The 60,948-nt window shown below is 44.7% G+C and overlaps 1 protein-coding gene across 1 annotated transcript; it reads left to right on the forward strand.

Moving 5' to 3' along the window:
- Nucleotides 1-14,706: 14,706 nt before the first annotated feature.
- Nucleotides 14,707-46,091, forward strand: EDNRB (endothelin receptor type B). Its single transcript, XM_083610780.1, has 8 exons — nucleotides 14,707-14,847; nucleotides 15,868-16,385; nucleotides 26,173-26,285; nucleotides 27,978-28,182; nucleotides 30,209-30,358; nucleotides 34,833-34,966; nucleotides 37,893-38,001; nucleotides 39,395-46,091. Exons 1-8 carry the CDS (start codon nucleotides 14,712-14,714, stop codon nucleotides 39,524-39,526), a joined length of 1,497 nt encoding a protein of 498 aa, XP_083466906.1. The 5' UTR covers nucleotides 14,707-14,711; the 3' UTR covers nucleotides 39,527-46,091.
- The last annotated feature ends 14,857 nt before the right edge of the window (nucleotides 46,092-60,948 follow it).

The following is a 60,948-nucleotide window of genomic DNA, read 5'->3' on the forward strand; positions in this document are numbered from 1 at the left end:
TTGATGCAGCCCAGAATTGCATTGGCTTTTTTAGCTGCCGCGTCACACTGTTGGCTCATGTCAAGTTTGTGGTCAACCAAGACTCCTAGATCCTTTTCACATGTACTGCTCTCAAGCCAGGTGTCACCCATCTTGTATTTGTGCCTCTCATTTCTTTTGCCCAAGTGCAATACTTTACATTTCTCCCTGTTAAAATTCATCTTGTTTGTTTTGGCCCAGTTCTCTAATCTGTCAAGGTCGTTTTGAAGTGTGATCCTGTCCTCTGGGGTGTTAGCCACCCCTCCCAGTTTGGTGTCATCTGCAAATTTGATCAGGATGCCCTTGAGTCCATCATCCACGTCGTTGATAAAGATGTTGAATAAGACCGGGCCCAAGACAGAACCCTGTGGCACCCCACTAGTCACTCTTCTCCAGGATGAAGAGGAACCATTGATGAGCACCCTTTGGGTTCGGTCAGTCAGCCAGTTACAAATCCACTGAGTGGTAGCATAGTCAAGACCGCATTTTACCAGCTTCTTTACAAGAATATCATGGGGCACCTTGTCAAATGCCTTGCTGAAATCAAGGTAGGCTACATCTACTGCGTTCCCTTCATCTACCAGGCTTGTAATTCTGTCAAAAAACGAGATCAGGTTAGTCTGACATGACTTATTTTTCAGAAATCCATGCTGACTATTGGTGATCACAGCATTCCTTTCTAGGTGCTCACAGACTGTTTGCTTAATGATCTGCTCCAGAATCTTCCCTGGTATTGATGTCAGACTGACTGGGCGGTAATTATTTGGGTCCTCTCTTTTCCCCTTTTTGAAAATAGGGACAACATTTGCCCTCCTCCAGTCTGCCGGGACTTCGCCTGTTCTCCAGGAATTCTCAAAGATGACTGCCAGTGGTTCTGAGATCACATCTGCCAGTTCTTTTAATACTCTTGGATGCAGTTCATCTGGCCCTGGAGACTTGAATACATCTAGACTAGCCAAGTATTCTTGTACTATCTCCTTAGTTATTCTGGGCTGTGTTTCCTCTGCTGAATCATTTGCTCCAAATTCTTCAGGTCGGGCATTGTTTTCTTTATCGGAGAAGACTGAGGCAAAGAAGGCATTGAGGAGTTCAGCCCTTTCTGTGTCCCCTGTTTGCATTTCACCATCTTCTCCTCTGAGTGACCCCACGGTTTCTTTGTTCTTCCTTTTGCTACGAACATACCCATAAAAGCCTTTTTTGTTGCTTTTAACCTCTCTAGCAAGCCTGAGTTCATTCTGTGCTTTAGCTTTTCTGACTTTGTGTCTACATGTGCTGGCTATTTGTTTGAATTCCTCTTTGGTGGTTTCCCCCCTTTTCCATTTTTTGTACACATCCTTTTTAAATCTTAACTCAGTTAAAAGTTCTTTAGATAGCCACCCTGGCTTCTTTAGGCACCTTCCATGTTTCCGTCTCATTGGTATTGCCTGAAGTTGTGCTTTTACTATCTCCCTCTTAACAAACTCCCAGCCATCATAAACTCCCTTTCCTTTTAGTATTACCGTCCATGGGATCTCACCCAGCACTTCCCTAAGTTTTATGAAGTCGGCTTTCTTAAAGTCGAGAAATTGAGTCCTAGTATGCTTGGCTGCTCCTTTCCGCTGTATAGTAAACTTCAGAAGAGCATGATCACTCGCGCCTAATGATCCTTCCACTTCTACCCCACTAACCAGGTCATCAACATTGGTTAGGACCAGATCTAAAATGGCTGTTCCTCTTGTTGCTTCTCCCACTTTCTGGACAATGAAGTTGTCTGCAAGGCCAGTGAGGAATCTGTTTGACCTTATGCTCTTGGCTGAGTTTGACATCCAACAAATATCCGGGTAATTGAAGTCCCCCATTACTACTATCTCCCTTCCTTTTGCATGCTTGGCCATCTGTTCCAGGAAGGCATCATCTATGTCCTCCGTTTGGCTTGGGGGCCAAGTAAACTCCCACAATGAGGTCACTGTTATTCTTCTCTCCCTTAATTTTTACCCAAATGCTCTCACTTTGGCTTTGAGGTTCTAAATCTTGGATCTCTTCACAGGTATACACATCCCTGACATATAACGCCACTCCTCCTCCTTTCTTGTCTGGTCTGTTTCTCTGAAATAGATTGTATCCCTCCATTATTACATTCCAATCGTGGGACTTATCCCACCAGGTTTCAGTGATGCCTATTATGTCATATTTAGTTTGCTGTACCAAGAGCTCAAGCTCACCTTGTTTATTTCCCATGCTTTGCGCATTAGTGTACAGGCACTGAAGTCCATTAATCATTCCCCCGTGTCTCTTATTTAAGGATTTTTTCCTCCCACCACTAGGTCTGCGTGCTGTTTGCTCCATTCGGTCTATGACATTTGGATGATCATCTTCATCAATTGATAGACTCCTACCTTCAGGAGCACTGTCTCCCTCCCCCACATTAGTCAGTTTAAAGCCCTCCTGATGATGAAGCCCTCCTGATGAGAGATCGCAGCCGCAGAGAAAAGAAAAGAAGAGTTGTTCCATTGTCTGCAGAAGTCACCTCCTGGTTTGCATGGAGAATCCATTTTCAATGGAGCCCAGAGACGGAAGTGTGCAGTTGTATTGAAATTTTGCACCCCTAACAATTTTGCATCTGGGGCCACAGTGTGCCTGAAGACTTCTTCCCCCCACCTCCCAAACATCCATGCTCTGCACATGTGTGTCTCAATAGCACTTGGCCAGCCCACACTGCAAAGATTTTGCATGGCCGTCACATTTATATTAAAAACAAAAATTAAGAGTTGTCATATGAGGATGCTCCACACACAGAGAAAGCAAGTGTACAAAAGATGGCAATTGAAGACCAAAAGGGGTGAGGGGAAACCACTGGACTGGAAGCAACCACCGTTATGTTGAACCAATGTTTCTTTCTGAAATCATTTGGAGACATCAATTTCATGCCTGTGTATCTCTCCCAGTAACTACTAGCCACAATGGCTATGTTCCAGATCCACTTTTAAAGGCAGCCTGGCTTTGAATACCAGTTGCTTACCATTGCAGGTGGGAAGAGTGCTTTAGGTTCTGCTTGTGACCTTCCCAGAGCCATCTGGTTGGCCACTGTGAAAAGAAGATGGTTAATTGGATGAGACTTTGGCCTGCTCTTATGTCCTTATTTTCATATATCAGATGCCGCTATATATCTCCATAGGACTCTAAAGGTGTTAGAAGCTGACTTCAGATTGGAGTCTAACACTTTGAAAAGTCTGCCATGCATGGGCTTTGTCCAGGGACAAATTTTGTTCTGGAGAAAGGAGAAAACTATTAGACTATGAACCAAACATAGGTTCCAACACCAGCCCTGGAAAGTATTCTTCATGAGCCAGAAGCCTTAAGCTCCTTCAACACAGCTGTGGTGCTGTTGTTTACATTCCCAGTTTTCTAAATCTCGCACAACTCCCCAGTTTGAGTTAAAACGTGCATACTTTGATCCACAGACCAGCAGACATTTCAGACAGCTTGAAATGCCATGGAGGTTGCCAATTCTCAGGCAAGATGCTTGTACTGGGATGGGATTAAGCCTTTTGGCAGTTGAAAGACAGCAGCCAATAAACCTGGATACGCTCGACACATTTTCACTTGTTAGGAATTCTTTCATCAGATTGATTTTTAAAAAGTGAAAGGGCTTAAAAGGGAGCCGATTCTTAGAATCTGTTCTGCATAAAATAGTAAGTAAAGGACCCCATGGCGGTTAAGTCCGGGCAAACTTGACTAAGGGGTGTGGCGCTCATCTTCACTTTCAGACCGAGTGAGCCAGCGTTTGTCCTGGAGCAACAGGACACCATGACGGAAGCCAGAGCGCACAAAAATGCTGTTTACCTTCCCGCCACTGTGGTACCTATTTATCTACTTGCGCTGGTGTGTTTTCAAACTGCTAGGTTGGCAGAAGCTGGGACAGAGCAAAAGGAGCTCACCCCCATAGCGGGGATTCAAACCGCCAACCTTCCGATCGGCAAGCCCAAGAGGCTCAGTGGTTTAGAGCACAGCGCCACCCGCATCCCTATAAAATAGTAAAGATGGTCTTATTGGCTTGATTAGTTCCACCGCTACCTGTTTTGCAGCCTTCTCACACTTGGCTTCAACAAGACTCTGCCACAAGCACCAGGGTGCAAAAGTTGAGTCCTAGGCTCACCTGGACTGAAGCCTATACATGCATCTATCTGTAGCACCCTAAAGACCCACACAGTTATTATGGCATACACTGTCAGAAGGAGGTTCCAGCAGGAAACCATTGAATTGGAACTTAATCAAGAAATTCTATTCTACTCTATCGGGTGTGAATAGAGACTCTCCTTTCCTGTCCCGTTACAGGTATTAATTTACTCTTCACTGCTGTCTGCATTATCATCAATCAGTGATGTTGTGGAGCTTCAGTGTGCTTGTTTTGCAGACAATCAAGTTCTAATTGAAGACTGGATTTTTTGTTTTTTGTTTTGCATTTTTGCACCCAGAATTCACACACAGAGTTGAGAATTGCATCTAGTCTGAAGGGGAAAGACAGTTTGAGGACCTCTGGTAAGAGGGAGATCTCACAGGGTGAAAGGCTGTGGGAAGAGAGGGGTGAGCCCAGGTGAGAGATTGGAAGCCACACCTTTCTCTAGGGATGAGAGAGGATTTTGTAGTTTCTTTTCCTGTTTCTTCTTTCTTTAGTTTCTTTGTTTCCTATTTATTTCTTGCAGATCAGTTTGTTCTTTTAATTGTATCGTGCAAACTTCACAAGACAGTGTGAGGGCTGGTGGGGGGCATCAAACGTTGCCGACGGCCGCCAAAAAGTGTCTTGGGGGGTAGCATGTGACCCTTTGGCCACTTATTGGACCACCCTGGCAGACATGTTATTTCCCAAAAAAACAAGGTCTGTATCACTGAACCTCAGAAATATTCCAAACATTTGATCCTTCATCATTCTGGTGTCCAAGCTTATCTTCTTCAGCTCAGTTCTCGTGCCTTTAGCCGCCTCTGTTTTTTATATTTTTTAATTCCATCATGGGAAGCATGAGAGATGCTTATTTGGGGCCATGGAACACTGACAGGGGGCACACAAAAGTGAAAGCTGCAAAGATCATAGTCTGCGTATTCCTTTCTTGGATAACTCAATTAGCTGGGACATTCCCCTTGAAATGAAACATCTGGATGGATAGGAATGAGGAAGCAAAGCGTGATGCACACTCAAATCCCACATGAGCATCTCTGAGTCCATGTATTAGCAGAGGTAAGGAACATATGTCCCTCCAGATGTTGTTGGATTCCAACTCACATCAGCCCTGGCTATGATCAGGGATGATGGGAATTGCAGTCTGGTAACATCTGGAGCAGGGACGCGGGTGGCGCTGTGGGTTAAACCACAGAGCCTAGGACTTACCGATCAGAAGGTCGGTGGTTGTCCCAGGTGAATCTCCACCCCTTCCCCGTGTCTCCCACTTCCTCATTCATCACTTCCTCATCCGCCGAGACCATATAACACCAGCCCTGAAAGACCTACATTGGCTCCCAGTACGTTTCCGAGCACAATTCAAAGTGTTGGTGCTGACCTTTAAAGCCCTAAACGGCCTCAGCCCAGTATACTTGAAGGAGCGTCTCCACCCCCATCGTTCACTGAGGTCCAGCTCTGAGGGCTTTCTGGCAGTTCCCTCACTGCAAGAAGTGAGGTTCTATAGCCTCTCTCTGTAAAGACTGAAATTAAAAAGGACGGTAAGAATCTTTTCCTTGTCTTTATGCTTTTCTGGGCAACCAGCCGGGAGCCGCTAACAACAGGGTTCTGCAGTAATGGCATTTTAGCCATTAATCCCACTACAACAGGCATTTTTGCTGTCTCCTACTGAGGCATTGGACCATAAAGAAGGATGATCGCCGACGAATTGATGCTTTGAATTATGGTGCTGGAGGAGACTCTTGAGAGTCCCATGGACTGCAAGAAGATCAAACACATCCATTCTTAAGGAAATTAGCCCTGAGTGCTCACTGGAAGGACAGATCCTGAAGCTGAGGCTCCAATACTTTGGCCACCTCGTGAGAAGAGAAGACTCCCTGGAAAAGACCCTGATGTTGGGAAAGATTGAGGGCACAAGAAGAAGGGGACGACAGAGGACGAGATGGTTGGACAGTGTTCTCGAAGCTACCAACATGAGTCTGACCAAACTGCGGGAGGCAGTGGAAGACAGGAGTGCCTGGCGTGCTCTGGTCCATGGGGTCACGAAGAGTCGGACACGACTAAACGACTAAACAACAACAACAACAACAACAACAACTGATGCATACCTAATGATGTTTCCCATGGTTTTTTCCTTATTGACTTGTAAGTTGCCTTTGAAGTCTAACAACGTAAGCCTTATCTAGTCCAGAATCCTGTTTCTGGCTGTGGTCTTGTCCGATGGGAAACTCGTATATAGGACATGGGAGCTGTTGCCTTCTCCAAATCTTGTACCATAGCCTCTGGTACCATTGATACCAGAGTAGCCATTGATAACTTTATTGTCCATGAATGTGTCTGATCCCCTTATAAGCTATCTAAGTTGTTGGTCATTTCTGCCTCTTGTGGAAGCCTAATAAAACTGTGATTGAAATATAAGGTAGAAATACCTTTAAGCATATAAATAAACAGCATCACTTTTAAAAAAACAAAATCCAGAAAAGTCCAAAGTTCGAGAAGTTCAAATCTGAAATTTTGAAATTATGCAAAATTAGTTTTTCCAGTGAATAATTTCATAAGGAAAAAAAATAACTTTATTATTTATATGTCACCCATCTTGACTGGGTTGCCCCAACCACTCTGGGCAGCTCCCAACAAAATATTTAAAACACAGTAAAACACCATCCATTAAACATTTCCTTGAACAGGGCTGCCTTCAGATGTCTTCTAAAAGTCAGATAGTTGTTTATCTGCTTGACACCTGATGGGAGGACGTTCCACGGGGTGGGTGCCACTACCGAGAAGGCCCTTCTAGTTTCTCGATAAATTCAAGTTTCTCAATAAATTTGTTTTCTAGATTCCCCCAACCCCTCTTTTTTAAACAACAAAGTACTTTGCATGTGTATCTTGTGTCTGTGTGTTTTTTAAAGGAAACTATATATGATGTAAAGAGACTCTTTAAATGAGATTCTCTGCATATTTATTATTTCCCACAGCAGAGAGGTTGAAGGCATGTCTATGTATGGCTGTTGGCATCAAAGGAGTTTCTAACACAATCTAGTTTCCACCGAGAAAGCAAACACGATAATGGTGTTACACCTCCTTGTCCCCTTGTATGGTAAAGGCTCAAGCTGCAAGTGTGTGCATTGCACTCACACACACATCTATATTTAGTACAAAAGGGATAACACTTTCTGAGCCAAATTGGAACAGGAATTCTGTCTCCGGGTGATGTTTTCGCATAGAATGATCCCCGAAGGCAAGCTCTAAACCTGCAAGGGAAACGTTTTGTTTTCAATACTGCTCTTTTGCGGGAATGGATTTCTGTGCAAAAGAGATGTTTTAACGGTAAAAATGGAAACACCATAAATGTGCCTTCAGCAGCCGGCTGTGGGAACAGGCAGACTGCAGCCTTTCCTTTGGGCTGATGGAAGCAAAATGGAAGTAGGGGACGTGGAGGAAGGGAGAGCACCCAGCAAAACATCACCACCTCAAGGGCTCCTGCTGCCTGAGGCTGCCTGAGGCTGCAACTTCATGCCAGTTCATGGGTGGGCTGGTCTTGCTTCAGGTCATTATGGACATGCCCACTGGTACTTGTTTACCTGTAAGCACACACCCAGGGGTGGAGGAAGGGGAGTGCGGTGGGGGCGGACCGCCCTGGGTGTTGCCACTGAGGGGTGTGTGTGACAAAATGCCGGGCGGCACTCACTACGGGCCTGCAGCGCGCCGGAGCCACAAGTCTCTCTGGGAATGACGCGGTGGCTTGGGCGCCCGCAGGCTCTGCGCTGCCTCAAATGGTCTGCCTGCCACCTACCCCTCAACTGTAGGGCGGCTGAGTGGGAAGAGGCAGGCAGACTCCTCGGAGGCCCCGCGGAGCGTCCTGCCCTGGCTGGCCCCGCCCCACGGGTGACTGGCCCCGCCCCTGGGCACAGGGCATGCGCGCCACCCCAGGCGCCTGATTGACTTGCTCTGCCGCTGCACACACCTTTATTTATTTATTTTTAAATACAAGTTTCTCAATCTACCAGATTTGCACAAAACAGCAGCCGTCTGTGTGTCTGTGTATGTGTGTGTGTATTGCTCCAAGCCAGGAAACCTGAGATTCATGGGTATTTGTTCATGTGAGAGACATGATACTTAAATCATATATAGGTGATCCTATGTGGTGCTGTGGGTTAAACCACAGAGCCTAGGACTTGCTGATCAGAAGGTTGGCGGTTCGAATCCCCGCGACGGGGTGAGCGCCCATTGCTCGGTCCCTGCTCCTGCCAACCTAGCAGTTTGAAAGCACGTCAAAGTGCAAGTAGATAAATAGGTACCGCTCCAGCGGGAAGGTAAACGGCGTTTCCGTGCGCTGCCCTGGTTTGCCAGAAGTGGCTTAGTCATGCTGGCCACATGACCCGGAAGCTGTACGCCGGCTCCCTCGGCCAATAAAGCGAGATGAGCACCGCAACCCCAGAGTCGGCCATGACTGGACCTAATGGTCAGGGGTCCCTTTACCTTTATATGTTGCATTGAGCATAGAAGCATTACATTCAGGCAGACCACTAGTCCATCCAGCTTATTATTGTCTACTCTGACAGGCAGTGGCTTTCCAGGGTTTCAGACCACATCCTGGAGACGCTGGGGACTGAACTGTGGATCTTTTTCATGCAAAACACAAAAAGCACTAGCACTGAGCTAGCCTTCCCCCAAAGCTTTCTTCCCAGCACTTACAGAAGGGCAGATCTTCTGCGTTGCTGTTCACATCTGATGGTTTGCTACACAGATATCATTTCTACGGCCATCTTGTTTCACATGTAAGAGAAGCACATACATCTCTCAGCTTCTGCTTGTGTCTGTCATACATATTGCTGCACAGGCAGCATGCTGATTGTTTTCCTACATGGTCGGGATAAATTCCTGCATGCAAAGCAGTGCTATCAAGAAAAAGGGAAGCAGATAAGGCACCCTACGTTATCCTGCCAGACCGGCACAAATTGTGACCCACAAAGCCGTCCGTAGCTTGCCAACCAAATGAGGTAGCCCACCAGGGGATTAAAAAGCATCCGGAGGTGGATACATCCCTGAAGCTATGAAAAGAAAAGCATTGTGATGCATTTGGCAGGCTTCATCAAAGCTTACAGGCTTCATGTAGCTTTGTTGCACAGACTGTGGTCCTATTCAGGCTCTGGGAAGGTCACAAACAGAACCTAAAGCACTCTTCCCACCTGCAATGGTCAGCAACTGGTATTCAAAGCCATAATGCCTTTGAGAGCAGAGCTGGAATGTAGCCATTGTGGCTGGTAGTTATTGGGAGAGATTTCCCCACATTTATACGCCACCCATTAAACCAAGTCCTGTGTGGATGAATCGAGAGCATAGGTACAGATGTTCTCTGAGTACAATAGCATACCCTCCAAGTGTCCCTATTTTCCAGGGACAGTCCCGGAATTACAAAAGCCACCCCGGCTTCTGATTTGATCCTGGAATGCCCCTATTTCCCCAGCCAGTGCTGGCGCCGCCAAGCTCAGGGAGGAGATTGAGCCAGCGCTTGTCCTGAGTGAGGTTACAGAGAACCAGGCAGAGGGCCTTCTCGGTAGTGGCGCCCGCCCTGTGGAACACCCTCCCATCAGATGTCAAGGAAATAAACAACTATCTGACTTTTAGAAGACATCTGAAGGCACCCCTGTTTAGGGAAGTCTTTAATGTTTGATGTTTTATTGTGTTTTTAATATTCTGTTGGGAGCCGCCCAGAGGGGCTGGGGAGGCCCGACCAGATGGACAGAGTATAAATATACTATTATTAGTATTAGTATTAGTATTAGTATTAGTATTAGTATTAGTATTATTACTTCTACAGGTGGTGCTAGGTGCCCTTTGTCTTTGAGCTCTTTGCTCTCCTACTTTTAAGGCTCGCCGGGTTCTGGGAGATGGAGGGTCTGGGGTGCTTTCTAGTGACACCGTGTCAGCTGGGTGTTGTCCCGGCTCTCTCAGCATTTCCCAGCTTTCCCCCTCATCTGCCTCTGAGCTGCGACCTCCCTCAAACCCCTGTTGTAAATCTATACTGTCTTCCTCTTCCTCCTCTCTGGAAGGGTCAGGATGGGGAGACAGCCTCCAGCATTCCTCCTCTGCCCAGTCCCTGGCCCCTGTTCATAGAACCTGCCTTATACAAAAGCATTCTGGTGCATTTAGTTCAGTACTGTCTACACACAGAATGGCAGCGACTCTCCGGGGTTCCCTAGCCATACCTAGAAGGATTGAACCTGGAACCTCTTGCATATGCTCTACTATTGAGCTATGGATAGAGATAGGGCAGAAATTGGATTCCATTTGCATTTTAAGGTGGATCTAGCAAATCTGCACTTTCTGAAGCCATATGGGAACAGATACACAGCTAGCCTTCAAAATTCACATAAGATTTTGCTGCAGCTCTTCTCACTTTCTTAATAAAATCTGGTGAAGGGGGCAATGGTGAGAATTGTTGTCGAAGCAATTTGTCAAAACAAATTGTTGTTTCACCAGAAAACTGTTCATTCTTTTTTCCCTCCTGCTCTTCACATCCTAGGCTGTTTTTGATGCTTTAAATCAGGGTTTCCCAACAGCTGGGTCTCCAGCTGTTTTTGGACTACAATTCCCATCTTCCCTGACCACTGGTCCTGCTAGCTAGGGATTATGGGAGTTGTAGTCCAACAATGGTGGGAGACCCAAGTTTGGGAAACCTTGCTTTAGATGGTTTCAGACTGCAAACTTAAAATGTACAACACCAAGCTTATTTGGGTTGCTTTTCTAGCCTAATCATCTTTTTACCTGACCTTACTTCCAAGTAAGACTGCATCCTCAAGAAATCATACATGACAATAATTACACAGAAATACCTAGGAATGTTTAGGGCTCCCACCAACGATGGCCAACCCTCCCAATTAGTCAGAAGCAAATTGTTAAGAAAAGCAGCACTATCTTCCCCTTTGACACATGAAGAAGTTCAAGTATTTGTAATGGTTTTTGTAGACATCTTTGTATATGCAATTAGTGGTGAAGTGGAATAACAAAAGGCTTCCCGCCGCCCCAGTTAAGTTTCTATGCCTGTGCCAGAACAGCTTTGAATCACATTATATATAGCACATAGGTCTCTTCTGCAGCCTTTATAAATCACATATGCTTGGCTCTTGGTCACTGCTCTGCCCAAGTTTTCAAACCAGAGCTTATAATATTTCTTTGAGACGAGAAGTGGCTAAAACAAAATAGTAGCATGCTCAATATCAAATGAAGAGTGACACTTTAAGCACAGAATGCCACCAAAACCCTCAAAGAACAAAGCCCACACAGCTTGAGGTGGTAATTCACAGATTTCCCACAACCTCACGATACGCAGGTTCAATATAACCAGGAAAAAATGAATCATTAATTAAAATTACTTTGTCCACACATCTTTCCTGTACTACAGGAACTCTCAAAATGATATGCCCCTAATGATGTTCAGAACGGGAATTTTTCAGCTGATTCCCTGTATGCCTAAACAGGAAATTCTTTGCTGCTCTGACTTTTGAAAAGACACCCGCAGCAGTCTGAACACTTCTGAATTTTTTAAGGCAGTCGTTTCGTGACTGGAATCAGTAAGGAAGGGCACATTCGCTATGCTGTTAGGTGCGACATTAGCACAGAACCTCACCAACCTAGTGCCCTCTGGGACAGTGGGACTACAGTTTCCATCAGTCCCAGACAACAGAGTCATGTTCACTGGGGACAGATGAGAACTGCAATCCAAAACAGCTGGAGCACACCAGGTTGGCAATTGCTGCTTTAGCACAACAGCCTCCTCCTCCTCTTCTGCAAAGCAAGAAGTGCTCTCTAGAGGAGGCTATTTCCAGCAAGGAAGTGAGTTGTTAACCAGTAGATTTTCTCCTGAAATTCACCGCCACCCTCCCTGCAAAGTGATCTTTCTCTCTGTGGGGTTTGGAACTGCCAGAACTAGAGGAGAGAGATCGGTGGAAATTCAACCACTTAGCAGACAAGTGTTTCAGTACAGTGCTGCTACTCTCCTGAACGGCTATATTTGTAAGGACGTTGTATTATGATAATGGTCCCAATATGCCCAATAAAGGGACGCGGGTGGTGCAGTGGGTTAAACCACAGAGCCTAGGGTTTGCCGATCAGAAGGTTGGCAGTTCGAATCCCCATGATGGGGTGAGTTCCCGTTGCTGGGTCCCAGCTCCTGCCAACCTAGCAGTTCGAAAGCACATCAGAGTGCAAGTAGATAAATAGGTAACGTTCTGGCGGGAAGGTAAACGGCGTTTCCATGCACTGCTCTGGTTCGCCAGAAGCGGTTTAGTCATGCTGGCCACATGACTCGGAAGCTGTACGCCGGCTCCCTCGGCCAATAAAGTGAGATGAGCGCCGCAACCCCAGAGTCAGTCACGACTGGACCTAATGGTCAGGGGTCCCTTTACCTTTATGCCCAATAAACCATAAGATTCCTCTAATTCTGATCTTCTTAATGACAATGTGGCATATGAGCAAGGCCAAAGATTTAAGAGCATGGAAGACTTTTACGGATCTCCTAGAAACACACAAACTTAAAACTGTGGACATTTCTGTGGTGGGAATGTAGAGAAGTTTAAAAATTCTGGGGAAATGATATATAATGAATTGAAAAAAATGTTCAGAATGACATTTGTAAAAAAAAAAAAAAAAACCCAGAAGCATTTTTGTTAGGGATTTTAGGACAAGACCTGCCAAGAAAAACAAATAATTTATTTATGTACGCTACAACAGCGGCAAGAGTCCTGTTAGCACAAGGATGGAAGAATGAGGAAATCCCAACGGAAGAACAATGGCAAGAAAAATTGATGAGCTATGCGGAATTGGCTAAATTGACATACAAACTGCACGATAGGGACAATCGTGACTTCAAGGACGAATGGGAACTTTTTACAAATTACCTAAAAAGACAACAAAATGATTTGGACTTCTTGGCAGGTTTTGAATAAACATCGACAAATTTATTGGTTGAACATATGATAGATATGGCAAAGATATGTACAATTTTATAACAAGCAGAGAATAATATGTGCAAAGAAATCAGAGGGGGGAGCTGACGGAAGTCTGGGGGGGAGTGGGAGGGATGGGGGAAAGGGGGGAAATGATGTAATTGATTATTTGGATTGATAACTTGTTATATTGAAATTGTTTAATAAAAATATTTTCTTTTTAAAAAACTGTGGACATTTCTTATCATCAGCTGTACAGGTGAAACACACAGAAAGGAAAACAGATCTTGAAAATATATGCAAATATATAAGTGATCATTAAATCTGATATCATGGGATATCCATTTTCCACATTCTGCTGGGAAACTTGACTACAGCGCTACCTCAGGTTAAGTACTTACCGTATTTTTCGCTCTATAAGACGCACCAGACCACAAGACGCACCTAGTTTTTGGAGGAGGAAAACAAGAAAAAAAATATTCTGAAGCTCAGAAGCCAGAACAGCAAGAGGGATCGCTGCGCAGTGAAAGCAGCAAATCCCTCTTGCTGTTCTGGCTTCTGGGATAGCTGCACAGCCTGCATTTGCTCCATAAGACGCACACACATTTCCCCTTACATTTTAGGAGGAAAAAAGTGAGTCTTATAGAGCAAAAAATAAGGTAATTCGTTCCGGAGGTCTGTACTTAACCTGAAGCTGTTCTTAACCTGAAGCACCACTTTAGCTAATGGGGCCTCCTGCTGCCGCTGCGCCGCTGGGGCACGATTTCTGTTCTCATCCTGAAGCAAAGTTCTTAACCTGAAGCACTATTTCTGGGTTAGCGGAGTCTGTAACCTGAAGCGTATGTAACCTGAAGCGTCTGTAACCCCAGGTACCACTGTACGCTAATATGATTTATAGCAGGGATCGACAACTAGAGACCTCAGGACCAAATCCCCAGTCGCCAACTGAGAGGAAGCGGGGTGTATAGCCTAACCCACTCACCACCTATGAGAGGCAGTGTGGTGTACTGATCCAAGGAGGCCACTTAGCTACCAAACTCACTGGATGACCTTGAGCCAGGCATTGTTTCTGGGAGTTGCAGTCCAAAAGCATCAGGAGGGAAACACCTTGGCTGCCCCCGTTTTAACCTCACAAGAAGTCTATGAAGTAAGAGGAAATGGATGCTTTAGCTAAGATTCCTGCATTGCAGGGGGTTGGACTAGATGCCCCTTGGGTTCCTTCCAACTAGATCACTCAGTGAGCTTCATGGCTAAATTGGGATTTGAAACTTCGTCTCCCTAATCCTAGTCAGAGGACCTTCTAATCACAACACCATCCTGGCTCTCAATTTTTTATGTTTTTTCATAAGGATGTTAAATCTTACAGCCGGAAGATTCTCTCTGTCTCTCGCTTTCCCCTTCCCCATGTTTCAGATTTCCATGGAAGGGCATTGTGACATGTCTCAGCTAACAGGAAACTTTGGGCTGATGTTCTCCAGGCCTTTAGAGCTGACAAGCGGGTCTGGTGGAAGGAATGGGTGGAGTTTAGCACTGACTGATGGGAAAGACACAAGTGGGTTTTAAAAAATAAATAAACCAGGGAGACTGCCTTCAGAATGCTCCATTATCAAAACCCTGTACACTGTAGACACCAGACAAGCAGTGGGCAGACAAACTATCTCAAGCAAGAAAGAGTTTTCTACCAGCAGTTGGAACTAAATCAGGGACTCTTCCGCTTGGACAATTTACAAGGTAAAGATCTATTTCAAGTCGGTTTAGAATGAACACAAGCTTTTACTAGAAAACCAGAGCATGTCTCTTTTTAATTGATTCTTATTAAAAATGTGTGTTTTTTAAGAAGTCCCTTTGATTTCAGTGAAATCTCACTTGGAATTTATTTCGCCGAATGAAATAGGACTTGATTTGATTCTGCATAATGTGTTTCAAGTCAAGGTGAAGTAATTCAGGAACATCCCCGTAAACATGTTTTAAATAGTGCAGTCAAGGGTCTTTAACAAATATTGTTGGCAGAGATTCCCCAGAAACTGTGCCCGTCGTGCATGGGTATAGCCAGCGGTCATTCAGGTAAATAAATAAAAATACTTAACTAAAAGTAGAAATTGTAGAAAGATTTTGAAAGATGTTTATGAGCATGGGGGGGGGGGCAAAAGAAAGTAATTTTAAACAACTCTTGTTGAGACATTTCATTCTGAATCTGCTAGCCAGAGCCAGGCAGAGGATGATGGCAGGTGGGTGTCCTGTCCGCCACCAACATAAATCCTGGCTATGCCCATGACGTCGTGGTTCACCCTTGAGTTTAGAATCCCCCCCCCCACTTTGATATTAAAATTGGAGCGATTAGTTCAATGGGAGCAGCAGAGACCCTCGCTTTTCCGCACCTCGCTGTTTTCTTTTGCACCTAACCTGGCTGTGCGCCCGGGAAAAGATCAAAGCGGAGCGTAAAGATATAGTAAAGAGGCTTGGCAGGGTTTTACCCCGCAAATCACGCTTGCTTGGCTCGGGGGCGTGTGTGTCTGTGTGTGTTTTCCTCTTCTCCTTTTCCCCACCCACTTCTCCCTGGGTTTCCCGACAGCGCACAGCGCTGCGCTCAGCAGACGGCCGGGCTGCTTCGCCGCCTGGTGCGCTCAGGGTGGGCGCACGTGTTTGGGGTTGCCTGGGATTGGCCGCGGCGGGGATCCGGCGGGCGCTGCCACCTGGCGGGCTTGCTGATCCCGTATCCGGAGGCTTTCTCTCTCTCTCCCGTCCTTTTAGACCCAAGGCGGCGGCGTGCGCACCAGTCTCCTCCGGCAGCGGTCATGGGTAGGCGCAGCGCCTGGGAGCTGTGGGTTCTGGCGCTCTTCTTGCTCCGCTACGGCGCAGCGCTGGAGCCCAGCAGCGCCTCTCCGGTGCGCCTCGAGGGGGAGGCCGGGCGCAGCAGCCCCGCCGCTGGCGCTGGGAAGAGCAGCGTCGCCCCGATCGCCGCCGGACAGCAGCTGGAGGAAGAGGACACCGGTAGCTCCAACCTCTCCAAGGCGCTGGCGCCCGGGAAGGGTGACCGAGGGTCGTACCCGCCGTGCGCCAGGAAGACGGACATCGCCGAGGCGTTCAAGTATGTCAACACGGTGGTGGCTTGCGCCGTCTTCGTGCTGGGCATCATCGGCAACTCCACGCTGCTGCGGATCATCTACAAGAACAAAGGCATGAGGAACGGCCCCAACATCCTCATCGCCAGCCTGGCGCTGGGAGACCTGCTGCTCATCATCATCGACATCCCCATCAATTTGTACAAGGTAAGCGGCGGCAGACAGGAAGGCGCGCGATTGGTGGCGTGGGAGCAGTGAAGCGGCAGACCTAAGCAGGGGGACTCGGGCGACTTCTTCTTGTTTCCTTTCTCTCTCCCCCCCGCCCCCCGAAATTTTAATTAAAGTTTTAAGGAGACAATAGAATTATATCTAGAACCAGTGCTTCCCCCCCAAAAAAAAATGTTTAGGAGTACTCTCATTTTGACTCAAGAAAACCACCATTTTGTAGTTCAAACTGGGAAAAATAAATACAGTGGTACCTCGGGTTACATATGCTTCAGGTTACATACGCTTCAGGTTACAGACTCCGCTAACCCAGAAATAGTGCTTCAGGTTAAGAACTTTGCTTCAGGTTGAGAATAGAAATCATGCTCTGGCGGCGCGGCAGCAGCAGGACGCCCCATTAGCTAAAGTGGTGCTTCAGGTTAAGAACAGTTTCAGGTTAAGAATGGACCTCCGGAACGACTTAAGTACTTAGCCCGAGGTACCACTGTACAGTAAATGGACAAAAGTACAAAGTTTCACAAAATGTTTAGGGGTATGTGTACCCCTGCATGCCCCCAGAAAAAAGCACTGTCTAGAACAAATGAAGTCAGAAAAAGAAAGAAATAGAAAGAGGAGGAAAGCAAAGAAAAAAAGAAAAGAAATCGTTCCAGTAGCACCTTAGAGACCAACTATGTTTGTTATTGGTATGAGCTTTCATGTGCATGCACACTTCTCTAAGGTGCTACTGGAGAGAAAAGAAAAAAGAGAGGAAAAAGACCATAGATCTATCTCCCTCTCCCTCTATTCTATTTATACTCTAATCATCAATACAAAGAAGTGAGTCTGCCGGCCCAACCAGGGACGTTTTTCCTCTTAGCCTCACATCCTCAGAAAAGCCCACTCTTGCCTGTCTCCCACACAGGCTCCTCTCTTCTAACCATCACCCCTCTCTCTGTATGTAGCTTCATTTATGCAAAGGACATTAATAAGAGCGCTACCAGAAATTAGCAATCATAAAAATGTTGTTGATTCCTTTTGAGGATGCTGGGCTTTAATTTGAAATCGCTCTGTAATCTAAGTTTGAGGGACTCGGGTGGTAATAAAGGGGTGGCCTCTGAGCATGTGCAGAGTACATCACAGGCTTTGCTCATTAATGGTGGCCGACCCATGCATGCTTGCCGTTGAAAGGGCAGAGCTTCTCGGGCGGAGAATTGTGGAGTTTACGCACAGGATCCTTGCATCCATTAAAACAGAGGAGCGGTTTAAGTAGAATTAACAGTGCAGTCCTGTACATGCTTATTCTGAAGAAAGTTCCACTGTATTCACTGAGGCTTACATCCCAGATTTGCAGCCTAAGTCTTCTAAACAGTCTCGGTCGTAAAATGTTTAAGCTCTAAAAAGAAACTACATGGCTGCTAAGGGTTGCAAGTTGCTCAAAATTAAAATGAGTAAACAGCCATTTGTGGGGGTTTTCGAACAACTGATTTGTCAAAATTTATCTTCTGTGCCATGAAAATAAATAAAAACAGTATTAATTTTTAAAAAACAAAAATGAGTAGAAAAAAGTGTTTTTTCAGTGAGAGGTGCTACTCAAGAGCACTCAAAAGGTTATACACTCTGCCCTGGAAACTCTTTTGTCTAATAACAGATATGTTGGGGTTGGCAGCACTTAGTAGTGAAAGAAAGGAACTCTGCACATGGTCAGAGGCATTATCTACTTTATCATCTCTTCAGAGGTTCTAGGTCTGAACCCTTCTGTTGAAACCTGGTTTCTGAGTCTTGGTAACAACTGCTTGTCTTGGGCTGCAATCCTGTGCACGCTTTCTTTGGTGTAAGTCCCATTAAACTCAGTGGGGCTTACCTCTGAGTAAATGGACGCTGCTGTGAATTGTCATGAGAAATGGGGTGCGCTTCATGAGGTGTGCAGAAACATTAACTTTTTACGACCCCTTTGACTTTGCTATGAGAAACTCAGCCGGGAGATAGATGAGTGTATAATTCTTTGTAATCACTGGGTCTTAAAGAGTGCTTAACTCTGGTTGGATTTCATTCACATTGTACTGTATTTCAACTATGCAAAACAGAACTGAGGAACTTTCTGCTGTGATATTGAACAACACAAATATTCATATTGAGGATTTATTACAGGGCAGAGGATAATGTTAAGAGCCTTAAATTTTAAAAAGTAGACAAATTCATGAAAGACGGAAATATCACTGAATATTGTCTCAAAAACTCAAATTCCCCTGGAGTTTACATGGCAGTCCTAACCCCATTTATTCTAGAGTAAGCCCCATTGCATTCTGTTAAACTTACTTCTGAGTAGATATGGTTAGGGTTATACTGTTAGAGATATACACAGCCTTATCTGATACCCCAGGCAATGAAGGTGATTTGCTGAGACTGGACTGCCCTTGTTAACGCCAAGCATTTGAAGATATTTGAATATGAATAATTGGGCAGGGGTCGGCTTCATTTTAGGGTCCCTGGCTGGGGTCTTGGGGAGAGGCAGCAAGCCTTGAGGCATGCGGCTTAGCTCACTCGCTTGAGTCAGTTATGGCCTCCGCAATTTTGACTCATTTGTCAAGGGAGAGAGCTACATTTGGGCAATTCTGGTTTGTGGAAGTTGTGTTTTATTGATCTTTTTATGAGGTCCCATTGAGGTTCAGTTTGGCTGATGGTAGGATATATGACGCTGATGCACTGACCATTGGCCTGGCCCACCATTGCCCCATAGCATTTGAAATCAACTGAGCCACCATGATACTAATCACATTCCTTGACCAACAACTCTTTGGCCATTTCCTTCCAAAGTCCATCCCATTCTCAGCTGGTGTCATTGGACAGTTTGCTTGACTCACGTCTTGCTGGGATAGAACAGATCCTCAGTATGTGTGCAAAGGAAGTGTCGCTGACCGCAGTGACCATCCCAGCCACAATTCAAAGCTTGCCAGTTTTGTTCCTGCTCCCAGCCCTTCCCACATTTGACAGAGGTTTAATGCACACCCAAAAAAGCCTTAATGGGGGCTTCCTGTACAACAGCATCCTATTTCCTAAACCAATCCTGAAACTATTTCAGTAGATGCCCTTGTAGTTTCTTTTGCAGTTGTTGAATTCCCAGAAATAAAGTCCGTTTCGCTTGCTAGCTGATGCTTAGTGTTGTTTGTCAAATAAAAACAAACGCTCCCATTGTCACAGATATATGCAGATCTGTTTGACTCCGCATGTTGAATTTCCTGTACAAAAGCAGCAAGAGCTCAGAATTGCTTCGCTCACGAATTCCACCCCCCTTGGCTTCCATCGCTGCAAAGCTCATTCAGAGCGCTCGGAAAAGCAGCGTCATCATTCGTTCATGCACTTTTCTAGGGCAATGACTAAGGAGAGGGGACCTGCCACATGGAGAGAGCGAGGAAGAACTTCTCATAGAACAGTGTTGTGGGGTTGAAAGGGACCTCGAGGATCATCTAGTCCAACCCACTGCTGGTGCAGGCCATCTGCTGCCATAGCATTCCTCTCAAGTAACCTAGCATCCTTTGACTTCTGGGGTGTCAGCAAAACTTCACACCGACTAGGGTGCTCCACATTCCATTCAGTGCAACATTTTTACAGTCGTACCAATTCTGGAAGTCTTTTCAACTTCCAGAACGTTCAGAAACCAAAGCATGGCTTCTGATTGGCTGTAGGAAGCTCCTGCAGCCAATCAGAAGCCGTGGAAGCCCCGTCGGACATTCGGCTTCCAAAAAATAGTTAGAAAACTGGAACACTAACTTCTAGGTTTCGATTGTTCAGGAGCCAAAACGTACGAGTACCAAAGCGTTCGACAACCAAGGTATGACTGTATTATATTAGTACAGTAAGTAAGTGTATAGTCAGACATTGGCAGAATTGGAAGAAAGTGCCACAAAATGCTTTTGTGTTTCTCCTGAGTGACATTTTAGAGAAGTAGAGATCAAATACAGATTACCATTTCTACCACGCTCCAACTTACTGGTAAACCCATTTCCTGCATTATTGCAAAGTGGTGATAATTTTAAAAATATTTCTGCACCAGAGATGGGAATTCCTTTATTATTATTATTATTATTTAAGCCCAGGGGTTCCCTTACAGACAATTTCCCAAGGGCCACATATTAGTGTTGGGCAGGGAGAGAAAGAGACAGAAGTGGACAGACGGAACAAACATTACAAGGAAGGAGATTCCGACTGAACATCAGGAAGAACTTTCTGATGGTGTAAGCTGCTAGACATTGGAATGGACTTCCTTTGGAAGGTGGTGGACTCGCCTTCATTGGAGGGTTTTAAGCAGAGATTGGATGGCCATCACTTAACTCAGGCAGCGCAGAGCCAATGAGAGACATGGCCTTGGAGAAGGAGCAGAGACTGGGAATAATCCCAGGCTGGATAGAGGGGGGGCCCTGAGGTTTACATCCCCTCTTCTGCAGCATACAATAGGAATGGGGAACCAGTGACCCTTCAGGGGCTGTTAGACTACAACTCCCATCATCCCTTCTATTGGCAAAAGCTAATTGAATTTCCATGAGTTTTTATGAGTCTGCTTCTTTTTGATGTTGCCCTCCAGTCTTCATTCACAGACCGATCCGCATCTGAGATTATCATGAGTTCTTTCAGCTGTATTAATTTAATCAGTTATCTTGGGGAGACTTGGAATAGATTCACACACACCCCTTCCTTTTTACAGTGGTACCTCGGGTTACATACACTTCAGGCTACATACGCTTCAGGTTACATACTCCACTAACCCAGAAATAGTACCTCGGGTTAAGGACTTTGCTTCAGGATGAGAACAGAAATTGTGCTCCGGCAGCGCAGCAGCAGCAGGAGGCCCCATTAGCTAAAGTGGTGCTTCAGGTTAAGAACAGTTTCAGGTTAAGAATGGACCTCCGGAACGAATTAAGTACTTAACCCGAGGTACCACTGTACTCATTATAATAACTTCTGGGCATCCCTATTTCAGAATATGGTAGAGTATTGCAGTGTGTGCAGACCGTTCCTGTTATCCTCTCTGACCAGTTCTGAACCGATTTGCTAAATTCAACCTTTTATTCATGATATACATCAAACCTCAGCAATATCTCTTTAAATGAGCACTTCACAGCTTTGAAAGGTAAACACACAAAATTAATTCAAACAGGATAGTTAGAAGCCTATGTTTTTCAAAGCACAGCTATCAGGAATGGAAGTTTACTCCAGGCTGGATTTCTTATGGCTCCCTCTTAGGTTGGAAATCATGTGTTTGCAGCTACATAAAGTGTGAAGCTATGCTTGTTTGCAGTGGCTTCATGGTTATTATCCAGTGCTCTTAAATCTTTCTGCATCCCTTATCTGCATATCACTCCACACAAGCTTATCTTTTATCAGCCCCTTCTGTCTCCTTCTCCCACTGCTGTCTCCATGCTTTTTGCCCTTTGCCTTTTACCAGCTTCCCACTTCTCTGTGTCCATCAAAACCCTTCCTTCTTTCTTCCCAAGTTCCGTATCTTCAGCACAGTATTTCTAACACTGCCTTAGACTCATCCTTTCTTCTGTTTCACTGCTGCCAAGCTTCTTCTCTATCCCATCCTCTCTAGGATTTGTCAAGTTTCAGTGCCTGGCTCCTTTTCCAGCTTGAAATAATTTTCTTTTTTAAAAAAATAAAAAATTATTAGATTTTCATAACATAACATAACATAAACCACAAAGCAGAATAACACACAAAAACAGAAAAAAGAAAAGAAAAATACACCAGTGAACAGAAAAAAGGAACAATAAACAGATAAACAATAACAACTAACTTAATTCTTTACAAATCCAACCTTTAAAATATCTTGGTTGTCTTCCTCTAGTCCCTCCCTTCTGAGTTTCCTTGTAGTTGAAAGTAACAGCTTTCCAATATCTTTATTGAACTAGAACAATTTCCAATTATAGTCCATCTTATTCACATTTCTTAATATTCTAAATCCCATTTATTTAATTATAACTTAGTTTAATCCTAGGCCTATTTGTTTCTTTCAAGTAATTTCTAATTTTTTATATTACAGTATTTATTCAAATAGTCCTTAAATTTCCTCCAGTCCTCTTGAAACTCCTTTCTGGTCGCGGATTCTTCCAGTCAGATCAGCTAGCTCCAAAAAGTCCATCATCTTCATCTGCCAATCTTCCACTGTTGGTAATTCTTGTGTTTTCCAATTTTTAGCAAGTAATATTCGGGCGGCCGTTGTGGCATACAAAAATAATTTAACATCTTTCTTGGGCTTGAAATAATTTGCATCATGCCTCTCTAACGTTGATTTTAACATGACCAAACAGTTGCCATGCATTTCAGATTATAAGGCAGTTTTTCCTAGGAAGGTGCAGTTGTTCCCAGCCAATGTGACTGTGAATAATCAGATCTTTTTTTTCCTCCAGGACAAGTTCTATGAAACAATTCTAGGCTAACTGGTTTGATTGTTGCAGTAACCGAGAATGTTACTAAGGTTGCATTATGTAATTTGTTATGTAATTTCTTCTTCTTCTCTGGATTTGATTTGCATAAATCATAGTATTCCGAGTTTTGCAGCAACAGCTCCCATGCTGCAAGAGCTAGATCTAAGTACCTGTTATCAACCATCTGTCTTCATGAGATGATGGACTTTGTAAGCTCTTTGGATGGCTTGGAGTCATGTGGTTACACTTCTTCGGGCGGATGAAGGGTGCCAAACAGGATGAGCCAGACCCACTGCAAGGTGTCACATTTGTAGATTAAATGAGGTTTTGGCTGGCATCCAAATTAGATTTGGAAATGTGTCTGGATGCCTTTACATAGACTTGGGCAACGTGGCTGCAGCCTTCTGTACGATTGTTCCCATGTCACTCCCAGACATGTACAAAACATTACAGTGGTACCTTAATTCGTTCCGGAGGTCCGTTCTTAACCTGAAACTGTTCTTAACCTGAAGCACCACTTTAGCTAATGGGGCCTCCTGCTGCTGCCTTGCCGCCGGAGCACGATTTCTGTTCTCATCCTGAAGCAAAGTTCTTAACCTGAAGCACTACTTCTGGGTTAAAAGAGTCTGTAACCTGAAGTGTCTGTAACCTGAAGCGTATGTAACCCGAGGTACCATTGTATAGCCATGCGCTTGAACTCCCTTGCATCCTTATAAAGAGTGCACAAAATAGGCTTTCCCAAGGCTATCATGTAAGCGTGCGATAAAGTTCAACCACATGGCTATAACATTTTTAGACATTATTGAAAGCATTACTGTTTAGTCGTTTAGTCGTGTCCGACTCTTCATGACCCCATGGACCAGAGCATGCCAGGCACTCCTGTCTTCCACATGTTTGTAGCTTCGAGGACACTGTCCAACCATCTCGTCCTCTGTCGTTCCCTTCTCCTTGTGCCCTCAATCTTTTCCAACATCAGGGTCTTTTCCAAGGAGTCTTCTCTTCTCATGAGGTGGCCAAAGTACTGGGGCCTCAGCCTTCACGATCTGTCCTTCCAGTGAGCACTCAGGCCTAATTTCCTTAAGAATACATAGCCAGAATATTTTTTTACATTCCTGGGAGCAATATAAGAGAAGCTGCAGGTCTGTTGAAAAGCGAGCCTTCTATCAAAATACTGAGTGACCTCTAGGATTATTGGCATTGACAATATCACCATATCGAGAGTAAATCCCTCTTGCAGTTTGTATACATACCCAAATCACTGCAGCCATCTCTCTTTGGGGAAAAACCAAGGCACTTGGTAGGTCTGCACATTCCATACTGCTGATATTATCTTGCCAGGAAACGCCAAGATGATAAACTGTGAAGATCCATCCATTTTGCTCTTCCAGCCTATAATGGTCAACTGGTTCTAGTTGCTGTTGCTGCCCACACCCTACTCTCTCTCCCCAACAATTTGACTCGGGTTTGAGAAATCCAGGTTGTTAGTACGCTTTGGGGAGTATCTGTGACAGTATCCACAAGCGGAGTCCTAAAAGTTGTGATTTCTGTTTTAAAGTCATGGCAACGAAATAAATATGGACAAATCTCTAACTTATTTAACTTGCTTGGCTACTCAAACCATGAAATTTTAGTCTGGAGGATCTGCAAACCCCTCTGAGCTCCAGAGCATTCATGAATCATGTCTCTATCTTATCACCCAGGCAGATAAAGCCATAGTCCTCTTTCTGTGGACTGATTCAGTTCCTAGTTATGCTATGTGGGTGGGAAGATCATATCTTGTCTTCATATCAGACTATACAGTATTTGTCTTGCCGCTTCAGTTTTTGCTGCGCCCCACTGCATGAAACAAATTCTTGCTTTTGAATACCTCCATCGCCTCTTCTCATCAGATTAAATATGCATTCATCTACATTTTTTTCCCTTTTAAATCCAGGCTGCAAGCTTTATTTGACTTAATCAGTGCATTAATCAACTAAAGTTTTAATGAAGTCATTAAGCAGTGAGGGCCAGTTTTAATAAGGGAGCTGAGCTTTAAAGCGCTTGTTGCATTTTTGAAATTTTGGTCCTGGCATGAGCCTGACATGAATTACGACGTGGAAATCAAAATATCAAAGGCAGCCTTTCCACCCAACAATGAGTGGTAGTCTTTGTTTAATAACTTTTAAGGTGTCTCACGTTTGCATCAACATCTCAAAAAGGCATTTATATTGGCATTTTGGTTTCATGAATTTTTTTTTAACCTAATGGGTAGGTTATTAATCAATTTAATAATGCCAGTTGGTTGGCAGCCCTTACCTGTCTATCTAGCCATTCATTCATTCATCCATCCAACACTTTTGTATCCTGGGTGTTCAGAGTAACATGCATACATACATTTTATTTTCCTATTGATGAGGTTCAGTGTCTGAAGCACAGAGCATCGTCCTAATGGTTGTTGATAGCTATTACTTCCAGTTAATAAAATAGTCCTTTTTAATATTGTTTCCCTTGCTTAGGCCAGGCATAAATGATTGGAATGAACCAAACATAGGATTGGTTAATCATTGTTAAGTTACATTAAAAATCAGTAGAATAGGGCAGTACAGTGGTACCTCGGGTTAAGTACTTAATTCGTTCCGGAGGTCCGTTCTTAACCTGAAACTGTTCTTAACCTGAAGCACCACTTTAGCTAATGGGGCTTCCTGCTGCCGCTGCACCGCCAGAACACAATTTCTGTTCTCATCCTGAAGCAAAGTTCTTAACCCAAGGTACTATTTCTGGGTTAGCGGAGTCTGTAACCTGAAGCGTATGTAACCTGAGGTACCACTGTACATGTTTACTCAGTCAGATAAGGACCTCGTATAGTATGGTGGAAAAAATAATGCATTAGGATTGCATCGATAACTTAACTTACTACAAAAGTGAAACTTAGATTTGATACATGTCTTTCAAAAAGGATCAGTTCCCACTTTTTCACCACACATATATCTCTGGCCAATTGAAGTTATACAAGCCAGACTTTATTCATTACTAGCTTAAGTTCTGTTGATTTCCATGTGATTAATTTTTCCTGGATTAGGCCTGATCCATGCGTTCGATTTTTCATTTCAATTTTCCAGAGCATGTTCTAGCAGCTTTATTATTTGGTCTGGTTTCCAGGTGCCAGAGTTTAGCTTAGGCTGCAGTCTTATACCCGCTTACCTGACTATAGTAATAGTTCAGTATTCGCTTGTGCTGTAAGGACATATTTCCATTTGATTCTCTTAACATATGTACTACTCTTAAGGTTCTAAATTGCTGGTGGGGGGTTGCAGATATAGCTGCATAGAGGCACAAATTGTGATTGATATAGAATTGTTAACCCTTAGCTGTTTGTTCACTCTTCACAGCTCCATGCGGAAAACTGGCCTTTTGGGGCTGCCATGTGTAAACTGGTCCCCTTCATTCAAAAGACATCGTTGGGCATCACTGTGTTAAGTTTATGTGCTCTCAGTATTGATAGGTGAGAAATCAAGATCTTCATTCTATTTTTACCCTGTGTGCACATTTGGTATAAATAATCTTTTAAATAGTAAGGTAAAGGTAAAGGGACCCCTGACCATTAGGTCCAGTCGTGGCCGACTCTGGGGTTGCGGCGCTCATCTCGCTTTACTGGCTGAGGGAGCCGGCGTACAGCTTCCGGGTCATGTGGCCAGCATGACAAAGCCGCTTCTGGCGAACCAGAGCAGCGCACGGAAACGCCGTTTACCTTCCCGCCGGAGCGGTACCTATTTATCTACTTGCACTTTGACGTGCTTTCGAACTGCTAGGTGGGCAGAAGCAGGGACCGAGCAACAGGAGCTCACCCCATCGCGGGGATTTGAACCACCGACCTTCTGATCGGCAAGTCCTAGGCTCTGTAGTTTAACCCACAGAGCCACCCGCGTCCCTTTTCAAATAGTAGATCCAGGGAAAAATAATTCTGATGCATGTTAGAGAAGAGATACTTAAAGGAACAGATGGGTATGGGGAATATTTTTTTTCTAGAGAAAAATGTGCTGGAACGTACCTCCCTCAGAAGACCCACCACAGGATCTCTTCATGCTTGGAGGGGGTGGGGAGTGACTCCTCACCAACCAAAGGCTTATTGAGGTTGGTCCCCTGAGGTGCAGAGAAGCTACCTCGCCTCGGCTGAGCAGCTTAACAAAATCACACCCACCCCACCACCACCTCTCTGGCTCCTATGAGCTGAAGTAGTGTAGGGGCTTGCTCAGCTGAGGCATGGCTTCCCTGCATGCCAGCTGTTAGCTGGGAGACTGAAAAGCCTCACCAAAGCCCTGCTGCCCCTCTGGCTTGCAAGGAGAACCTCTCTGGAGCCCGTAGAGCAGTGGTCCCCAACCTTTTTTGGGCCATGCACCACCTAAAATCCTGATGCCCGTGACATATAATTCTTCTTATTCCAAAAGTGAACTCCTATTCACGTGGAGGAAGCCTAAAAGGCCATTCACTGTTAATAACTCATTGTCGAATTGCCCCCCTTAAAAATCCAATTGCCCCCCCCCCGTAGGGCGTGTGCCAGGAACCACGGCTGTTACGTACTGAGTTGAATAGGATCCAAAAGGCAGCAGTCTGATTGGTCCTAGAACAATAGGATTCACAATGCAGCCGTCTGATTGGTCATGGAACAATAGGGTCCAGAATGCAGCGGTCTGATTGGTCCTAGAACAATGCAGCAGTATGATTGGTCCGCAGGAGCCACCCAATCCAGCTCCAGGTGGAAGTGAATCCGCAACCTGATTGGCCTACAGGAGAATCCCAGAATTAGCCAATCGCGTGTGGCCCATTGTGTAACTAATGTATATAGAGCAGATATTTTGGAGGAACTTTAATTCCCCACTACTATGAGCTGAATAAAGAGCATGAAATCCATACTCGATATCCTCTTTCGACTCTGGAGAAGGTCTCCTCGTGAGCTATCTGCTGACCAGATTCAGATGGAGGCAGGAGCTGCTGTTATTGCTCACTTCCCAACATGTCATGCTTTCAGCTTCCGTGCTGCAGGCGTTTCTGCAGTGCTGTACTTGGGACAGAAATAGGGCCTAAATAGTCACCACTTACGCTTAAGTTCGTATCAGCAGGACTGGGGGGGGGGCGGGCTTTTAGTCCCAGCAGAGTGTATGATCTGATCTAATCAGCACCTCTTCCCTCCATTTAGGTATCGGGCAGTCGCTTCATGGAGCCGTATCAAGGGAATTGGAGTCCCAATGTGGACGGCGGTCGAAATCGTCCTGATCTGGGCCGTGTCTCTTGTTTTAGCTGTCCCCGAGGCTTTAGGCTTTGATTTGATTACCCTCCCATACCACGGCCAGAAACTTAAAGTGTGTCTACTTAATCCCCGCCAGGAAACTTCTTTCATGCAGGTACGGTGTTCTCTCATGAGGCAGCTGCTTCCGTGTTAAGAGATGTGTTTATTTAATAAAGTCGTACCCTGCCTGTCTCAGAAATACACATCTGAGGAGGGTACAAATGATGCGCCTGTCTGTGTACTTGCAGACAAAGAGCAATGATAAACACAAGATACACAAAAAACCTGTGGCTTGACTTAACAGGGTTGCATTCGACTAACCTTCGTTCAGACTAGGCCCATGGAAGTGAATGGGTCTTAGTCATGGACATTAATTTCAGCAGGCCTACTCTTGAGTAAAAGTTTGTTGATTACAATCCACTGTGTGTTTTACAAGTTATTTTCCCTCTCAGTTGTCAGGAAGAGCTATATAACACTTAGGACTCAGCTAGATTGGTAAAGAAAAAGCGTTCTATATGCGTTGTATATGCAATATAACACTGTGACACCAGGTGGCGCTGTGGAGTCTCATCTTTCCCAACCGGATTTCCCTGTATGAATTTACAATGCGTTTAACCTAAACACTTCTTTGATGCGTCTAGATCCAGCCTTAGTCTGGTCCCCTTGATACGTGGACCCAGCTGGTATGAGCGTCAAGTGCTCGCTAACTAACCTTGACCTTTTTATTTTATTTTATTATTAAATTTACATACCGCCCTTCATCAAAAGATCTCAGAGCAGTTCACAGAATAAAATACACGATAAAACACAGTAAATAATTAAAAACAAACAAGAACCAAACCTTCCTACAGACACATTTAAAAGGCTGTGGGATGTTAAATCAGCCCAAGGCTTGGGTGAAGAGCAACATTTTTGCCTGGCACCTTAAAGTGAAGGCACCAGGCAAACCTCCTTGGGGAGAGCATTCCACAAGCGAGGAACCACTACAGAAAAGGCCCTGTTCTTGTATTGCCACCCTCTGGATCTCACATGGAGGAGGCACACAAAGAGGATGAACACAGAGTCCGGGGTGGTTTATATGGGGAGAGGCGGCCCTTGAGCTATTGCAGTCCTGAGCCGTTAAAGGCTTTATAGGTCAAAACCAGCACTTTGAATTGGGCCCGGAAGCTGATTTGGCAGCCAGTGCAGTCTCCTTTCCCATCATATTCGTCCCTTCTGGGGAAGAAAGAGCTCCTCCCCCCCCTCCATTGTTTATCTCTCATACAGCTAATCTCCCCTCACAGTTGGCAAGAAAAGCAGGCGAGATTAGCCAAGGAAGGAAGGTTGCTGGCTCCTCCTTCCTTGTGAGTATAGTTCAGCTGGGGCTCCCACGTCCCTCAGAGCAGAGAGGAAGGCATGGGGCAAGTGAATGCATTGAGCCCCTTCATTTTTCCTCACCTGTGCGGCAAGGATGGAGAACTTGTGGTCCTCTGAGTGGTGATGGAGTAGGACTCCCATGTCAGGTGGGGTGCTGCTTTTCTCCTGGGCACCAGTTCTTCCGGCCAACCTGCCTGCTGCGGGAGTCCGAGGCAGCATCCCCCACAAGGGCATATTCTTATGAGACTCCAGTGGGCCGATTTCTTAATGAAGGTACTCTGAACATGCCAGTCTGTTAGGTTTGGCGTGTGATACTCTGTACATCGTGGACATGCATGTGTCCTTGACTGCCATTATAAAGCAAAGTTATTGTAAGTAATGGCAACTTAAATTGATGGAATATGTACAGCTTGCAGATTTAACATACAGAATAAGAAAACAAGAAGAGCATGCGTTTAAGGAAGATTGGGAAATGTTTATTGAATATATGGGGGGGGGGAATTGTGTACACTTGAAAACGATGGCAGCATTAAGATAAATTCAACAGTGTAAATAAGTTCTGACGCCTGTAATAATGGAATATTGAATGGTTTAGTTTATGTAAAATATTCAGGGATTTACAGTATGCAGAATGAACCATGGAAAGAGAAGAAGGGAAGTCATTGATATTTTAAGGTTGTTTAAATGAATATTCTAAAATGTAAAACAGAAAAAAATAATTAAAAAATATAAAGCAAACTTATTTAATGGTTCTGGGTGTTTTTTTCATTCCCTTCTCCTCTTAGCTTTACAAGGACGCTAAAGACTGGTGGCTCTTCAGCTTTTATTTCTGCTTGCCCTTGGCAACCACAGGCCTTTTCTACACTTTGATGACCTGCGAGATGCTCAGGAAGAAGAGTGGGATGCAGATCGCTTTAAACGACCACATAAAACAGGTAAAGATCATAGAGATTCATATAATTGTAGAGTTGGAAGGGGCACCAAGGGGCATCTAGCCCAACCCCCCTGCGATGCAATAATCCTGCCTACAGCCGTCGCTGGGTGGCCTCGAACCAGCAACCTTCTGGTTAACAGCCAGACACACTGGCCTATCTCCCTGACATTGTGTACATCCTATTTTGATGAAAATTTCTTTCCCAGGAAATTTTTCTCTCGATGCCGTCGCTGGGTGGCCTCGAACCAGCAACCTTCTGGTTAACAGCCAGACACACTGGCCTATCTCCCTGACATTGTGTACATCCTATTTTGACGAAAATAACTTTCCCAGGAAAGTTTTCTCTCGATGCTTTTTGTAGCACTCAAGCAGGCTAAAGTGCGGTCTTCATCTGCCTTGATGAATGATAACAAGCAGGTTGATAGGAGCAAACAGGCTTTGTTTCCAGGGTTTCGGTAAAGAGGCAGATGGTGGACAGTGTGGGGAAATGGGACAGGAGAAGCTATGGCTTTGGCATCTTCACTGGGACATTTTAAAAGTATAGCATCAATCACCAGGTTGTACCCAGGGTATCCATAACCTTTGCTACATACAGTGATAGCTTTTGCATCCTCTGCCTAGTCTTTCCAGTGGTTGCTCCTTAAAAGTGGAGGGTGGTATTCAACGAAATAATTCCATGTGTGTAATGGCTTTCAGTTGTGCAATAGGATTTCCCCGTCCCCCTGCACACACCCTGCACACTATCCCCAAATCTTCTCTTGGGGGGCTGGAGAATCCCACAGGATAGATTTAAGGGGTGTGTGGCAGGAGAGAGGTGTGGGGAGTCCTGTTGCACAAGCAGTTGTTGTTCTGCTCCTGCCATTATTTAGATGAATGCCGCCTGGAATACACAGGAAACAAGGGAAAAAGACACACAATTTCTAAGCTAACCACAGTTTGAAGATGAAATACCACACCCTCTTGGGGTCAAGGAAGGCATAGAGAGGTCTCCCCCCAAACCAGAATACCAATAACCATAGTTAACACCTCTCACTTGATCCTGCATAGTCAATGCTACCAATCTCCCGGTGGCAAGGTTTTATCATTGTATATTTTGTAAAGTGGGGACGCAGGTGGTGCTGTGGGTTAAACCACTGAGCCTAGGACTTGCTGATCAGAAGGTTGGCGGTTCGAATCCCCGCGACGGGGTGAGCTCCCATGGCTCGGTCCCTGCTCCTGCCAACCTAGCAGTTTGAAAGCACATCAAAGTGCAAGTAGATAAATAGGTACCGCTCCAGCGGGAAGGTAAACGGCGTTTCCGTGTGCTGCTCTGGTTCGCCAGAAGCGGCTTAGTCATGCTGGCCACATGACCCAGAAGCTGTACGCCGGCTCCCTCGGCCAGTAAAGCAAGATGAGCGCCGCAACCCCAGAGTTGGCCACGACTGGACCTAACGGTCAGGGGTCCCTTTACCTTTTATATTGTAAAGTCATGTTCCTAGTCAGTAGAAAAATTGTTTTCTTCTGTACAGGAACACATGTTTGAGGTGTGGAGTTCACAGTTGTGGCACACCACCGAGCAAATTATACTTAATACCAGACAAGAAGTAGTAAAAAACAGGCAGCATGTTAAAACTTGGCCTAAAAGAATATACCAATTTATCACAAACCAGAGTGATGGATTACTTATATCAGGGGGAGCCACAAGGGCAGAAAAAGGATCTGCAAGTGGGTTTCCCACCAAGGTTGATAAATACTAACGTATGTGGTGTGCACAAGAGGGTTGGTTATGCGTGCATAGGTCTGGTGGAGGGTTCGAATCCTTGTCATCATCGTTATTTATTAAATTTTTATACCACCCTGTACCCACAGGTCTCAGGGCAGTTCACAGTCATGCTAATGGGTGCTCATGTGACTATGTGGTAGCCTCAGGCATAGAGGGTCTGACTAGGCCAGGCATGTCCAAAGTCCGTTTTGGGGGCCTCATCCTGCCCACCGGTTGGTTTAATCTGGCCCCTGTGGCAGTTTATTTCCTGGGGTAAAATCCTAAAAAAACCTCGACACAACTTCATAATAAAAGCTCAACAACTTCAACCCTAAAAAAGCTCAAAAACATAAAAATTTAATAATGGTTTTGACTCCGTGCTAGCATTCGAGTGATAAAGGAACTAAAAGGAGGTGGATAACAATTAAGGATTTATTATGTTTTCAGAATGTATTAGAAAAATTATATAGAAAGGTTTATTGTTTTGTGTACATTCAAATGTAAGATAAAATATATGCAAAGGGACTTGACAGGAAGTCAAAGTTGAAGAAAAGATTTTGGAAGATAAAAGGGGAAAAATATTTACTTTCATTATTATCATTTTGTGTGCGGGTGTGGGTGTGTGGGTGTCTGCACATATGTGTGTTGTATGCAATGTTTGGGAGGAAATAAGACGGTAAATAACAAATAACAAACTAAATATCGATGTATTTTTTATTTCTTAATTATATTTAGTGGTAGTATGGCTGTATTGTTTTTTGTAACATAAAATCATTCCAAAAAAAATATTTTTTAAAAAAGCTCAACAACAACTTTGGGGTAAAATTATACAAAAAAACTCAACAACTTCAATCCTAAAAAAAGGTTAACAACTTTGGTCGGCCCTCACGGCCCTTCACTTCATCAAATCTGGCCCTCTTTGAAAAAAGTTTGTATATGTGCTGCCGAAGCGAGCACTCTTTGAAAAAAGTTTGGGCACCATTGGACTAGGCCAAATCAATATGGGCCTTGGATGGCTGAATTAGATTAGAGGTTTGGCATTTGCGTTTCCTAGGCCTCTCGCACTACCACACATAGAGTCGTGCCTTCTGCTTGATATACTCCACAGGCAAAATGGCGATTTCTAGAGCCGGCGAGGCTGAGCTCCTGAGATAATAGCATGCAACCAAGTAATGCCAGGCATGCGTCAGGGACTGGCAGGGCGCGGAGAAGCTGGCAGCAGAGGAAGGGAGGCTGGAGTCTTTGATTCAGGAGAGGGGTCCAGTGATTTGTGGAGACCTGTATCAGCCAGGAGGCAAGTGTCAGAGGCAGGGAAACTTCAGAGCTGAAGCACGGAGCACAGGAGGGGTCGGAGGAAGACGCAGGTCAGGTCAAGGCCAAATGCCACCCCTGTCTCCTAGAACCAGGAGAGGATTGAAGAGGGAAGAGCAGAGATGGCTTCCACACAGGTGCAGCCTCTGGCTGTGTGTTCGCAGCCCATCGGAAAGTACAGTCATACCTTGGATCCCAAACGCCTTGGTATTTGGACATTTTGGCTCCCGAACGCCACAAACCTGGAAGTGAGTGTTCTGGTTTGCGAACGTTCTTTGGAACATCCGACGGGGCTTCCGATTGGCTGCAGGAGCTTCCTGCAGCCAATCAGAAGCCGCGCCTTGGTTTCCAAACGTTTTGGAAGTCGAACGGACTTCTGGAACGGATTCCGTTCGACTTCCAAGGTACAACTGTATATGAAATGGAGGGAAGGGAGGGCCATTGCTGCGACTACTTCATAGAGCGCACATGACACTATTTATTTATTTATTTTATTTTTATTTAGTGAATAGACTGGTGTGGGGCTATTTGGAGCCATAGAAACTACTTTAAGTGTCCGCTTTTGACAAATAATAATAATAATAATAATAATAATAATAATAATAATAATAATAATAATAAATAATTTTATTTATACCCCGCCCTCCCCAGCCAAAGCCAGGCTCAGGGCTGCTAACAAACAATAATAAAAACGAGTTGAATGAATACAACTTAAAAACAAGATCAAAATACAACATTAAAACAATTAAAATGCAGCCTCATCACAGGAGGAGAAAGGAAAAAGAAAGAGGGAGAGGGAATCAAATTGACTCCAAGTGTTAACACTCTGTCGTGTGCATTTTTTTGGCTGGGGAGCATCCACAACAGCATGTCTCGTTTCATTGGTGCTATTTTGGTTATGTAGGTGAGCCCTTGGAACTACAGAAAGTCTGTCTAAATCGCAGCTTTCCAAACCGTGTGGCGCAACACGTTAGTGTGTCGGCTGCAGTGCGTAGGTGTGGCCTGCGAACGTTCCCCACGCTCCTCCCGGGGCTGGAAAGGGGTTGGTTTAACCTCCGGTTTTCTAGTAAAGCTGAATTACTGTGCCGCAAAATGATGCATGTCTAAAAAGCGTGTCAGCATCGTGAAAAGTTTTGGAAGTAGCAGTTGCTGTTCTTTTGCTGGTTTGTTTGTTGGAGGAATTCAAAGTAGATCAAAGAGCAATGGTCAAAAAACCCCAAAAGCAAAATGCGCAGACTTTTCTTTTGAAGTATCATGCAATATTTTGCCCAGTGCCCTTGTTTTTTTCATAGCCATAATCCAAAAGTGTGTCAGTGTGTGTAGGATAAACATAATGGTCAGGGATCATGTTCCAATTGAAATGTTCAGCTTCATTAAGTATGACCCGTTTTCCCATTTTCAATGGGTGTTTCTTTGCTTTCAGAGACGCGAAGTGGCCAGAACCGTGTTCTTCTTAGTGCTCGTCTTCGCTGTGTGTTGGCTTCCTCTCCACCTTGGTAGGATACTGAAGTTTGCTCTTTACAATGCGAGTGACCCAAACAGATGCGAACTTCTGAGGTAGGGGTCCTCTGATGAAATGCTTCCCAAGATAGCCATTTTGATTTACTCCCCCAAAGGTGGCATTTATGCAGAGCCAATTTATACAGCAAGTGGCCCTCTGAGATCATTGTGAGGAGCGTATATGGCAGCCAGTGGACATGCTGGGGTGCAAGTCTGTCTCTTCCAGTGCCCAGTCTAATTGTGGCTTTTTGTAAAACCCCTATGTGGTTCCTATATATGTGTTAAAGGTAAAGGTAAAGGGACCCCTGACCATTAGGTCCAGTCGTGGCCGACTCTGGGGTTGCGGCGCTCATCTCGCTTTATTGGCCGAGGGAGCTGGCGTACAGCTTCCGGGTCATGTGGCCAGCATGACTAAGCCACTTCTGGCGAACCAGAGCAGCGCACGGAATAATAATAATAATAATAATAATAATAATAATAATAATAATAATAATAATAATTATAATTATAATTATAATTATAATTATAATTATTTATTATTTATACCCGCCCATCTGGCTGGGCCTCCCCAGCCACTCTGGGCGGCTTCCATAGAAACCAAAAATACAGTAAAATATCACACGTTAAAAACTTCCCTGAACAGGGCTGCCTTAAGATGTCTTCTGAATGTCAGGTAGTTTATCGCTTTGACATCTGCTGGAAGGGCGTTCCACAGGGCGGGCGCCACTACCGAGAAGGCCCTCTGCCTGGTTCCCTGTAGCTTTGCTTCTCGCAATGAGGGAACTGCCAGAAGGCCCTCGGTGCTGGACCTCAGCGTCCGGGCAGAACGATGGGGGTGGAGACGCTCCTTCAGGTATACTGGACCAAGGCCATTTAGGGCTTTAAAGGTCAGCACCAACACTTTGAATTGTGCTCGGAAACGTACTGGGAGCCAATGTAGGTCTTTCAAGACCGGTGTTATATGGTCTCGGCGGCCGCCCCCAGTCACCAGTCTAGCTGCCGCATTCTGGATTAGTTGTAGTTTCCGAGTCACCTTCAAAGGTAGCCCCACATGGAGTGCATTGCAGTAGTCTAAGCGGGAGATAACCAGAGCATGCACCACTCTGGCGAGACAGTCCGCAGGCAGATAGGGTCTCAGCCTACGTACCAGATGGAGCTGGTAAACAGTTGCCCTGGACACAGATTTGACCTGTGCCTCCATGGACTGCTGTGAGTCCAAAATGACTCCCAGGCTGCGCACCTGGTCCTTCAGGGGCACAGTTACCCCATTCAGGACCAGGGAATCCTCCACACCTGCCGTTTACCTTCCCGCTGGAGCAGTACCTATTTATCTACTTGCACTTTGACGTGCTTTCAAACTGCTAGGTTGGCAGGAGCAGGGACCGAGCAACAGGAGCTCACCCCATCGCGGGGATTCGAACCGCCGACCTTCTGATCGGCAAGTCCTAGGCTCTGTGGTTTAACCCACAGCGCTACCCGCGTCCCTTTATATATGTGTTGCATCTGCACTATTCAGATTCGGCCATAATACAGGTGGCTCAGAAGTAGGTATACAGTTGAATCAATGAAATACTACTACTAATAATAATAATAATTAGTAATAATAATTTATTATTTCTACCCCGCCCATCTGGCTGGGTTTCCCCAGCCACTCTGGGTGGCTTCCAACAAAAGATTAAAAATACATTAAAACATCAGTCATTAAAAACTTCCCTAAACAGGGCTGCCTTCAGATGTCTTCTAAACTTCAGATAGTTGTTGATTTCCTTGACATCTGATTGGAGAGCATTCCACAGGGCGGGTGCCACTACCGAGAAGACCCTCTGCCTGGTTCCCTGTAACCTCGCTTCTCGCAGGGAGGGAACCGCCAGAAGGCCCTCCAAGCTGGACCTCAGTGTCCAGGTTGAACGATGGGGTGGAAATTTATCACAACACATTATATGGGTACGCATAACTGACATGCAACAAAGTAGCAGTTAAACTTCAGTTGGAGAGAATAGTGCGGCAGTTGGGGGAGGAAATACTGGAGTCAGATAAAAGGATTATTTTTCTTTACTGATATTGTGAATGAGGACAGCGAACCTGAGTCAAGAACAAAGAAAGTGGATTCTAAAGCAGTATACCTAATTTTGGGCCGCCCTGTATGCTTGATCTTTAGCCTCTGAGAGCTTCCATGCTGCTTTTCACAATAAAATACGTAGAATATTTCGCTGATGAAGTGTGACTGAGGTGTGCAGCACAGTCTAGGGTGGAGCCAGAGAGAAATTCCACAGGCCAAAAAGTGATGGCAAGGAAAGCAGTGTAGTCCCGACTGAAAGCATGGGAAGACAATATCCTCCTTTCCACTGTGTTTATTCACCACCAAATGAATTCATCCTTTTTTCCTGTCTTTCATCCTCCTACCAGACTTCCTTCTTTGTGACCTACCTCCTATTTATTATCTTGATTTCCCCACCAAAACAACCCCAAGAAGTCCAGCAGTGCTACCTGAAATCTTTTCCTAATCTGACTACCTTAAATCACTCGTGGGGAGAAACCAACGGTCCTCCAACTGTTGTCTCCTGCATGAAAGCCCTAGATTCCCAGCGAGACACACCCAACCTGTAGAACTACTTGTTCACTCTTATGGGAAGCTCCCATTGCACACTGGAGCAAAATAGCTAGTTTCTTCTGGAAAGACTAGAGCAGTTTCCCCCCTGCTTTCAGAAGATAGTGTGATTAGCAGCCTGCTTTCACAAATGGGAAATTCCATATTTTGAATTCCTTCAAAATAACTACAGGGGAAAATGTTCTAGGATCACCCGGCTAGCTTCATGGGTGAGTGAGGAATTGAACCTATTTCTCCCTGCTCCTAGTCCAGCACTATTTACCTCTTTATCACACGGGCTCCCTAGTTGCAGTAGACTGCCTAACACGTCCTGATGCTTAACTATCTTTAAATAAAGAATTGCAACTATTTTTCATATCCTTTTCCCCCATGCAGCTTTTTGCTCATATGGAACTACATTGCTATGAACATGGCATCCCTGAATTCCTGCATTAATCCAATTGCTCTCTATTGGGTGAGCAAAAGATTCAAAAACTGCTTTAAGGTAAGAAGTCTTTGTTGAAATGTGCTTTTCTAGAAATGAAGCCAGGCAGCATCAGGTTAAGGGAGAAATCCAAACCCAAGACCCACTGGGATGAGACCTTGAGGTGTGTCTGGGATAATGAACTGGGCAGGTTTTGTTTCTGCTTAAGGGCGCTGGCAAACGAAATTATCAAGGTGTCTAGTGCAAATTCACCATATAAAAGTGTTCCTTCTTTGCACAGTTTCCACATGAATCAGCTGCTCTCTAGGGGCATCCCTAAGGACTACAACTGTGGTTGTCCCAATTGATTCCTTAGCACTGTCAACTTACAGCCTAGGAGGAGGGGACTCCTAACTCAATAGAGAGCACACATTTTCAAAACCTGGGATAAGAAAATTCAGGGAGAAAGAAGAGCCACAGAAGCAATTGGTTCTAGTTCTCCAGCAAGTCCACCTCCTACTTGGAGGACCAGTGAGGTAGACCATGGACTGGAGAGACTGAAGTGGTGTAGTGGTTAAGGGTGTTGGATGAGAAACTGCGAGATCTGAGTTCAGGTCCTCACAACTTGGCCTCAGTCCAGTATATCTGAAGGAGCGTTTCCACCCCCATCGTTCTACCCGGACACTGAGATCCAGCGCCGAGGGCCTTCTGGGGGTTCCCTCACTGCGAGAAGTCAAGTTACAGGGAACCAGGCAGAGGGCCTTCTTGGTAGTGGCGCCCGCCCTGTGGAACGCCCTCCCACCAGATGTCAAAAAGAACAACAACTACCAGACTTTTAGAAGACATCTGAAGGCAGCCCTGTTTTGGGAAGCTTTTAATGTTTGATGCATTACAGTATTTTAATATTTTGTTGGAAGCCGCCCAGAGTGGCTGGGGAAGCCCAGCCAGATGGGCGGGGTATAAATAATAAATTATTATTATTATTGGTGACCTTGGGCCCTGAGCCTAACTCTCCCTCACTGGGTGGATGCAATAAAATGGAGGAGGGGGGAACCATGCAACTTGGAGAAAAGTTAGGGTAGAAATGTAAACATACCGTATTTTTTGCTGTATAAGACTCACTTTTTCCCTCCTAAAAAGTAAGGGGAAATGTGTGTGCATCTTATGGAGTGAATGCAGGCTGCGCAGCTATCCCAGAAGCCAGAACAGCAAGAGGGATTGCTGCTTTCACTGCACAGTGATCCCTCTTGCTGTTCTAGCTTCTGAGATTCAGAATTTTTTTTTTCTTGTTTTCCTCCTCGAAAAACTAGGTGCGTCTTGTGGTCTGGTGCTTCTTATAGAGCGAAAAATACGGTAAATAAATTGCAACCCTAAAAAATAGTTCTGAGTTTTTGGTCAGAAATAGGTAGTAGGCATTCTCTATATTGAAGTGTTGCACCAAGCCTTCTAATAAGGGATTCTGCTCTCTTTCAAGTCATGTCTGTGTTGCTGGTGCCATTCGAAAGATATGCTGTCCCTGGATGAGAAGCAGTCCTGCTTAAAGTTCAGAGCCAATGATCACGGGTATGACAATTTCCGCTCCAGCAACAAGTACAGCTCGTCTTAAGAAAGGGAAGTGTACCCTCAGCTCCTGCGACAAAAGACTGTTAACGTTAAAAACAGCAGATTTCTGGGGAGAAACGAGTTTGGAGTTTGCTCGGGAATCCAAATTGCCAAACATTGCTTACAGTCTGTACCAGTTGTGATTACGCACGGCGCCCGTAGCTATTTGAACACATAAAAATCACCAGGAGACGCAAAAAAAGAAAACCCCTTGTTGAAAGCACTTAAACTCTTCGGAATGAGCACTTCCAGATCATCCGCAAATCCTGTGAACGAAACAACTCTGTATTCATTGAACTAGCCCTGGGAGCCTGAGTAATAATTCTTTGTATATAGTATACCATGGCTATTGTTTGGGACAAAGCCAGCTTTGTCTATAAATTACTGTAATCTTTCTTTCTTTCTTTCTTTCTTTGGTGGGAGAGATTAAAAGATACAGGCATGTCCAAAACATAATCCCTTATCAAATGTGCAAATTGCATCTTGATGCATTAAGCATGTCGCATTGTGTCATGGAGTAAAAACCAAACCAAACACCACCACAGCTTTAAAAATATATTGATATTTTACCCACATAGCCAGAAACAAAATTAAAAGAGCATAATCAGGCTCAAAACAATCTGCTGTTAAGTAAGAAAAATGCAAGCGTGTCCATATGGGGAGGAGGAGCAGCAGGGAAAAGCAACGCAACTTAATTTTTTTAAACGCCAGCAGAGTCCTGAAGCCATGAGCATGTCAGCAGGAACTCACCTGCATTCCACTGGTGGAAATGGCAAGTAAAACCAATTTCTCATCAGAGGATCCGATCAGGCCTGCACAGCCTCATGATCTACAAAGCTGCATTCACCCCACCAGGCAGGCAGCAAACCCAAGAAGTTTGATCAGGCTCCTGGCGAGTCCGTTTACATAAGCAGGGATCTGTGTTTGGCCTAGCGAGCCACAAGCTGTAGAGTGATTGAGGTAAGGACGATAGAGGAATTTGCAGGAGCAGAGTGGAATGCGTCTTTGGAGACTGGTTTTCTTTCCATGGGGAAAATGTATATTCTTCAACAGCTCTGCCTGAGAACAAACAGTAGGAGTGGCTAACTTCTGGTCAGCATCTGGTACTCCATTTTCTGAACCCTAAGCATTTCAGGGATCAGAGCAGCGCTCTTTGGGCCCATATCGAAGATGCAATTTCTTCTCTTTGCCATAACAACCCCTGTCTGATGCTGGGTTAACCAGTCATCACTGGTTACGACTCTGGAGCTCTTAAAAAGACACTACCATTATTTCTCCCTCACCAAGTACAGTCGTACCTTGGATCTCAAACACCTTGCGACTTGAACGTTTTGACTCCCGAACGCCACAAACCCGGAAGCAAGTGTTCTGGTTTGCGGACGTTCTTTGGAAGCTGAACGTCCAACACGGCTTCCAATTGAGTGCAGGAAACTCCTGCAGCCAATCAGAAGTCGCGCCTTGGTTGTCAAACGTTTTTGGAAGTTGAACAGACTCCCGGGATGGATTCCGTTCAACAACCAAGATACGACTGTATCAATGTTTCTCAAACTTGGGTTTCCAGCTGTTGTTGGACTACAACTCCCATCCCTCCTAGCTAGCAGGAACAATGGTCATGGATGATGGGCGTTGTAGTCCAACAAACAGCTGGAGACCCAAGTTTGAGAAATACCGGTATATGAACAAACTGCCCCAAGCATGCGGACGTTAAGTATGTTCTGTGTTCTGCAATTGCACATGGAAAAGGTACAGAATATGGTAGCAGTCACAGAGTTCATTGTCTTCAGAATGCCAACTTTCTTCTGAAGATTTGGAGGGTTGGCGTGAGGTTTCAGTGCCTTGCTTACCACTTTGCTCCCTCGCCCAGGACTGGCCAGCCAAAATGGTGCAAAGTAGTAAACATTACAGAATAAATTAAAAAAAATAAGGCTATGCAAATTAGCAAATCTGGTTCGCCAGAAGTGGCTTAGTCATGCTGGCCACATGACCTGGAAGCTGTCTGCAGACAAACGCCAGCTCCCTCGGCCTATAGAGCGAGATGAGCACGCAAACCCAGAGTCATCCGCGACTGAACTTAACTGTCAGTGGTACCTTTACCTTTACTCCCAGCCCTGACTCTATACCGTCTCAGTTTTAGGTGTTTGTCATCTCTGTTATAGAGAAGAGTATAGCTTAACTTGCAAATGATTTCCTGCATTTGAGAGCTCGCTCTTACTATTTCCATGGCAAAAGAAACTACCCACATATTCACAGAGGTCTAGCACCTATCAGTGTCGAAAATGTTGGATCCCTATCTTTACCTATGTTTATCTAAAGAGCGCTCAGTTAGCATTTTATAAATCTCAGACATAACCAAACCTAGAGTAGTAAATAATAAAACATGGGCAGGTCCCATTAATGCCTGTACGAATGGGGCGCGTGCGAGAGAAAATGTGTTTGTAATAAACATGTTGTGCATTGTCAGGAGCAGATCACATTTTTTGTGTGCATTGAAAGATAATACTGCTAGTTAAAATAGGTTTAAAGCTTAGTACAAGGATGAACCTCTACTTACGACCGCCTCTACTTGGGCCCGATCCAAGTCGCGACCGCGGCAAACCCGGAAGTAAATTCGCGCATGCGCAGAAGCGGCTGCCGCCGTCTGCACATGCGCACAACGGCACTTCTATCAGTGACCTGTTTCGCCTAAAGGATGGGCCACTGGAATGGATTATGGTGGTAAGTAGAGGTTCCACTGTGTTGTTGTTGTTTAGTCGTTTAGTCGTGTCCGACTCTTCGTGACCCCATGGACCAGAGCACGCCAGGCACTCCTATCTTCCACTGCCTCCTGCAGTTTGGTCAAACTCATGCTGGTAGCTTTGAGAACACTGCCCAACCATCTCGTTCTCTGTCGTCCCCTTCTCCTTGTGCCCTCCATCTTTCCCAACATCAGGGTCTTTTCCAGGGAGTCTTCTCTTCTCATGAGGTGGCCAAAGTATTGGAGCCTCAGCTTCAGGATCTGTCCTTCCAGTGAGCACTCACGGCTGATTTCCTTCAGAATGGATAGGTTTGATCTTCTTGCAGTCCATGGGACTCTGAAAAGTCTCCTCCAGGACCATAATTCAAAAGCATCAATTCTTCGGCGATCAGCCTTCTTTATGGTCCAGCTCTCACTTCCATACATCACTACTGGGAAAACCATAATAGAATTTAATAAAATTGTTCTGGGTTATATATAATCTGAGCTAAAAAAGCAGGCACTGCCAATATGATGCCTGTGAGTAGCCTTCATTGTGTCTGCAAAGGATCTTAGTAAATATCCCCTCAAAAACCCACATCCTCAATGCTGTTCTTGCTTTCACTGACTTAGCCTGCCCTACACCAGCCCCCACAAACACATAAAGATTGAACACCCACCCATTCAAAACAGGAGAGGGGCAATGATCTTCTTTCTATGAGCAAGAGCAGGCACTGACTGGGGGGCATGTACACCTTTTCCGCATTTCTGTCTCTTTTCTGCTTCTCTACATGTGGCAACCATTTTTTTGTTGTTGTTGTTATGCCCTTCACCCTGTGGCAGCTATTTTGTGACTGGTGCCCACCCATGGCACTTTTCCCAAATTCCAAACATGACCACAGGCCCATAAAAGTTGGCAGCTTCAAGGCTAGTCAGATCCTTGGCCCTGTGGCGAGATCCACTGTTGTTAAAGCATCCCTGGCTGGCCCTACTAGGAGGTAGAGAGAGACGTTCACCCCAGATAGCAGATTTGAGGCAAGGTTAAAAAGGATGGCAAATTCCTAGAATATGTAATCTTTCCCCCCACAGGTGAGTTCAGAACATGGGATGTTGTTTCTCAGGCACTAAATGTGCCCCTCTCTGTTGGGGAACATCATTTAGGCAGCAGTTCCTAAACTGTTGAAGAAAAAAGTAGAGAATAAGCCTCATTGATGGTGGTAGGCAGTAAATATGCATATGAATGGACGACTAAAGGACATTCCACCAGGAAATTTCTCTGCACAAGCACCTACTAAAATGAATGAAAGCTGCAAAAAGAATTGTGCACGATGTTGCCAATGTGTTATGGTGTGTCACCATAGATAGGGTTTTTATAAAACTGCCCTCATCACTTTGAGCTCATGACAAACTATATTGGAACGTTAAACAGAACTATAATGAAACAATGGTGGGTTGTTTTCTATCATCCTCTGAGGCTGTGTACATTTAAAGTTCATGGCTTCCGCCAAAGAATCCCGAGAACTGGTTTACCCCTCACAGAGCTACAACTCCTAGCACCCTTAACAAACACTACAGTTCCCATGATTCTTTGGCAATTAGGGTGAAAGCAGATGCGTAAGAAATCAAAGGTCTTGTGTCCTAGGTCTTAAGAGATTGAATAATTCAACCGTAGTGAATATGCTGTACGCACTCTTTATTTCTGGTGAAAAATACCACAGAAAAAGTAAAATTCATGGGTGAATGTCCTAGATATGAAATGTAGTCATGTGCTTTAGTATTAGCCATAAACTCTGTGCGCATGTGTGTGCGCACACATACACACACACACACACACTCACTGCTTTCATCTTGCCATGCCCTTTAGCAGTTAGTTTGAGAGAGGCGAAAGTATTAATGTTGGCATGGTCAATCCAACATTGGTTCTGATCGACTGTTTACCACTGACAGTCGACTAGCACTTTTAACCTCTGAAGTCAATCGGAAACCGAATAAATTGTCTATTTGAATCTGCTCAGTATTATTGCTACTGTTTCTAGTATTTCAGTACTGTACGTATATGATATTTGTAATTCTATTTAAAATGTAGTCTTCATTGTATGATGTATGGGGGTATTTTTCCCTTGATGAGTTTATTTTAATGTGTCTTAGAGCTGTTACACTCGATCCTAAATTCCTCTGTGGAAAGCACCTTGGGCAGATCCTGACGTGCAACAAAATCCACATGTGGGTTTTTAACAAATTGCCTTCCGTGCAGGAATTTGGTCACCTGTGGAACATGCATTGGTCATATATTATGGATGCAGAGCATAAATGCTCTCTAATCTTTAGACAATTGTGTATTCTAAATATATTATCCTCACATTTCATTTTGTCCAGTATTTTTGAGAATAGTAACCTTTCCAGAAATGGTGGTTTTCTGTACACTGATTGGGGTTGCCAACTTTACATACACACACACACACACACACACACACACACACACACAGTGGTACCTCTAGTTGCAGACGTGATCTGTTCTGGGGTGCCGTTTGCACCCCCGAAAAGTCCACAACTAGAGCGGCGCTTCTGCGCATGCGCGGAACGCACAGAACGCTTCTGCGCATTCAGTGAATCCTGGAAGTATACACTTCTGGGTTTGCCTCTGGGTTTGCAAGCTGAAAAGATGCAACAGGAACCTAACGCAACACGAGGTATGACTGTACTGATTCCTGATGCTGTGCCTTTAAAAGCAGATTATGCTGCAGACAGTAGCAAGTGATAATGGTTACTTCCATGCTGCCAAAAACGTCACATGTGAATTTCTGCAGATCAAACTGCTGATTTCTGCAGATCAAACTGCTAACATCTGACCAGGATGTTGTTGTCGTTCTGATCAGCTGGCAACCTTAAGGCTGATGTGGAAGAGAGGAGCAAGGCAAGCCTAACAGATCTATCTATAAGCTCTTTTTAAAAATGTAGCCAAATAAGGAACTACCTCTACTATACAAATATTTTCTGAAGCAATACAAACATAAGATAATTAAACAGACAGGAAAAGGTCCGACTGTTTTTAAATTTCCACTATTTAGACATCCCAATTGGATACAGAGTTCTTCCCCAACCACTTGGTCTCTTCCTCTCTCTTTGCATCCTTTAACTGAATTGTTTCATGCATTCCATTGCCGCTTGATCCCATGTAAAGTATAAACCTGCCAGCTTATGGAAACAACCCTTCATTTATCTGACGAAGTGGACTCTAGCCCACAAAATCTTGATGCCTTAATAAATCGGTTAAGTCTTTAAGGTGACATAGAACCATTTGCTGGTTTTGTCGCAACGGATTAACACAAGTAGACCTCTGGAAACTGTGAAGATCCTGTGAATTTCTCTGTGCTGGATCATGGCCTACATGTGTAACACAATAAACGCTGGTCATATAAATAGTGTGGTGTACATTGGGTTGTGGCTCTTAATTAAAAGTACAAGAAAACAATATTTCGGCTCTCCAATGAATGATGGACGCAAAAGAGGTTTACGTATACAGTATGCCATGTGGTTCTTGGTTCAGGATTGCCCTTCACTGCCATTGAAATGTTTTCCCCTTTTTCTCAGCAAAACGGGATACATTCACTGAGAGATCTGTACCGCTTTTCCATAGAGTTTTATCTTCCCCTCGCTGGTCATACCAGAGCAGGTGGATTAGGAGAGGTAAATTAGGCTGCTTGTAGCAGCTAATATTCTTTGTTTTAATATAGTTTTATGAACATGTAAAATATTTGTGGATTTTGCTTTTTATGGATACTTAAAAAAATCAACTGTTACGGTTACTACAATGTAAGCAAACTGAATTATCAATAAAGATATTTGTACATTGTTTTGTTAGATAAAGTGTTCTTTCTGCCCGCACCTTTCATTGATTTAGCTGAACTTACCCTTACTTCAGTATCTCAAAAGATAAACTATAGATCTGTTTACAGTCACTGTTTACAGCTGTTTTTTTTAATTAAATAACTAAAAAATGGGCTTCATGACCCCTGACAAATGTAAATAATTGGAAGAGTTTTTCCTTTAAAATGATCACTTGCCATCTCTGGCTGCACTTCAAGCGACTCGTTTAACAACCTTATATTTTTCATAAAAGCACCAATTCATACCATTTGTGGACTAATACACAGTGATAAGTTTTCAGATATGGACGCATGTGGCAACATCACATGCCCCATGTAGGAAAAGATTTACCGTATATTAGTCTGCAAATCGGGTACATCAGGGTTATGGATTCGAGTCCCATGTTGGGCGTAAAATACCTTCTTTGCAGTGTACTAGATGATCCTTGTGGTCCCTTCCAACTCTACGATTTGTTTTACTGTGATAAAAAAAACCTGCTCCTTTTCCTTTGTGGGGTATTCCAGAGCCCGTATAGTGTCCTTAAGTGGGTTCCTTGTCAGTAGGAGAAAATAAGAGGCCAACCAGAGTATATTGAGAAACAAAGTGTCTAGTAAGCCTGATTTTTATTAAAGGAACAGTTGCAACAGGGTCCCCACTCACCACACGCAGGAGGGAGGAGAACCCTGAACAATGGTGCACAAGCCCTTATATAGACTTTTGAAATTGCCCACCCTTTAGCCCAAGACCACCACCCCTAAAACATACATACCGGTACATCACAGAAAGAGGTGGTCTACAGCAGAAATCCTGTCTGTCAGGATACCTGATAATGGTCACTGACCGCATTACCTGGGCATTATTTTGTGATGGTTAATACTTTAGTTCCTGAATCCAGGTCACAGGCTCATCCTATTCATACATAAATGCGCCCTTAAGACAGGATTTGCAAGCAAAAAGACAATGGGAAGGCTATCCCTATTTGCCTCCCTTACAGCAGAGGAATATTTGAGTCAAAATGGGTTCAGGATTGCTCTCCCATACTATTTCAGACACGTGGTTCATATATTTAGATATGTGTGCATTTTTTAACATTTATTCTGTATCTAAGACCTTAAAATTCTTATAACATTATAAATAAACAAACCCACCCCGCTTCTTCTATCATTTCATAATTACTGTAGCACACACCCCAGTGCTCTTCCTATTACCTAAGGGAAACAGCCTTTGCTTTTTGCTCTGTGCCCAAACATCCTCTCTGCCTTTAGATGAGCAGGACATTGAAAGAGCCACACCTAGAGGCTGGGTCCAAACATTTAGAAGTTATCAGGACATCCTCAGTGATGCTTTTCCTTCCGCCCAACTCTCGGTTCCGTTGCTACTGCCACATATACACTGGAGTTTCCTTTGATGGCAGATGGTGCCTTGGAATTACCAGGTTGACGAGAGACCAGTGTATAGTTTACTTAAAAGGGGGGTGGAGAGAATAATGCTGTAGCGGCAACAACATTCAAGCGATACCTTTCCCTTTAGGCACTTTTGGTCTAGTTCTGAATGAACACGTTGGTCTCAGGTTTGGTCCATGTTGGCAACAGGCATTGGGGACGGAAATCAATTCAGCTCAAACCTGTTGGAGCAACAGTCTCTGAAACGAGAACTCGAAACACAGCTCTCCTTAAAAATTTGTACTTTTCCGAATTTTGCAATACAGTCCGAATTTTGCAATACATTTTGTAATACCATGTATATACAAATGCATCTGCTAGGTGGAAGTTTGCATAAAACTTATACACACACACACACACACACACACACACACACACACAGATATATATAGCGAAAATAACATATGCAAATATATCCTAATCCAGAGAAACTGGATGCAAAAATATGTAGTGGAAGCTGCGTCAAAAAGTGTTTATTAGGAGAAATTTGCACTAAAATGCTGAGGAGTTTTCATTATGGGTTTGGGGTTTTTTTCGGGGGGGGGAGGGAATCACAAATTACTGCAGAATGTAGAAAACAGAATTTTAAGACTGGAAAAATTGGAAATTGAAAGAACCAACATTTATAGATCCTAGCATTAGTTTGGCCAGTTCAAGGAAGAACATACTTTATACTTTATAGTATGATCTCCTTGTGTGGAAAAATCAAGAAATTTAAGAGGAAATACTTAATTCCTGACAGAAGAGATTTGAGGTGCAATTATTCTGAAGAGTTTGTCCCTGATGCTTTTATTTGCTGTTTTTATTCTTCTTCTAAATTGCTGCACATTTTATTGCAGTCTTTAAAAAAACAAACTTTGGTGCATCACTTAGCACTAGAACCTGTTTTCAGTCGAAGGATTATGTCTTAACACAATAATCAGTGCCTCTGAGCACACACAGAATAATCACAAAGAAACTACGATCAGCATCTGCGCATCTGGCACTAAGGACAGGCCTACGTGGCCTCAGGATATGCTTTCCAGATAGCCTTGAGCTCAGACTCTTCTTCTAGAAATGTAAACATTTACACTGAATGTCATAAACCTAATCTACGTTTAAGAGCCTGTTACTGGGCACTTAAAGTTATTCCAAGTCGGGAAATAATGTTTGAAGAGATGTTGAAAGGGGGCAATTAGGATTACAACATCGTGTTTCTGCTTTTCTAATATTTCCAGGACAGACGTGACCATTATAGAGGACGCTGCTTATTTTATGCCCTTCAAGAATACCCTGAACACTTCTTAAAATATGTGCCATACTGCTGGTTTAATCCTTGTTCCCATTTCCTCAGCAGCTGTGGTTCTGTGGATGAGGATGAGAATTCCTTACCAGAATTCTCAGACACCTTGCAAGTGGTCTGAAATGCAAATATAGTAGACTATGTAGCTGAGCTGTGAATCAAAAGTCCTTGGTTTTAGTCTTACCTTTGCTGTGAACTCACTAGCTGGCCTTAGGCAAGGAGCTAGTCCTCATCCTCAATCTCAACCTTCTCCCCACCAGCAATCTGGGATTTACTAATACTGCTGATTTCAACTGCTTAAACAATCAACATTTTCTAAAGCAGGTGTAATGCTGGTATTACTGCAGAGACAAAAATAATGACAACTTATTCTCTTTGTTCTGAATATCGCAGAATATACAGAGAGTATCTGATTAAGTACCGTATTTTTCGCCCCATAGGACGCACCGGCCCATAGGACGCATCAAGTTTTTTGGGGGGGAAATAAAGGAAAAAAAATTTATTTCCCCCCCAGGCGCTTGTGGTGCCGGCAGCGGGGAGAAGCGCTTTTCTCCCCGCCGCCCGCCTTCAGACCAGGTTCGGGGACAGCGGGGAGACGCGCTGCGCCTCCCCGCTGTCCCCGGAGCTTGCGGGGCAGGCAGCGGGGAGAAGCGCTCTTCTCCCTGCCGCCCACCTTCAGACCAGGTCCGGGGACAGCGGGGAGACGCGCTGCGCCTCCCAGCTGTCCCCGGAGCTTGCGGGACAGGCAGCGGGGAGAAGCGCTCTTCTCCCCGCCGCCCGCCTTTAGATCAGGTCCGGGGACAGCGGGGAGACGCGCTGCGCCTCCCAGCTGTCCCTGGAGCTTGCGGGGCAGGCAGCAGGGAGAAGCGCTCTTCTCCCCGCTGCCCGCCTTCAGATCAGGTCCGGGGACAGCGGGGAGATGCGCTGCGCCTCCCCACTGTCCCCGGAGCTTGCGGGGCTGCCGGCGGGGTCTCCCCGCCGTCAGCCTCCAAACCACTTTGGGAGACAGCGGGATGGCGGCGTTCCGCCTCCCTCTGTCCCCCGACCTTGTGGGGCTGGCGCTGGGGCTCTCCCCTCTCACTCTGCAGGCTTCAGCGAAAGCCTGCATTCGCCCTATAGGACGCACACACATTTCCCCTTCATTTTTGGAGGGGGAAAAGTGCGTCCTATAGAGCGAAAAATACGGTAAGTAAGGCAACTCCCATCTCCTAGATAACTGGTCCCTAAAATTATCCAACCTCATTTTTACAGCTGAAGTTGCACAGTATTCTCCAGTATGGTGAGACATTTACTGTATTTACAGTAATTACTTCTAAATTTGCATCTATCAGTCTAAAGCAGCGTTTTCCAAACTTGGATCTCCAGCTGTTTTTGGACTACAACTCCCATTATCCCTAGGTAGCAGTACCAATGGTCAGGGATGATGGGAATTGCAGTCCAAAAACAGCAGGCGACGCAAGTTTGGGAAACACTGGTCTAAAGTAACATATGCAAAACTTATGTAAATCAGTGTTCTTTTTTTGTCCTCTAATTCCGGTGATGCTTCCCCCCTTTTTTTGAAATCTGTAAGTGGCCATCCAAATTCAATGGCATAACCACACTTCAGCTGACTTGACTATTCATATAAACAAGTGCCAAACGACTGATTCTTCGCTTTTCCTGTAATGTGGATTAGCCCAGCAGACGATGTGGAGAATGCTAAATCCCCTTTCCAATGAAACCCCACTAATTTAATTATTCAAGGATCATAGCACCGCATTATTGAGATGCGCTTGGAAAGAGACACGGGTTACCTCCAAAAGTCATCTATGAGGAATTTCTCGCGCCGCTTCCAGCAATAGAACAATCCAGTGAAATAATGTAATAAATTTATTGCGTGTCACATAAAACCCAAAACTCATTCAGGTTTAAATAATTTCATTAGCTTTGCTTTGAGGGAATAATGCAAATTTACTGCTGAAGGAAAATTAGAAGTGGGGGCTGGGGAGATACTGGAGCAATTAACACAAGAACTTGGAGCAGATCTCTTCTAGTAGTGTGTTCACATTACTGCCTCAGAGTACAGTGAATTTGTTCCCCTACCATCCAGATTTTACAGTGCTTTCCCCCACCCCACCCCCACCCCACTTGCTCACATCAACTGTCACAAAACCAGCCAGTCCAGCAAATCACAGTTTGAAGTTGGAGTTACCGTATTTTTTGCTCTATAGGACGCACTGTTTCCCCTCCAAAAATTAAGGGGAAATGTGTGTGCGTCCTATGGAGCAAATGCAGGCTCCTTGGCTTCAGCGACAGCAACGCGAAGCCTCCAAAGCGCAGAGGGAGCACGCTCTGGAGGCTTTGTGTTGCTTTCGCTGAAGCCTGGAGAGCGAGAGGGGTCGGTGCACACGAGTTCCTGCTGCGCTCCACAGGCTTCAGGTTCCTTTTGCTGAAGCCAGGAGAGCAAGATTCTCCTGGCTTCAGCAGAGAGGGAGAGCTGCACAGCGCCCCTTCAGCCAAGCGGGAGGAGAAATGGAAGGGGCTCCGTTTCTCCTGCCACTTCGCTGAAGGGGTGCTGAGCAGATAGGGGGAGAATTTTTTTTACTTGCTCTCCCCCTCTAAAACAAGGTGCGTCCTATGGTCGGGTGCGTCCTATAGAGCGAAAAATATGGTAATTCTTTATTAGCAAACCCACTATCTCCACAGACTTGGTGGAGTGTCAGGACTAATGAGCACAGCAGCTCATTCCCCATAGGTCTTACTCCATGAAATCAGTTGTCACACTGAAGTCTCCCCACAGCAGTCTCTGTCTCCTCCTCTCCAGAGCTTTTTCTAAGCAATCGGAGACTACGCCTGTGTATCTGTCTTTGCTCCTCCCGTTTCACGCTGTCAGGAGCCAGAGTCAGGTGAAGGTCCGCAACGGAAAAACCTGGTGTCAGTAAAGTTAACTCTTTATTCAAAGAAACCAAAACAGTGCAGGCCTAGTGATTCCAGCAACTCTTCCCAGTAGGTCTTGACCCCAATGAGGCAGCTGTGAAGGCAGAAGGTCCTCTCCTCTTCAGGGTTCTTTGCAGGCAGGCACAGACTGCGCCTGCACACAACAAATCTCTCCTCTGCTCTTTTCATTTCACTGTGTGTTCTGGGAGACCACAGGGAAAGGAGCTGGCCGCAACAGGAGGGGGAGACTCCCTGGACTCTTCAGCAGCCAGCCTCATCTCTGTCTCCTGGCCCTCCTCATCTCCAGCCTCTGAATCAGGACTGCTCTCTGCCCCAGCATCTTCCTGCTCACTAAACTCTGTTGTCTCTTCAGCTTCTGACACTGCCTCTTCCCCATCTTCTCTCTCTGACCACTCATCGTTGTCCCACCACCACTCCCTGGGCTCTGAGCCCTCTTCCTTTGGTGGTTCCCCAGCTGGTTCCTCCCACTGTTCCACTGTGTCCAACCAGTCCATGACAACAACACAGCTGAATCACTGCCAAGATTCCTTTCTGTTTGTGCATACAACAGGGGCTGCTGACAGGTGGCGATATCTTTACCCCATGCGGAAGTGTTCATACCTTGGCTAGAGGTGAATTAGGAATGGCTTAAGGGTGTGAAGCTGCTTAGAGAAGCAAAGCATCAACCAGTAGGGCTTTGCAACAAAGTACAGGACACATATGCATTTTGGATAACGTTTTGTGAACACGAATTAAAAACCCAGCACTGAAAATGCAGTGGGTGCACAGTAAGCATGAAGACATTATTATTATTATTATTATTATTATTATTATTATTATTATTATTACTACTACTACTGCATCCATCTGGCTGGGTTTCCCCAGCCACTCTGGGTGGCTCCCAACAAATAACAACAACAACAACAACAACAATATACTGATAAAACATCAAACATTAAAAACTTCCCTAAACAGAGCTGCCTTCAGATATCTTCTAAAAGTCAGATAGTTGTTTATTTCCTTGACATCTGATGGGAGGGTGTTCCACAGGGAGGGCGCCACTACTGAGAAGGCCCTCTGCCTGGTTCCCTGTAACCTCAGTTCTCGCTGTGAGGGAACCGCCAGAAGGCCCTTGGAGCTGGACCTCAGTGAATGATGGGAGTGGAGATGCTCCTTCAGGTATACTGGGCCAAAGCCATTTAGGTTAGGTTGCCCTCAGGCCTAATACAAGGAGGTTTTTCATAGGACATAACACAGCCCTGTTTCCCACCTTCACAGCATGTGTGCACGAGGAGATAGTAGAAATTAGCACACACTTTCCACATCCACATCTTGCCCTTCCTTTGGGATCAGGTGAGAGGGAGAGCTGGATGAAGATTTATTTATTTATTCCCCGTGGGGAAGCATGCACAGGGTATGGGAAGTGTGCACAGACTTCCTGGTTTCTGAAAAGGCCCATCACACCGCATGTGTGTACGCCAAGCGGTGGGAGAGGGGAAATCAGGCTCCAATGAGCCCTACTGTAATCCCTCCATGCTGGGTTCTACTCCTATGCTTGCACAGGTCACATGCCAAGTTAATGCTGGTCCCAGTAAAAAATATTCACTCAGGTTCTTCCAACTTGACCGTGAATCTAACTTTCAAAAACAAAAAGGGGTCCTGGCTTCACACAGGAGGAGTCTCACGGTGTCGTATTTGTAATGCAACACAGATGCACATTCATCATTCAACAAGTGCTGACAAACACTATGTATTGCTGTTTCCTGTTTGGACACAGCATGGCAAATTTTGCCGCCAAGCACAAAATATTAATTAATTTTAACACTTGGTCGTCTTCTTAAAAAAATGTTTTCTTGACACATTCTGAAAAAGCACAGCAGCGGCACCGTTGAAAAGCTTCCCTCGCTCACAAAGCAAGGTACCGCGCATTGAGATTTTTGGAGAAATGCTTCGTATGTTGTCATTACAATGCTTCCTTTTGTGAGATGCCCATAAATCTCTGAAAGTCACTGGAAAGTCATCCAAGAAAAGACTTCCTCTCCGCCTCGTGGTCGCTTAGCACGGGGCTCCCTCACTAATTGAGTATGTATTAAGGAAAGAATGGCTCCTTTCAAGAAGCGTCCCTCCAAGCTCTTTGACAAAAGAACACTGGAGCCTTTTTCGTTGTTAGCTCTTCACACATTATTAAGCAAGGGTTAATAAAGGGAAAGGGTCCCCATAAGCCCTTGCCATATCTCTCCTCCTCACCCACTCCACGCACGCACACACTCAATTCATTCAGAGATTTGTCAAGATCAGATGACAGGGCAGATGAATCAAAACGCTGGAGCCAGAAACAAGAGAGCCTTTCCAAGTTTGGAGAGCAGTTAATTCCGGGAAGGATAAATGCAAACTGTTCCTCACAATAAACCAACTCATGCTATCCTACCAAGATGGATCCTCAGGATTTTTTGCAGCAAACCTCCCTGTGACTGGCAAAGATATAACTGGAGAAAGCGCCCCCAGAATTCTGTTTTGTTGGAGCAACAACAAAACTCTCTTAGGTAAAGTTTTCCTCAAGCAAGATCAAAGTGAAATGGAAGGAGACGGGAAGAAGAGTCCATGAAACCATCTCAATTAAAGGCTTCAAGAAAATGCCTGGGAAACAGAACTGGGTTATCCAAAAGGCAAAACAAAGCACATGTTTAGGGACACGAAAAAACTAGGGACACGAAAAAAGAGAGAGATTCTGACTTTGATCTTTTTTTAAAAAAAAAGCATTGAAGGACTCATCATGGGGGAAATCAAAACTTAGTAAGACTTTCCTACAGTCCACAACACACTCTTCCCACATTTTTTGTTCTTTTTTATTACCGTATTTTTCCCTCTATAAGACGCACCAGACCACAAGACGCACCTAGTTTTTGGAGGAGGAAAACAAGAAAAAAAAATTCTGAATCTCAGAAGCCAGAACAGCAAGAGGGATTGCTGCGCGGTGAAAGCAGTAATCCCTCTTGCTGTTCTGGCTTCTGGGATAGCTACGCAGCCTACATTCGCTCCATAAGACGCACACACATTTCCCCTTACTATTTAGGAGGGAAAAAGTGAGTCTTATAGAGCAAAAAATACGGTATTTATCCCCACGTCAACCAGAGGGCATCCTACTAAAGTGGAGGAAAGCAAATCATATCCTGTCATTCGACATAATAAATCTTTCCTTTGTTTTATTGTTGTATTTTAAATTTGAATTTTACATTTTGCTATTGTTTTTATTTTGAACTGCGTATAGGGGGCACTGTAGTCTTTTCAGTGCTTAGGAGCTCTAAAGGTCTTATTGCATCCCTCTCAACTGCCCCAATTAAATGGGGACATCCCGAAAGATCCCAAAAATGCGAGAGATCGAGGAGCCCCAAAACACACATTTGGGGACAAAATATACAAGATCGTGACCTCGCATGAGATCACGGAGCTCTGTGATCTTGCACAGATCATGGGACTCACGCAAGAGTGTGGCTAGGGAGCCATGCATCTCGGTTTTCAGTTTCAACACGTTAGAGGGTGTGATGTCGGGAAACATACAAAACTGATGCCAAACCTCTCTACCACTGCATGGTGGCTGGTGAGATGTGGGTGCCTTGTTCACATTTACCACCCTCTTTTGGATTGTGAATTAATCACCTCATGCGGAATCCAGTCTTCAACCTCCTCCATCTCTGTCTCTTCCCTTGGACGGGGGGGGGGGGGGGGGAGAGAGATGCTACTGCAGGCCAGCATAAAAACTCTGCCAAAGAACTGCATAGAACCTTTTAATAAACCAGTTAAGTCTGCTAGAGCAGAGGAGCCTGAATTCATCATCATCATCATCATCATCATCATCATCATCATCATTTATTTATACCCCACCCATCTGGCTGGGTTTCCCCTGCACTCTGGGCAGCTCCCAACAGAACAAAAAGCACAATAAAACATAAAACATTAAAAACTTCCCTAAACAGGGCTGCATTCAGATGTCTTCTAAAAGCCAGATAGTTGTTTATTTCCTTGACATCTGATGAGAGGGCGTTCCACAGGGCGGGTGCCACTACCGAGAAGGCCCTCTGCTCAATGAGGATTCAACAGTCAACTCCAATTTTCCAATGCAGCAGCCATACGGGCAAGGCCAATTGCACAACTTCCTCTCTTTCCTTCCAGGTTAAAAAAAAAGCAAGAAATGCATACAGTGCCTTTTCTGATGCTGTAAATAAATACTATGAGTGACTTTTATTGGTTGAAGGAGGACCACAGGCATAGGGAAGGAGCATGTGGCTTGCGTCCCCTGCTGTGCAAATGTGCAGCGGTAAATGATGACAAATTTAACAATTGCAAATGAAAATTCTAATTGTGCAGGGAGTTAATACCGGAAACGTGCTGAATTTGGCAAACCAAGGACAAACGTCTTGTTAGTGTTTAATTAGTGTGATCGGTGGATCCCTAGTTCCCCCACAGGCCTCATCCATGAGTTCTGAATTTCAGAGGTGATCTGAATATCTACATTGCTGCTACCTTTACTTCTGTTTCCCCCATATAACTTAATTACAATATCTCAGGGTGAAAACTTTGACTCTGCTAGAAGTTTAAGTACCCACATGGGAATTAATTGTGTGGCTAAAACAGAAAGCTCACGGACAAGCTGCATCTGAGCAGCCGGACACTGCACACAAAGATTCATCTTCTTACTGTATTTTTCCGTGTATAACACAACCCCGTGTATAAGACGACCCCTCTTTTTGGGAGCCCTCAACAGTTGTTGAGCTTCTTCCGTAAGTTTGCTGAGCTGTTGAGCAGCTTTTCGACAATCCCCCGCTCTGGCTGACGGAACTGTTGCCGTAATACACCGTATAATGGCACTCACCAACTCTTCCTAAGCCGGGAAGGGCAGGTAAGCAGCCTCCTCTCCGATATTTCCCTGCTACCACCACAGCACCAGCCCTCGCTTACTTAGCATATTAACCCGTGTATAAGATGACCCTCAATTTATCACAGAAAAAAATTCCGGAAAAAAGGTCGTATTCTACATGGGAAAATACGGCATATGTTTTTAAGGCATTAAAATTATTTTTTCTTGCAAATACTGCAAGCATATCTTCCAGGCACTTCTTCAGTACTAACCGTGTTGAAGTGAAGGGGATCATTTGGGTCGATGGGAAAACCTGAACTACGGGGTTGGGATATAGCTCAGTGATCGAGCATCAGTTTTGGAAGCAGAAGATCCCAGATGCAATCCCTGGCGTATTTATATAGGACAGGTATCAGAGGGATATATCGGATTCCTCCTGTCGCCCTTGGGAATGTGCATTGTACAGTCTCCCAGGCCCAACCTCTAAAGTGGTACCTTGGGTTACATATGCTTCAGGTTACATATGCTTCAGGTTACAGACTCCGCTAACCCAGAAATAGTACCTCAGGTTAAGAACTTTGCTTCAGGATGAGAACAGAACTCATGCTCTGGCGGCATGGCAGCAGCAGGAGGCCCCATTAGCTAAAGTGGTGCTTCAGGTTAAGAACAGTTTCAGGTTAAGAACTGACCTCCGGAACGAATTAAGTACTTAACCCGAGGTACCACTGTATAAATTACTCATAGACAAGGTGGAAGAACATTTAAAGGACAAGGTAAAAGGGTAAAGGGACTCCTGACCATTAGGTCCAGTTGCGGACGACTCTGGGGTTGCGGCGCTCATCTCGCTTTATTGGCCAAGGGAGCCAGCGTACAGCTTCCGGGTCATGTGGCCAGCATGACTAAGCCGCTTCTGGCGAACCAGAGCAGCGCACGGAAACGCCGTTTACCTTCCCGCCGGAGCGGGAATTTGCTTGCACTTTGACGTATTTTCGAACTGCTAGGTTGGCAGGAGTGAAAGGACAAATATGCTTATCATGGCACTGACTGGCAAGGTATGTCCTGAGTAAGGAATCAACTCTTTGTTGTCAGATTTTTCTGTGCTGTGTTCAAAAAACAGGGCAATATTAAGAACCAACAAACACATGCGCATCCGAACAAGAATACAATCTAACCAGCAGCAATACGGTGTCAACAGCAGTGAGAACAACACAAACTCAACTAAGTGTCATCGTACTCAGAGGCTAAAACCCTGCTTAACCAGTAATATCTTACTAACTCATACAGCCAAAAAAAGTTCTTAGACCCTGCAGATCTCAATAAGTAATGAACTGCATAATATGGAGCTGAAACACGGAACGTTATTATCAAGGACAATCTAGTCCTACAGAGGCAACACACTCTCTGACATTGAATGACTAGCAAGTCACAGATACCACTACCACCCACATGTCAAATGCTTTATGACATTCAATTAGCATTTAATATCCCTGTGTACGTTTTGCTTGAGGCAGCAGCCCCCTTTTAAAATTTATTCAACCAAATCTGTACAGCGTTCAGCTGTAAATAAAACCTCTCAGTGTGATTTACACTTTACCCTGCTTACAGTACAGAATCAATCTGCTTGCAGATTCCCCACAGGCACTAAACTGGCCAGTATGAGAACAGGATACCTAGCTAGATGACCGGCTGGGATGATCCAATCGGCTGCTATGTTCTTACATCCTTCTAGGCATTGACTGTGGGCTGACTTGTTCAATTCAGGCAAAGATGTGTTATAGCCATGCATTCCTTCACACACCCCAGTAAAGTAATTGGACAACAAACATCACTTGCAATGGGTGACTGTACCGCTAAACATAAATCTGAAAACACTCTATTCAGGTTTTAGGGCCGTGCATTATTTTGCAATAAAACAAAATGTTATAACCCTTTGAAAAGCACTAAGATTTCCTTTGCAGAAATTGAAACATTTCAGGATTCGCATACAGTTCTTTAGGCATTCAGAATTGTTTTTGCCGGTTTCTCTTTGCGGTTCTTATTTTTGTGGCACGAGAGCTACATTTCAGAACGATTAGAGAAGTTCCGATTAGGGCAGAACAGCTCCATCTCCACCGGTGACTCAAAGTAAAAGCCGAAACGGCACTCAGAATACATCTTGAATAAATGTTCAAAAACCATATCCTTGGGGTAATTTCCTGTTTGACTAGCGAAGGTATTTTGTTAGCATCTGATAAAGCTGTTTGAACTCTGGAAGCATAATACTGGGAAAGCGTGTCTGATGAACTCTTTGGACATACTGTTTGAAGCACTGAGAGAAATCCACTTTACTAGCTGAGCAGTTCCTGCGCTCTGAAAAATTCCCTTTCCCGCTGTGTTCTTCCAGCCTGTTAGTGCCACATACAAGGTGCAAGGATAAGACAGACTCAATAGCACAAACTTATGCATGTCCACTCTGAAGGGTGTTCAGCTGAATTTATTCCCACGTAACTGTTCATAGGATTACAGCCTTAAACTGATTTCAGTGTCAAGGGAAGCGTAGGAATTGCATTTCGGTTAAGAGGGACTACCAAGAACCCCTAATTCTTCCCAGTATCCCCATCAGACTGAAGTTCTCAGAGTTTGTGGTGGAAGCCATGTTGACAGTTATACAAAACTAGTCGGATGGATCCAGTGCTAGCCTATGCATGCCAACTCAGAAGTAAGTCCTGTTGAGGTCAGTGGAACTTATTCCCAGGTTGTTGTGTACACACAGGATTGCAGCCTCGGCCAGCGGAACTTTTTCTGTTGAACGGTTGAAAAGTTAGTCATGCCAAAGAAAATGCACCAATGAAATCAATGTGAGCTGAGTTCAACTGACTAAATCCAAACCCATGAATTGCAGCAGCAGAGTTCGACGGAGCTGCCAAGCTGGTACAACCCCCACTATGCATGGCAGCCAGGGCAGGAGGTAGGGAGAAAAACATGAGACTCTAAATCTCAGGGTTATGTGGTTCTAGCCCCACATTGAGCAAAAGATTCCTGCAGCTATTAAGAGGTCAAACAAATCAAAATTTAATAAAAGAATGGGGTTGTGTGAATGACTATATGATAAAACAGTGCTCCGGTACAGAAATATTGATATGTAAAGAACAAAGTTTGTAAGGGGGAAAGGTTACAAATGCAAGTAAAATCAGAATATTTGTCAAATACAATATAACAACACAACTGTAAAGATAAGTTATAGAATTAAGGTCAAGCGACGATGGAAGGAAGTCACATTTTAACTCACATTTCGAGTTATGTCGAACCAATGGTGGGGGGGGTGAAGTGGGGGGATGTTTTGTGTTACTAACATGTACATATGTGTAAACCTTTTTTTCTTTCTGTTATTTTGTAGAGATAAAAACTTTAATAAAAATTAAATTTAAAAAAAAGATTTCTGCATTGTAGGGGGCACAGGAGCCAACTCCTAGTGGACGTGGCGGGCTTCAGCCCCCACAATAAAATATTTGAGGGGGATGGGCCGCCAAAATTGATGGGCATTCCCATTCAAATGGTGTGTGTGCACTGCATCATGTGATCAGTTATGCAGGGCAGGGTTTACCTGGGCCCCCACAATAGTTTATTCAAGTTGGCACCCCTGGTAAGGAGTTGGACCAACTCTACAATTTATGTCAGCAGCAGGGTCCATACAGAATCTAGTAGACCCTTGTGCCCGCTAATCTCTCCCCCTCCCCACAAATGGTTTCTACCTGTGGGGTAGCAATTGGGTCACTGCTCACCAATGGTGGTGGCCCAGCAGTGAGAGGCCCCCTAATGGTGGGAGATGGCAGAGCTGGGCAGAGACATACAATGGATTTGGGGCTTGGATTGCCACTGAGATGTATACTCAGTTGCTATACAAGGCTGCAGTGAATTCCATTGCCCCAGAACTATGTTTTTCGTGCCACGTTCTAAGGAGCCTTGTTTCAACTGGGCATCTTCACTGAGAAGGTCAGTAAGACTTGACAGCCTACCCTGAAATTCCAATTTTTTCCTGCATTGCACAGCTACTGGATGTGCCAGACACGTGATCAGTTCAGATGCGGCAGCAGTGAAGCCCGGCAGGTGTGACTGCACAGAAGATGCAGTCTTACGTATCTTTTACTCTGAAACTACATTCCACGTGAACAGGGTGTGTGCGCTCTAAACACTCCTCAGAATCTTCTATGGCAGAAGTTCCATGGCAAACATGTCGGTGTGGAAAAGCTTCTCTAAAGATTGGAAAATGGACAGCCGTGGCTCTAGAATACACCCCCATATGCTTTGCAATGTGCAAAGATTCAGTAAAGGATTCACAAAAGTTTCTCAGCGGGGGGGGGGGGGGGAATTG

Source organism: Podarcis filfolensis (assembly GCF_964270895.1).
Source record: "Podarcis filfolensis genome assembly, chromosome: 4".
Taxonomy (NCBI): domain Eukaryota; kingdom Metazoa; phylum Chordata; class Lepidosauria; order Squamata; family Lacertidae; genus Podarcis; species Podarcis filfolensis.

Bases quoted from the DNA above. Each gene is read 5' to 3' on its own strand.
- EDNRB (XM_083610780.1), top strand. From the start codon at position 14,712: ATGCTCCATTATCAAAACCCTGTACACTGTAGACACCAGACAAGCAGT. The intron at 14,848-15,867 runs GTAAAGATCTAT...CCGTCCTTTTAG, and splicing joins CCGCTTGGACAATTTACAAG to ACCCAAGGCGGCGGCGTGCG. The intron at 34,967-37,892 runs GTAGGGGTCCTC...TCCCCCATGCAG, and splicing joins AACAGATGCGAACTTCTGAG to CTTTTTGCTCATATGGAACT.